At 38.1% G+C, this 53,528-nt stretch overlaps 3 protein-coding genes across 4 annotated transcripts; all 3 read right to left on the minus strand.

The window, feature by feature from the left end:
- Positions 1–485: 485 nt before the first annotated feature.
- KRT222 (keratin 222) lies at positions 486–18,043 on the minus strand. Of its 2 annotated transcripts, none has more exons than XM_063301996.1 (6): positions 17,878–18,043; positions 8,736–8,864; positions 6,757–6,977; positions 3,605–3,684; positions 2,070–2,178; positions 486–776 (listed from the first exon to the last, which is right to left on the minus strand). In XM_063301996.1, the coding sequence occupies exons 1-6, from the start codon at positions 17,971–17,973 to the stop codon at positions 563–565; spliced, it is 849 nt and encodes a 282-aa protein (XP_063158066.1). In that variant the 5' UTR covers positions 17,974–18,043; the 3' UTR covers positions 486–562. The 2 variants fall into 2 exon arrangements, with proteins under 2 accessions (XP_063158066.1, XP_063158067.1); XM_063301997.1 differs by having other exon boundaries at positions 17,795–18,006.
- Positions 18,044–24,919: 6,876 nt separating this feature from the next.
- On the minus strand, positions 24,920–36,161 carry LOC134495329 (keratin, type I cytoskeletal 24-like). The gene is made up of 8 exons (XM_063300696.1): positions 35,587–36,161; positions 34,646–34,728; positions 33,152–33,308; positions 30,851–31,012; positions 30,373–30,498; positions 29,621–29,835; positions 26,861–26,898; positions 24,920–25,326 (listed from the first exon to the last, which is right to left on the minus strand). Exons 1-8 carry the CDS (start codon positions 36,106–36,108, stop codon positions 25,223–25,225), a joined length of 1,407 nt encoding a protein of 468 aa, XP_063156766.1. The 5' UTR covers positions 36,109–36,161; the 3' UTR covers positions 24,920–25,222.
- A 7,057-nt stretch (positions 36,162–43,218) lies between these two features.
- On the minus strand, positions 43,219–52,446 carry LOC134495330 (keratin, type I cytoskeletal 10-like). The gene is made up of 8 exons (XM_063300697.1): positions 51,828–52,446; positions 50,440–50,522; positions 50,122–50,278; positions 47,745–47,906; positions 47,534–47,659; positions 46,442–46,659; positions 44,731–44,774; positions 43,219–43,336 (listed from the first exon to the last, which is right to left on the minus strand). The coding sequence occupies exons 1-8, from the start codon at positions 52,395–52,397 to the stop codon at positions 43,233–43,235; spliced, it is 1,464 nt and encodes a 487-aa protein (XP_063156767.1). The 5' UTR covers positions 52,398–52,446; the 3' UTR covers positions 43,219–43,232.
- Between the last annotated feature and the right edge of the window lie 1,082 nt (positions 52,447–53,528).

Here is a 53,528-nt window from a genome sequence, read left to right on the forward strand (position 1 = left end):
TGAGAGAGAAATATAGCCATGTGATAATTAAATTATGATAATTATATCAATGGCCAAATACAGTAAAATTATTCTTAACCCTCCATGGAATAAGCCCTTTCAAATGTAGATCTTACATTTGTTACTTCTTAGTTCTACAAAAACAAATCTTTGAACATATTAAGTGCTTAAATATTTGTTAAGAGTTCTAAAAGCAAAGAAATAGTATTTGGAGGAAAACAAAAACATTAACCACTTCCTCAGATATATATCAGTAACGTAGTATGAGTTTGCAATAGAAAGCCCTTAACCTTCTCTAGTTATCTTTAGAAGAACCAGTGAGTTATAGAAATACGTACATGTTTAACTTTTCCCGTAGTATCATAATTCAGATCATCCTCCAATGACCTTTGATTCATGGAAGTTGTTCAGAACATGTAGAGGGTGTCAGTTGGGGAAAGCTATATTAGTTGAAACAGTGTACTTCTAGTTAAGAAGTGATCATGTACTTTTTCTAGATTCATACCAATATTTATTTTTAAAACCCATTCCATGAATAATCTTTGAGTAAATTGATGCTGATTTAAGTTTTGATCGATGGGATGCTGCAAGACCGTCTCATAATCAATCTCACTTCAATATCAGGCAGACTTTTCTGTTTAATATGTAAACAATCTTCATCTGTGGCTGCCAAGTGAAGATCAAAGCGCAGAGAAACAGATTTTTTCCTTAAGTGAGGGTTATCCTTGAAGAAAGAGCCTTCCCATTCTTTAATCACTTCATCTACTTTTTCCGTCCTGAAACAATAAATAGATTATTATGTGTAGGTATTCATGCAAAACATGTATTCAGGCTAGGATTTCATTGAATTATAAATGACATGTTTATGCCCAGAGATATGTTTATTTTGGTGAAACAAAGAGAGTGTATGAACATCTGTTCTGTACTTGTTCTGTTCCACCCATCCATCTATCCGTATTTCTAGCGAATATGTTTGAAAGCTTTCTACTTTTTTTTCCTATGGTAAGACATATATTCCTAGCCAATAGGCTAGCAAAATAGAATCTTTCCATTGCTCTCCTTAGTAAGATACAGTATATAGCCTATACATTGTGAGAGTTTTTTCCCCCAGTAAACAGACACTTTCTTAAGGAGACAAGTAATTTGTCGTAGTCTAAATAAAAAGAATGAAAGCATAATTACAGCAATCTAGGGAAATCTTTAAGGGAGCCATTGGATTTGCTACCAACTCTAAACCTTTTCCTGATTTGGAAATTCTTTTGTTTCTTCCATTCTTCCTCTTCTTTCTTTGAGGTTATTAATCACATGGGGAAGGTATAGAAAAACACAGTCACTTCTCTTTTTAACTTTTGAACAAAGAATCAAATTACCTTTTATTATATAACTTTAAAAGGTTATAAGTAGGTTCCATTGAGATTACTGTTTAGGCTAACTTCTTTATAATTATTCTCTTAGCTCTCAAAGCAAGATAATTGTTATATAAAGCATCTGTAGGCTGCTAATCTTTGCTTTCCCTGGCAATAAATATATATTCCAAGCTCTGTCACTCTGACAGTTGGAGGATTTTCTTGTGCTGGGACTTGATGATTCTCTCAGAGCTGCCCTTCTACAATACCTGCCAAATCCCTCTGGAATTTAAAGTGTGAGGAGGTACTCTATGTTCTACTTTGAGTGACAGTTCTAATATGCAGTCATCCCAAACAGCAACTAAATTGTAGAAGTTAGTTGGTTGTAATTACATACCTCAATAAAGCTTTAAGACACAACAGCAGGATACTTCCTACTGTATAGTTATTTGTTTTGCATATTTTTTATTTGGTGAAATATATGGTTAGAAAACAGACTGACTTTAAATATCCCTACTATGACACAAGGGGATGTGGCCTTACTTTGTGACGTCATTAAGGATAACTCTAGTGCATTTTCTGTTCATTGCATTAAATGGATTCTGTTTCATGTTGATTAGCAATACATAATAATGTCATTGGGAATTAAAATATTCTAGGCTGTACCTAATTTTGATCATATTTATGTGAATTATGTATTATACATACACATATTTAACTTACTGTATTGTACCATGAGCTTCTGTGCTATCCTTTGCAGCACCTCCATTTAAGACTGCTTGCTTTGTTAGTATTTCCACTTTTTCAATTTCATGTTTTTTTAGCTTGCTCGCTATGTGGATGAAAAAAATTCAAAACACATTAAAATATTCAATATTATAAGATGCAGCAGAAATATTCTGTACTCCAAAATGCACATCATGTTTATTTTTGGAGCCTTTTAAATCATTTGTGCCAAGAAACCATACTTTTGAACATAAAGGCTGTATCTGTCCCACAAGCACCCTGTATGCCATTCAGTTACTTAACCAATATGTTAATATGACTTGTCTGATCTGACTGGAATTGTGCAACTATAGTATTTTACAAGCATTGTTAATGTTGGGTTATGCCCTACCTCGCTCTTCCTCTTCACACCTCCATTTCCAGTAGTACATCCCTCTGCTCCAATTCTTGGCCCACAAGCTTCTTCTATTTTATAAATATAGTATAGTATAGTATAGTATAGAATAGTATAAGTGTGTGTATGTATGTGTGTGTGTGTGTGTATATACATATGAGATACAGCACAGTGACTTAATATGATAATCCCATTTATGGTGCTATATGCATACATATTTATTAAAAATTGTACAAGAAAGGTTTTTTCACTTTTTCTTCACTAAAAAAAAGTCACTATTGCATGCATGAAGAAATTTAGCATATGAGAGGGAAAGGATCTAGTCTAGCTCTCTTTCTAGTTTCATTTCTCTACTGGCAGGAAGATTTTTCTAACATTAGGGAATATTTAAAAAATCAGAATATCTTGTAGCTTGAAGTGGTTCAGCCCACTCTGACAATACAGAGTGTCCTTTGTGCGTAGAAATCCTAATAGAGGTAATATTTCCGGTTGCATTTAATTACTCAGGAAAATAGTCTGTTTCACCATGATCTGTTGTCCTGTGACTTCCTGAGCTGTATATAGGTTTTGCATGGGGGTGCATGGGCAGCTTACTGCAGTGTGCCTAAATCTGACACCTAAATCTGGTGCCACTTGGCAAGCAGTCAACCCATCAACCACATCATTATGTGAAAGAGCTGATAACTAAGACTTGTAGCGGCTTTTGGGAAAAAGGGTGTGGCCTTTGGATTTAAATTCATTTACAGAGAAAGTATTCACCATTATCTGTATTCATTCTTAGGTTGCTTTCAGAGTTCCAGAAAGTAGAAATACTTCACTTTGCCAGTGCAGTTATAGAACAAGTATTTGTCTGTGAAAATACAGGTGTGTGTTAGAAAGGAATTTAAGGAGTGGCAGTGCCCTTTCCCACAGCTATGGGCCTATGAGAAATGATTAGTTCAATTTGGATACAAAAGTCTGAACATCATTGTCTGAAACATTTTGTATTTTCTTTTTGCAAAAACTTAAAACTTGGGTAGTGGTTTCCTGATTTTTTTTAAAAAGACGATGAATATTTTAAATGTGTGAGAGCCCCATTTTAAGTCAACTTTTGATAAAATAGTGGATTCTTTTACTTTCTAGTATTAAGTAAACTCACAGGAAGGTAAAATAAATGCTATTCGGCTGGTGGTAGGTTTTCTGACATCCTTTCTTTCTTGGTGTTTTGAACAAAGCAGCCTAGAATGAAAGAAAAAGTGACAAAGTAAAATAGGGGCATTATATTTTCTGAGTACAATCTTGATGAACTCTGTTAGTTGTGCTTGAGTGCCTATTAATGCTCAGTGATGTTCTTGTTGAGCATGTTTGCTGTACGGTATAATGACTTTTTGCCCTTTATTGTCCTGTGTAGACTGCATTCAATGCAGGGTTTTATTAGTTTGTTTTCTAGGTATGCTGTAGGTTTTGGGATGCTGCTGGAACACTCTCAACAGGCTACAGGTGGTTAGGTAAAGGTAAAGGTTTCCCTTGACGTAAAGTCCAGTCGTGTCCGACTCTAGGGGGCGGTGCTCATCTCCGTTTCAAAGCCTTGGAGCCGGCGTTGTCCATAGGACACTTCCGGGTCATGTGACCAGCATGACTCACGGAACGCCGTTACCTTCCCGCCGAAGCGGTACCAATTAATCTACTCACATTTGCATGTTTTCGAACTGCTTGGTGTGCAGAAGCTGGGACGAGCAACGGGAGCTCACCCCGCCGCGCGGTTTCGAACCGCCGACCTTCCGATCGACAGCTCAGCGGTTTAACCCGCAGCGCCACCGTGTCCCTAACAGGTGGTTAGGGTTAGGGTTATTGACATGTATTACATTGAGTACTGTTATCAGGGTGAAAGGAATCAGGCAGGGAAAAGAGATTGGCAGAAAGATAGAGAAAGAAAAGGATGATATGATATTGCCCACCTCAGATTTCAGATCTGTCCATCACTGAGATGCCTTCCAGTTGACTTTTCCTATAGGGCTATGGCCCTTCACAGAAAACCAATTCCTCACCCCTGGAAAGGCCCAGTCCAGACATAATTTTTCTTATTGAACCATTCATGTTGAAGTTTACGTATAGTTTAATTATCCATAGTTTCCTGATATTTGAACTGGAAATCTAGTTTCAGAACCTGATCTGTACCAATCCTGTTAATAGGTTTCTGGTTCTTCTGTTGTAACACACTGAGGAAAGAACAAATTTTGTAGGAACAAAACTCAATATAATTGTGTAATATGCTGCAATATGTTACATCTGAACTTGATCAATTGATGGTTTCATAGTTTCAATAAACGATGGTTTATTATGAGTATGGGCCTCCATGAACCTATCTCTTGTACCCACTTTTTCCATGTATAAGAGAAGATACTAACAGAAGAGAATATATGTAACTCAGGGTTGAACTGTGGGGTCCTTGGTACTCTCTGAGCTTGGTTGTTTGCTTGAAGATGTTTCATTACCCACCTAGGTAACATCACCAGTGCTAGTCAGTGTGGAGTTTGCTTCCTGTTTATACACAGTAGCTTATCCTGCCAGTGTTAATGGGGGTGTGGTTTTCTCCTTGGTTGTTCCTTGATGAGGGTATTGTTTTCTGCTTGATTGTTTGTCTGGTGTTAATCCCTGCTTACCTGGGTGTAGGCTGCTGGAGAGGACGTGTTCTGGTCTTTTTGTTTCCTTCTTAGCTTTTTTATTGTCTCTTTTGAATGGTGCGTAAATGGTGTGAATAGACATCTAGCTGTCTATTGATGGCTGCTTTGTCTGAGTGCCAAGCTTCCAGGAATTCCCTAGCCTTTTTGGATTTGGCTTGGTCTAGGCTGCTCACAGTTTCCCAGTTGCAACTGTGGTTGAGTCTGTTCATGTGTTTTGAGATTAAGGAGTTCTCATTGTGTCTTCTGACTGCTAGTCGGTGTTCATGGATGCGCTCCGCTAGTCTTCTGCCTATCTGTCCTACAGTGGCTGTTACAGCCCTTACACTGTATGCTGTAGATGATTCCTGTTTTTTCTTCTTGGGCTACTGGGTCTTTTGGTTTACTTAAGATGTTTTGGATGGCTTGAGTTGGTTTGTGTGCTGCGGTGATGCCGTGTGGTTGTAATATTCTGTTGGTTGTTTATGAGATGTTTTTGATGTATGGTAGTGTTATCCTTTTCATAGCTTGTGTTGGTTTTGTTGTAGTGAGTTGACTGATCAGGCACTTTGATAAAGTTGTGTGGGTATCCATTTTGTTGGAAGGTGTTGTATAAGTGGTCTGTTTCCTTCTTCTGGTGTTCTGGGTTGCTGCAATGCATTTGTACTCATCTGAATAATGTTCTTACACAGCTTTTCTTGTGGGAGGTTGGGTTGCTACTTTGGTACCAGAGCACTTGGTTAGTGTGGGTTTTTTTCAGTAGATTTGTGTTTTTAATTTGCCAATTTCCTCTGCTGATGAGGATATCCAGGAAGAAAACAACAACACAGTACCCTTCCTGGATGTCCTCAATCTTTACAATGTGATTCTACTTTATTGTTTCATAAAGTAACAGAAAACAACAACAACAAAAAAGAGGGAAAACAACCATTTGCTTTTTTTTACCTCAAAAACATGCTTATATACTGATTATAGCATACAATCTAAATCTAAACACAAGCCTCCCTAGTCCCCAATCAACTGTCTTCTAATTGTCTAACTGTTCTCTTTCTCCCCAACCATGGGTATCGTTGGGGGGCAACTGATGGTATGTCATGATACCATCGTGCAAATTATGTAAATTAATAATTCACACAATATGCATGATGATGTTGTGACACTTCTGATGTCATCACAGCTTATACCAGATGCTGATGTCCAACATTTTATTTCTTTATTTATTGATCAAATTTATATAGCTGCCCATCTCAGTACCTGACTCTGGCTGGCTATATAAATTTGATTAATAAATAAACATTTCAAGTAATCTCTTCCATTTTAGGATTGACTGCTCCCAGAAATTATCCTGCTCCAGTCCAGATTTTCCTCAATTCACTATCAGGCCGTGAGTGAGTTCTGCTTATTTCACTGAGGTGATTCACATACAACAGAGAGGCATAAAGTGGTTGGCTTGGTTTTGGCTTGGGGTGATATGTGAACTCCCTCATTCTGTCTTAGTCTTATGTATGAACCCAAACCACAGTCATCTGTTCTACACACCACCAATCAAAAGAATCCTGGTGTAGTATGCATCCTTGCAGTCATGGTGCAACTAATGCCACATGCTTAAAAATCCTAATCACTTTGAGAACTTTGATTTACAAAGAGGTACCTTTTCTCTTCCTTCTCCAGCAGACTGCGGTATGTAGCTATTTCCTGCTCAAGTCTCATCTTGGAATCCAATAATAATTCATGTTGTTGGAGCTGTTTTTCGATGTCCTGCCGCACTTCTTGGAGTTCCTTCTCCAGGCCTTCAGTCTCGGCTTCCAAGTGCTTGAGCTGCGTTTGGTATCGCAGTTCTGTGGCCCGCAGGGAATTCTCCAGTCCCCTCTCCTATTACATTAAGTTCCTGATTAAAATGCCAAGGTGTACTTCCAAACAAACCAAGATCATTTTGAAACAACTGGCAACAGCTTATTTTAAGAAAAATCCAATTCTTAAAATTGATTTTAAAAATAAAGTTTCTATTAAGTATAATAAAATCTGTTTTTAAACAGTCTCTTATCTTGTAAACAATAGAAAACATAATTACAGTTGATCAGGGTTTATGAATATGTTTCTATCAGAGTTAACAATTTAATTCCTGGATGTAACCCCCATGAGATCAGATAGGCAGAAGGAAGCCAGGGGACTTATACAAGTGACCTGAGGGGAATTTTTTAAAATTTATTTTCTCCAACTTCCTGACTACATTCTTGAACAGTGTAGTTCTGGGGAAAGTTTTCCAAACATCAATCAATTATTGTTGTTGTTGTTTTAGATTGTGATAGTCCTATAAAATGCTGGTTAACAAAGGATATAGATGTATGTATTATATTTATTGAAATTATTTTTATCGTACGTATTTGATCTCAAGTGTTCCCAGAGTGGTTTTCATTTGCATAAAGTCCCTAAAAAGGTTAAAAATGGGAGCAAATTTAGATTGTTAAAATTGTTAAAAATGCTTTTACAAAAAACCCAATAAATCAACAGGTGCAATAAATCAGAACATTTGAGAGAGAGTATCCCAGAACTATGAATGTTCATAAACAAACATGAGAGATGAGCATGCATTTCTTTAGCAAGAAAACAATAGTATCCCTATTAACAATTCTGGAGTTTAATGCAGGTAGGTATCACACAGAATAAGGGAGGAGTATATGGAAATATGTAATTACATGTAGCAAATAGTAAGCGGACAAAGGATGACCTGCCTGGAAAATATGGGCTGGGTGAACAAGATGGGTGTGTGCTGTGGGGTCTCATTTCTGTGTCTTTAGTCACTGTGAAACCGGTGGGACAATTTGGAAAGGGGAAATAGAGGGGTCAGTTGTCTCAGGCAGTAGGGAACCCCCAAAGTAAATCTGGTCTATTCAGTGTTAGGCTGTATTGGTGTGCTGGTCTGGAGCCTTTGGCTTTAGTTTAGAGATGTTGAAATTCTCCTTCCAAAGCAGCTGTTCATGCTAAGGAAGAGCTTCTCAGATATACCATTAATTAATTCCTTAACTTCATTTAAAAAAATGGCCTAGTTCTTTCAGAGTGGGTATATTACTTCAGGTTGCTCCCTGTTATAAACCACAGAACAAAATATAATCAGCTCTTCAGATAATTTTCTACATTATAAAACAGCATAAAGGGACACTTTTTTAGCCTTGTTTTCTGCCATGTTCATTTTTCTCCTCAAAAGATTTTTTTTAATGAAGAAATATTTTATGGAGAACTAGTACATTTTGTGAGCTCTCACCTGCAATATAAAGTAATAGCCTAAGCATATAGGTTTACGTCTCAATATCAGTTAGGCTACTATCTGTTTTCTCAAGAACAAGAAAGTATAAGAAACTCTTAAGCTGAAACAGCTACATTTTAAACAGTTCCTTTCCTCCTGAGACCTATTCATGAATTAATTTAAACTCTTCCAGAACAACTTTAATATGGAAGGACATTTTTGTCTCTCTTATTAAAGCCACAAAGCAGCTACTATATAGCCAGTGCATTGTTCTTGTTCTTGTTGTGTTAGAAGTGATAATAAAGGTGGTTTAGACCTGTGAGTTAACAGAAAAATATATATTTTTTTTGAAAATGGTTTTAGAGTACCTGCGTGCTCATACTTACCATGGCATGAAGAGAGTCTATTTCAGTCTGCATATGATGCCACTGACGTCTAGCTTCATTTAGCTCTGCCCTGGCTGCTTTTAAGGTTTCTTCATCTTTGTTCATTCTTTCACTTGTGACTTTTTCTAGCTGCAGGGAACATTCACAATATCAGGTCACCACTGCCAGGAACAGCAAAAATTTGAATTTTACTTATATGAGTGAAGCCCCAAGTTTCTGAAACAAAACATCATTCAGTTCTTCCCTTTGTAATGTTGCCTGGCCTTGCAACTGAAGCAAAGCAAATCTTGAATTTCAATCCCAATACAGTGGCTATGAAAACAATACAGTAATGTAAACTATTTCTAATAATGATTCTAGTATAATAATTTCTAAAACACAGCTGCGTATTCTAAGAGTTGTAGTCCAACACATGTGGATGGCACCAGGTTGAGGAAGACATCTGCAGGATATGGTACTAGGCATGGTGTCCTGGTAATATAGTTGGACTACTTGTGGTTCCCTTGTGCCTGCCTTAAAACATATCCCCAAACTTTAGCTTATTCTGATACCAGCAGCCTGGCTGTTGACTGGAGGTTTAAAATCTAGTGTCATGGGTACTAAAATATTAGCCCCTTCCCAAATGGCACTCAAAATCCAAAAGTTACAATTATTTTTAAAAATACAAAATGGCAGAAGTATTGCCAGCTTGCTAAGTCTGATATTTCAGTAACCTCATACTTAGGGTCTCCCAGATTTGGACAGGGAGAGAGGTGTGTAGTTTATCATAGCCCAAGAAGTTTGGTAGCACTTTTCAGAGATAATGTAAAGTCATAGTTGAGATCATTGAAATCTTGAGAGATTTGTGTTTGAAGGTGATTTTTAAAAATGTTGTGCCATTGTAGTAGATTGACAGCATCCAGAACTTTAAAAGGTTGTGAATGCCCTTGTCCAGGGACACATCTGGAGAGTTCTAGAAATTAAGTTGGGAGGGAGAGAAAAATCCATATGAAATCTGAGTCCATACAAAACACGAGCCCTGATGAATCATTCCCTGCCCCAAGGATTAGAATGGAGATGGGTCTTTTGTGCCCACAAGGACAAGGCTGTGCTAGTTGTGCAGTGTGATTTAAAACTTTGAAAAATTAAGGTTCTTGCTTTTCTGAGGAATCTACATAAGTAATGTAGGCTTCTAACATGTGGAGGTGTGCAGGACCATGAACCTGTACCAGTGGGCTTTTTCTCACTATTTTCATGCTACAGAATGAGGAGGAGGAGACTAATTAAGAGATTTTTTAAAATGCTGAATGAAGTCATACAGATTCTGAAATTCAAGTTTTGAGTAAGATTGGTGAGAAAAGCAGGAAAACAGATAAAAGTAATTTAATTCTGAAATGCAGCCACCCAGCCACTCTGGGTGATGAGACAGTATTCTTGTCAAAGAGTGGATTATTGATGACTGGAAAATGAGGCAAAGCAAGAAATTAAATGCTTAGCTGTTTGAAAGAGTTCCACTATGGCATTCAGAAAATATTAGTGGATGTCAAGAAGTTAATGTATTGGCTAGGTAGGACCTGGCATATGCAGCATTTCAGTCACATCATATGTAAGCACTTTAATCCAAAATATCTGGAGGCTACCACATTAGGGAAGATTTCTGCAGAACATGTTATGATATATAAAAATAAATACTTTACAGAACCAGTGTGGTGTAGTGTTACGGCAGGGGTCCCCAACTGTTCAGGGCCAATGGATACATTTGGAATTTCAAGAACATTATGGATGCTCTCAAAATAGCTGCCATGGTGGGCATGGCCAGGTATAAAACATCCATTTACCAGAAAGTAAATGGATAAGATTGTTCCCTATAAAGCCCTCTAATCTTTTGGATGCTCTCTATTATCTCAAATGACCTTTGTCTTTTCTTCTGGCCAGATGTGTATGATTCAATACAGAGTGCTGGGCTACAACTCCTTATCACTTTTATTTTCTAAGAAAGCCTCTGGGATTATTTTTGGCAATTAAGATTAATCTCGAGGCTGATACTTGTTTTACAGCATAGTCTTCCCACTTTCTTTTTTTAAATAAATAAAAATACTTTTTAAAATAAAGTGGGTAATGCAGCCTGGTAAATGGGTAATATGGCCTGGTTTCAACCTCTTTGGTAGCTGTCTGAAATGAAAGTGATTCTGTCATGAGTAAGGATGGCGAGCAGGGGGCTCCCACCCAGACTGTCAAGCGCATGCGTAGCACTGAGGAACTGTTCAGCCATTCAAAGAGACACAGATCGGGACCGCCTTAACCTTTGGGGTTTATATGGCTGGGTTTTTCCCACGCTTCCTCAGTTTGTTAGGATTCTTGTTAAGTACTAGTAATAAATATTAGAGACTAAGTCATTGTCTCAGTGTGTTTCCTGGTAGTTAGGACAGATTCTTTCCCAAGCATGATATTCACAGAGTTCTCTTTAGCAAGATTTATTAAGATGAAATGGTAAGGCTCCAAGAATTTCAGCAAGTGAACTACTTTCAGTTTAAACCAATTCATCTCTTCTTGCATTATGGCAAAGACTTTTTGATTCTGTTTCTCCTAAACTTCCTATAAACTGGTTATGAGGTGGGTCTCTTCACTTAAAACGGGAAAATTTGAAGCTAGTTCTTGATACAATAGCTGGTTGAATCTTTATTAATCTGGGAACCAATTCCTAACTTCTGTGGGCACAATTATCCTGGCAAGCATGATATTAGATTTAAAGTATGAAACTAAGATTTGGGTAATCCAGATTCAAATCAAATCAAACTGATGGATTGGGCAGAGGAAGAGAATACTGTATTATAGTGGCAGAGCAAGTGGGCTATAAAGGATGTTGCTCAATTTTCAAGCAGGGAATAGTTTAATGCCCTCTGACAGAGAAGTACTTCAAATATTTGCAGGGGAAGCTACATGCCATATTTGTAGACTTAAATCTGCTTTCAGTTCCATCCTAAAACTGTCTCTGGGACAAACCTACAACATCCATGGATAGAAGATTGCTTATCTTGATACAGCACCTTTATAAAAATACATCCCTTAAGGTACATTGTAGCCCAAAAAGGGGATTTATGTAAAGCAGTCCCAGTGATCAGAGGGATATATCACTGGTGTGTGCTGGCACCCAGTTCAACCTATATGTAAACGACATAGCCTCTAATTTATTCTCCTTGGAACATCACCACTGAAACTGGCAGGGAAGGAAATCCCCATATTATATATACTGATGATACTGCTGTCACAAACTAAAAATGTTTTGCCAAAATGATGAAGCAGTTTTCCATCTATTCTGTTCAAGAGAGTTTACAGTAGTGATAAATTACAATAAAACAAAGGTTCTCATGTGCTCTAAAGGACATAAGAAATAGAGTTCGTTTATTGATGGATACTGCATTGAACAAGTCAGTAGATTTAATTACATTGGTATTACTTTCCAAACATATTTTAGGTTGTACAGAGAGCTCTCACTATACAAAGTGTAGAGATTATATCTTCTACTGTCACTTGATTCTTTTATAACAGAGGGGCAAGTTATGTATCTTCAGTATTTATGGTTTATAAAATCAAGATAATAACAGGATTATTATAATGTATTCAATTTTATTTTTATGGGAATGAATGAGGGGGTGTGAAGTTGAAGTGCAAAGTGGTTTATTATGGCTATGGTGGACATCAAGGACACGGGGTTGAGATACACCAGGAACACCACCTGGATGGGAAGGGGGGTGACATGGTTTCATGGGAAAGGGGACTAACTAAGGGAATGTAGTTTTAAAGTTAGGTTTGCGTGGGAAATTTCCATTCACAGGTTGCCTTCTGTACCATTCATTACGCTTCATTAAAACAGTTGAAGGAATCCCAGCCTCCTGACTGTGATTGTGTGAATGCTCGAATGATCAGGTGCTGACACTATCCTTAAAACAATTGAAGAGGTATGACTATACAGAGGCAAAATGGCAAGTTAAGATGGTTATTGATATACAGGAAGTATTATCCGAAGCAATTACATCTTGTTCACTGTTAGAGTTAAGAGGTGATTTTAGAGCAACTCAGTATTTTGAGATTCTCACAATAGCCAGATAAAGAATAGCTTTCACAGCAGCCCTCTTTAACTGCATTCTTTCAATGGTCCTTGAAGGCTGATAATAGAAAAAACACTACTGGAATTGAGATTATTGTATGCCCTTGTGAATCAGGATAGATTGAAAGAGTGGAGCACATCATAGTTGAATGTGATTATTACAGAGATATCAGAGTTTTTTTTCTGGCCTCCTTTCTTACTCCACTTATAGGAATGACTACACAATTCTGTTTTGCAATGCCCTCAGGATCAAACAAAACAAAACAAAAAAATTACTGAGTAAAAGCCAAATCTCTTTCTCTTGTAATCAAAATAAGAACTTTTTGGGGGGTGCCTTCAAGTCAGTCAATTCCTGGTGATTGTCTGGACAAGTCCCTGTATTTTCTTGGTAACATTTTTGGCAGTGGTTTGCCATTTATTTATTTATTTATTTATTCAATTTATATAGCCGCCCATCTCAAACCAGTGACTCTGATCATTGCCTTCTTCCTAGGGATGAGAGAGAGAACACCTGGTCCAAAGTCACCCAGCTGAATTTGTGCCTAAGGCAGGAAAGAACATAATTATTGGTAACTAAATTTTGAGGGTTTTGATGTTTGGAAAATAGTTTCTATGTATTAGATTCTAAAACTCCATTGTGCATTTTAAATCAACCTTAATTAAGGTAGTTCTCAACTTATGACCATTCATTTAGCGATTGTTCAAAGTTACAACAGTGCTGAAAAAAAGTGATTTCCAACTGGTCCTCGCACTTATGGCCATCACAGCATCCCCATGATCACATGATCAAAATTCAAGTGCTTGGCAACCAGCAAGTATTTACAATGGTTGCAGCATCCTGGGGTCCTGTGATCGCCATTTGTGACCTTCCCAGTGGGCTTCTGACAAGCAAAATCAATGGGGAACCATATGATTCACTTAACAACTGTGTGATTCGCTTAACAACCACTGCAAAAATGTCGTAAAATTGGGTGCAGTCATGTGATGCCTCACTTAACGACTGCACTGCTTAATGCGAATTTTCTGGTCCCTATTGTGGTTGTAAGTTGAGGACTATCTGTACTAATTAATAAACTTTTAAATTATTATAAGGTAGATTTGAGGCTCATGGGGAAAGTGCTAGTGCTGAAATATTTAATAATATGTCTCTATAATAAGGTTCTATTTGTTCTGTCACCTTTATACTTGGGCTACAATAAATAGAAAGATTAAAATCAATCATGAAGTTCAGTGGGTAAGTTGGATCACTCACCACTTCTTAGCTTGATATATTATAGAGTATTATTATGAGGAAAATTTGTGAATGGTCTGCTAGTAGGAAAGGCGAGCTATAAATGCAACCAATAATAGGTTTTGGAAAGCAACTTATACCAAATAATCCACGAAAGCTATAGGGGCTCTGGTGACTGACAGATCCCATCTGAGGATGGGTGATCCTTCTGTTTCTCAAAGAAGTGAATCAGTTGTTAAGTTGTTATCAGTGTGTCCAGGCACACTGTAAGGTGCTATGCTAATTCTAAAAGTGGCAAATAGAAGGAACTACATAAATTTTCGGTTGGGGAGGGAGGGCAATCATATTTTCCTTTTTTCTTTTCCTGGCCAGAATCAGTGTGCATCTTACACAGTAAGTAGAAGGATACATGATCAGAAAACCCTTCGAACCAAAAGAGAGAGGATGAAGAAAAGGAAAAAAGTCATAATAATGCCATAATATAGCCCCAGCATGATTCGGAAGGTGGCAGAAGTTGTAGACTAGGAAGCTAAGTAGAGTCAGGCCTACTTAGTGATCGGATGGGGGAGACTTTCAGCGAATTCAAGAGCTGAGGGCTAGACTGAGAATTCAAAAAAACATTCCGAAGAAAGCAGTGGTAATTCCCTTTTGTCCTTTTGTCAAGGAAACTGCATAGATGTGTTAATAAAGTCACCAGGAACGGAGCTCAACTAGAAACATGCCTGGCATGCATAAGGTTGGACTACAGATATCACTTCAAGGTGGATCAGACAGGGTAACTGGCAGCTGCAGATCAGGCTCATGCATTTCAGAGCCATCCCATTATATTTTCTGTCTGTGGTGCCATTAAGATTGAGTTTCTCCATATTTTTTATACAGAAGCTAACCAGACAGATTATTAAATCTTTGTTAAGTACCGGTGGCAGAACTATGCCCTTTGGTGCATCTAAGGGCAGCAGGGCAGTTTAGGGAGTGTGCAGGTTTTGTCTACTCCTCTCCTCTGAGTAGTGGCCACCTAACAAAGCTACCAGTTCCAGATTTCCATAAGTGTGGAAGGGGTTGTATCTCTTGGTACACTGATCTAAATGGAACACAGTCTGAATACCCAGTGAATAAGAAGACCCACAAAACGATAGATAGATAGATGGATAGATGGATGGATGGATAGAAAGATAGAATTTCAGTTACTGAATTGGTTACCACAAGGCCAAACATGCATTTCCAGAAGTTTCAGACACTTATCAGGTCCTCTGAAACAAAGTGTTCAAGAAAAGGATGGCATATGCATAGGGAGCTGAATGAAAAAATTATTCAGGAACTACTGAGTAAATTATTGTTAAAAAATGTGCTTCTCCTGGATTAAGGACCAGTTTTACTAACCATAATGAAACTGTTTCACTAACAATAAACTTACAAAGCATTAATGGTATACAAATATGGAATAAGCAGCGGTAAAGTCATATCATAAGACAGCCACCATCAAACTCAGCAACTTTATAAAAGAAAACCAACACAAAAGTCATAGAGCAATCAGCCTCTCCAATGCAAATAAAATAGAGGTTTTACATTTCTGTTTGTAAAAGCTTTGAGGGATATAGACAAGCAAAAGTCTTCCACAGGATCGTTTCATGACTTTGGGACTACCATTGTAAACCTTGCCACACACATTATAATATAAGAGCACTGAATATGGTCCTAATGGAGAAAGGTTAGATATGTTAGTCCCAAGCGCTAAAGACTTTAAAGGTTAAAACCACTATCTCGATTTGAAAGTGAACCATGGGTGAGTTCTGTTGCATCACAATTGGTTGAATATCTCTTGACAAATAATGGTGGAAGTCTGAAAATACTTGTTGAAAAATCTGACCAAACAACATAGGCAACTTCCATGTCCCTTATTCCAGCGTCTTAATTGAACAAGATGCCATTGGCATCTTTGTGCATTTGTATTTCTTTGGTCACAAGAATATGTAAATTAGTTTTAAAATATTAAAGCATGTTATCAGTGATTGCATACAGGCTGCCTGAAGAAGCTGGTGGGCACTTTGGATTTGTTCTCTAAAAGATGCTGTGGAGTATGTACGTACATCCTGTCTGCAACAGCATTAAGTAGCTGTGCCACAGAGATGTACTGTAGGTTTTCCAGAAAAAAAGATGAAATGAATGTAATTCCAGTTAGCATCTTCATTTCAACAGCCATATTTTCTGTACAAGTATTAGGGTTACATTAACAAATATGAGTGAGACCCATGAAATTCTGCTTTTCAATTGTTTAGAACAGGGTTTCTCCACCAGGTTCCGGGGCACCCTCGGGTTCCTCAAGAGGTCACTAGGGGTTCCCTGGGAGATCACAATTTATTTTAAAAGTTATTTCAAATTCAGGCAACTTCACATTAAACAGGTAAGTTTCATTCTTTATTTTTAGTTTAAGAAGGCTGTTAATGCATATATACAGGCCTACCCATGAAACAAATATAATAATGTTGTAACTTCTGGCCTATATTTGAGCCTGAATGTGCAGGGGTTCCCAGGGCCTGAAACATATTTCAAGGGTTCCTCCAGGATCAAAAAGTTGAGAAAGGCTGGTTTAGAGCAATCTCCTGAAAAGCAAACATAATACAACTCTAAAAATGCTGGACTTGCCTGAAGTGGAGAATTTTGATCCTGGAAAATTTTCCAGGCCACATTCCCAAGGAAAAATGGAGTTGCTTTGAGATATTTCAGACAAGTGCGATGTATGTGCTGCCATGTCCTCCAAAGCATTTTTTGGAATTTGAATCCAAAGTGCTGAACAGTCCTACTATGAACCTAATAATGCTGGCTTGAGGCATAAGAATGAAATATAAAGATGTTAAACCAAACTTGATTCTTGGCAACTACATGGACATAACCATGGAATTTCCTTTCCAATAGTTTGGAAAGGGTTTGCCATTGCCTTCTTCTAGTACTACCTGGAGATTTTCCATCCAAATATTAACCACGCCGGATACTGTTTATTTTCTGAGCTATATGGAAAACCTACATCCAAATTGCTGAACTGCTGAGAATCTTACTAAGTGGCAAATTACTGTAGCCCAAGATATCTGTGACATGAGATTAAGATGAGTTGCACCTTTTCTGAAGCTTTTGGGATTGGATTTGCCAGATATCTGAACAAACTATAGAGCAAGCCAGCCTTTGAAAGATACAAAAGCATTACTCATTCAGAAACAGCAAACTCAAAAGCACAGTAGGATGCTCAGTCTGCATCTTGTTATTCCTGATATTCAGCCCAACCAGTCTGGTGCATTTTATGGCTGTGATTCAGAGGCATTTTTTTCTGGGTGAATTTTTAATGCTGCCCTTGTGATTGGATAACCTTTAAGAAACATGAGACTTAAAGCAGGCAAGCAAAGCATTGCAGAACTGTGATCCTCACTCTTGTCTTTTGGGATGCTATAAAACACAGGGCCCTTCTTAACCTATATTTAAAATAATTTCTTCACCAATCTTAAATGGTTTTCTTCCTAGAGAAAATTACATCCAAGTGATTAATGGAGTGGGGGAACTGCACAACTTTTGTTACTCTATTTCGACAAATATCTTCATGCAAGGTGACACAACTCTACTTTGCCATTCTCTTTATAAACCTCAACGTATTTTCCCCTGGTCTCTTGGTCTAGACATGCTGTAGTATGAGAGAGAGAAAGATCTGATTGCCTTCCCCATGAAAATGCTGCATTGAAAACATAAATACTGTACCTCACAGAGGCTGAGAGAGGAACTGAGTGCACACTGGATTGTCTCCTTATTCGAGTAGGTGCCTTTCTGTATATGGTCATTACCTGGGTCCCTGCCGAGAGGACGGTCTCTATCTGACTTCGGCTGAGGAGCGTTTCATAGTTTGCCCTGATCTCATTGAGGAGCTGGGACAGTTCCATGCTGCTCCCATCCTCCACCTTGGCTATCTGAACCTTATTGATAGGGCGAGAAGACTGCTGCAGAACCTTCCCAGCCTGCAATAGGAATGAGAGGGAGAGAGACGGAGGAGGGCGAGCAGAAAGGGAAACTCGGATTTTTTAAAGCAGCAGCGTCCCATTCTTTGAGCATCGTTATTTATCCTCTTTTCAAACTTGGCCCTAAAGCTGGCTAAAGCAGTCAATCTGTATACAAGCCAAGGACTGGAACAAATACCCTACTTTTTAAAAAAAGAATATTAAGTGAGAGACATTTCAGTGTTTTTTTTTTTTCCAATGTGGGACTTGATTGTTGCATTGAAACCATGCGCTGTGGGATGCTCATATGTTTCTTTTGGCAAATTTGCTATTATATCTTGCTGTGTATATCAGAGACTAGCACCATAGATTTCAGTCCCAAGTACCATTTGCAAAGGATTGTGGGAATACCAATGAGTTGCTTATTCCTGGCATATACATACCCCCCCCCCCGTTTTTTTCTAACGTAAGGGTAAATATTCTGTGATGTACTTCCTAACTTTTTCACCTGTTATTCAGTCTGTGTTGTAAATGATCTAATCCACTCCCCAGAATGATAAAGTAATTCAGATGGAAAATAAACCCAGCTATGGGCTCTTTGCATAATAGTGGGAAATTAGCTCATAGTATTGGTTCTTCCCTCAAGAAAAGCAAAAAAGGCAGTAACTTTGTCTAGCAGAGTCTTTTTAAGCACATCCAGAAAAAAAATAGGAGCCTAGAAAGATTTTTTTAGGCTCAAAGGAGAGATCAAAAAGCGAATTATGTGAGTCAAGCAGCATGCTGGTCAGTCAAAAGAATGGCTGTTCTGTAATCAGTGGTGAATGGATGCCTTTTGTCCTATTAATATTAACTTTTTTATATGTATAAGGACATAAGAACATGCACTACTGTTTTCTTTGCCCTTTTGCCAGTTTCCATGCTACTGATGTGCAGTTCAAAAGAACTCAAGCATCTATGAAAACAAAAATGAGATTTTTAAAACAAAATTGTGATGTATCTTCTAGCTGAAAGGGAGCCACTGTGGCATAAGACCACATGATATGAAGCAGTATTGCATTCAGAACACTGTATTTCCTGCTATTAGCTAACTCCTTCCAGTACTTCCTGAAAAGACAATAGGTATCCAAGATAAATAATTGTGTTGAATTAATCATGATTTTTATTTCTTGATTTGATTTATTAGATTTATATCCCACCTTTTGTTCAGGAGCTCAGTAACATACATAGCACTCTTTCCTCCCATTCTTTTCTACCGCAACCCTATGCCATAGGTTGGGTTGGGTTGAGCAAGAGTGAGTGGTCCAAAGTTACAAGCTTCTGTGGATAAGGGTGGACTTCAACCTGGGTTTTCCTGGTGCCAGTCCACTATTTTAGATCTATAGAAATAAGATATAAATACCCTCCCAAAATTCTGTATATTTATTGGACATGCCAATTCACTATTCCATGCCTTCCTATCTTCTTGAATAACTGCGAAAGGTGAAAGGTCCCCTGTGCAAGCACTGAGTCATGTCTGACCCTTTGGGGGGACGCCGCTTTCATGGCGTTTTCTTGGCAGTCTATAGAGCGGGGTGGTTTGCTATTGCCTTCCCCAGTCGTCACCTTCCCCAGCCAGCTGGGTACTCATTTTACCGACCTCGGAAGGATGGAAGGCTGAGTCGACCTGAGCTGGCTACCCGAGAGAGAATCCAGCTTCCGCTGGGATTGAACTCGGGTCGTGGGGAGAGTTTTTGGATGCAATACTGCCGCCTACCCCTCTGCGCCACACGAGGCTCTTGTTGAATAACTAGCTTAGCGTAATTTAAGACCTGCTGATAAATGATTGTGAAAGGCTTATTTGTTGTAGAGACGTTATATTCTCAATAAATAAAGGAGGATCTGAAGTACTTATGATAGTCCATATCTAGATGTTGAAAACTGTTTTGATTGGAGATATTACTATTCAGTGCTTTTTGGCAAGTGGTATTTATATTCCAGTTTAAGTAGCATCATCATCTGTTCTTACTAGTTGATTTTAAGTGTACACTCCACATTCCACACACATTCTCCAACAAAAAGATCACCTCACTGTTTTCAAATTTGGATTTCCCTTATTGCTAATTAGCATAATCAGAATATTCAAATTGTAGCTGGCATGCTATTGCAAACCACATCTTTCTGGTGGATAATATAAAGAGAGGAGGTATTTTATATTTCCACAAGAATTGGACCCTAAGACCCTCCAATTTATAAGGGGTGTCAGATGCCAATTCCAATATAGCCAATGTAAGGAACAAAACTGTGGCAGAGTGCTGGAAAGCGTTTGGCCCGAGAGATCAGAAAAAACCCCACAGGGCATTTCTATAAAAATAAATGTATTTACAGAAAGCACAAAAACATATTTACAAGCTTGTGCATTCACACGTGCTCAGAGAGGACTGGGAGGAAGGCTGTGTAGAAAGGAAACCAAAACTAACAAGCCCTGGCAAAAAACCTCTCCAGGGCAATTAAAAGCTTTACCTCATATGGTCATCTTTTCACACCCAAAACTAAGGATACTTAAGTTTGACCTTCTGACTCTGCCAGAGTGATTTGTTACCATAGTAACTTAATGGCTTGCCCCTTGCAAAAAACAAGGAAATGCCAACAAAAACTTGCCATTAAATGACCTGAGACAAAAGACAGACCTTATATTTAATGTAAAAAATTAAAATGCCCTTCAGTGATCAACAACTGGAACCTTTGGAATGAAACATTAGACTGAGAGTTCCCACAAATAATCCCCCAAAATAGTATGTTTACATTCTGAAAATATAATTTAGAACATCTTTGCTTATCCAATGCAATCACTCAGAATTTTATCAGTAGAATCTCTTCCATACTCTATCATTTGTGAACTGTGCTTCTGTGGTGTGACAAGTAGATATGAAATGGCTTAAAAATCATATACAAAGAGTATTCACCAGTGGTGCTTCATCTAACTGGAGAGATACAGGATGCTACAAGGGTCAGTCCTGGGTCCTCTACTGAAATATTTTTATTAATGATTTGAATGAAGAGATGGAACAAATGCATATCAAATTTGTGTTGTTGTTTATTCGTTTAGTCGCTTCCGACTCTTTGTGACTTCATGGACCAGCCCACGCCAGAGCTTCCTGTCGGTCGTCAACACCCCCAGCTCCCCTAGGGATGAATCCGTCACCTCTAGAATATCATCCATCCACCTTGCCCTTGGTCGGCCCCTCTTCCTTTTGCCTTCCACTCTCCCTAGCATCAGCATCTTCTCCAGGGTGTCCTGTCTTCTCATTATGTGGCCAAAGTATTTCAGTTTTGCCTTTAATATCATTCCCTCAAGTGAGCAGTCTGGCTTTATTTCCTGGAGGATGGACTGGTTGGATCTTCTTGCAGTCCAAGGCACTCTCAGAATTTTCCTCCAACACCACAGTTCAAAAGCATCGATCTTCCTTCTCTCAGCTTCCTTATGGTCCAGCTCTTGCAGCCATATGTTACTACGGGGAACACCATTGCTTTAACTATGCGGGCCTTTGTTGTCAGTGTGATGTCTCTGCTCTTAACTATTTTATTGAGATTGGTCATTGCTCAAACTTGGTAAGTTAGAGCAGCATTTCTCAACCTTTTTATCCTGGAGGACCTTTTGAAATAATTATCAGGTCTCAGACAACCCCTGCATAAAAATAAATATATCTATAGCTCACAGTACATTAGCATGATCAGTAAGCTGACTTGTGACATCTAAAAATTCCCACAACTGCGAGTGTTAGAATTTCATGGTGCACAAAGTTCTAAAAGTGATGTTTATCTATTTATTTTTAATCACAATCTCTGTCAGAACAGAGTGACCTTGCAGAATTCTAGGGTTCTGCAGAATGCCATTTGAGATAGTCTGGGTTAGAGAAAGGGGCTGAAAGTAACAGAATTAAATTTAACAGACAAGTGCAGAGTTCTTCACTTAGAAGGCAAAAGTCAAATGCACAGATACAGAATAGGAGACACCTGGTTTGGTAATGGCACTTGTGCAAGAGAAATCAAAATAGATTGCATTGAGAATATAAGTTAGCAGTATGGGGTAGCTGCACAAAAAGCAAATGCAGTTTTAGGCTGCATGAACAGAAGTATAATTTCCAGACCAAGTAATCTGTCCGCTTTATTGTTTTGGTCAGATCCTGGTTCTATAGCTGCATCCAGCTCAGAGCACCATGCTTAAGAAAAATTCAAAGAAATTGGAACAGGTTCAGAGAAGGGTAGCAAAGATGATCCAGGGGTTAGAAATTAATGAAATAATAAATTTTAAATTTTATGACAATTGTAAATTCTCTGTTTATTTACTGATATTTTATTTTCCATCTGTGATGTCCTTTCTTACTTCCTTCTTTTTTCTGTAGTCTTTTTTTAATTCCTTAAATATGTTTAAATAAATAAATAAATAAATAAATAAGATTTATTGAAAAAGAAAAAGAAAGAAATTAAGCCCTGTGAAAACAGATTCAAGGAGCTAGGCATGTTTGACTTTGAAAAAAGACAACCAAAGAAATAGGTAGAAGATATATGATAGCTCTCATTACAAGGATGTCATGTAGAAGACTGTCAAGACCTGTTTTCTCTTGTTCCAGAATTCAGGGAATGGAATAATGGATTTAAGTTACTGAAAGTCAGATTTTGATTGAGTTTTACAGGAAAATTTTTAACAGTAAGTGCAGTTTGATAGTGGAACTGATTACTCACTATCCCTATCATTAGCTGTGTTCAAACAGAGGCTAAACTATCATCTGCCTGGGATACTCTAATTTGGATTCCTGTCCTGCACAGCCTTCTGGATTTGATTGCCTAAATGGGCTCTCCAAGTCTTTGATTATATAATTCTAGTTTTGATGGCTTTAACATTTTTATTGAAACCATTTTAGCAAATTTGCTGTGTTAGTAGTACTATACTTTAAATTTGTGAAAAGGAGCACAGTGCTTAATTCCTTCAAGCTGTGACCAATCTGCTTGTGTCACCTCAGCCCCCAAATGGGAATCTGTTATGCGAACTCCCTTGTCCCAGATAATATCAGTCCATTTGACACTTCAAAGTTACAAAATTGGAAAATGATGTAGTTTATGCAGATTCATCAGAGCTTCTGTTGAACAAATGTTGCTAGAAATGGTATTTGATATTGAACTGCTTGTTCAAACTAGATGTTATCAAATGAAATTTAGATACCATAGCCTTTTGGATGTGAGCTCAAAAGCTACTGATGTGGAGGCAACTGTATTTATAACATGATTATTTCTGGTTTACAACTATGCATCATATTTAATAATTAGCTAATTAGGTACCACTGACTCAATGTAATTGTATGGATAAATGCTCTCCATCTTGACCTGTCTTTAGTAATAACTTGGATCTTGTTCAAGGAAATTCCAGTAATCACTTAATCCCATCCACCAGCATTATAGCATAATAATTTGTTGATCCATGAACATAATCATTTTCTAGTTTGTTCATATCATATATCCAAAGCAACTGAGTTTTTCTTGATCAGAGACATAAGGGAATAGTCAGTCTTATTTTGCCAAGGAGTAAACTGTTAGTTCTCCTTGAAGCCTTTGGTATTCTTAATGATCAAATCCATAATTCAAAGACATCTGTTTTTTTTCTTTTTGGTGTTGGTGGGTGCTTGTCTTTAAAACCCATTTAAGTACTCTGTGTTTTTTTTAAGTATGAATAATATCTGTGACTCATGAAACCATTTCCCTATCCTCAGCTCCCAAATTAGTAGGCAATAAACTGAAAAAGCACACACACAGACCTCTTTATTTTGAGGTGCATAAGAGAAGTATGTCAATGGGCATAACCAACTTCTCCATTTTAAAGCCAAAGTCTTTAAATCTGAATTGGACATATACCATTAAACATAGCAGTTTTTGGTATCTAATGAATAAATGCTCTGATGTGTAAAAAATTTTCATCTTCAATATCAGGAATAGGATATTTACACTGTAACTCCTTCATACATATATTCAACTATGTACATATGCTCTTAGGAACCTAAAAACAGATGTGTGATATGCACATAGAAGGTACTGAATCTCATATAGAGAAAGTTAGTTCAAGTACAATAATCAAGGTGGTCAAGTGGAAGAACTGTACAGTTGAAATACAATAATTTTTATATTTGCCTTTTGGATTTTTTTAAAAATGAATTATGCTGCTATGGTGATCGAAATGTGTTCCTTATGTCCCAGGCATTAGGCGCTTTTGATAATTTGAATGAGCTAATTGAAAGAGGAAAGCACATTCAGTGGAACATCAAAGAATTATAGACTACCAAGTTCCAACAGATCAAGGTAGGGTTTAGAAAAAAGACATCTGTGTTCCCCACAATGAAGCAGTCACAATGCTTGTCATTTCTTAAAGTTATTAATATGTAAGGAAATAATAGGTAAGGGATTTAGCCTATATATATTTTAAATGCATCATTCCCAGTGTGCATTCTTTAGAATTCTCCACTGCCTCCATCTCTTTTTTGTTCTTTCTGTGCCCTGATTTGCTCCTGATTGTCAAAGATATTAACCTATATTTTCAAATACTGTTTTGTTCCATGTTCTCTCCAGTAAATCTCCTAGTGATAACTGTATTCAATTCTTCTTGCATGTGTAATCTGGATTGATATTCACAGTGCTTTCTTCCATGACGTTCACAACCGTTACTTTATTTTTTTCAGGAATGAGTTGAGCTAAATCTTCAGGCAGACAGCTAAGTTGTTAATGTGAACCCAATCAAACTTGTGATTTATATCCATTAGCCATAGGGATGCTGATATAATTACAGAACTATACAACTTCAGTATGTTTTAAATCAGCCATTAAATATGAAAACCAGAATGTAAAACATAAGAATCTAAGGCAGGTATAACTTGCAAACAGATTTATTGCATTGCAGCAGAAAACAGAATGTAGTTTTCACTACAGTATTTTAAAGTTAGACGAAAGCATATTGTGTAGGATTTATTTTTCTAGATACCTTGAGTTGGTTCCATACTTAATCATTCTTTGATTTCAGCAACTCTTCTCTAAATAAGTATGACTAAATTTGAATCCCAGTCCCTTATTAGCAAGAAGCTGCTAAGCTGCAAATTGACAATGGATTCTGATGGCTTTCTTCTACCTGTGCTTTCCCTTTAAAGCAAGCTTTGAAGGATTTCCTCCTTGGAGTTTATTTAGTTGCCTTTTCTTCAACAGATTTCACTTGGGAAGAGATGACTTTGCCATCCACCAATTCTTCAACAATGGTTTTAACCACCCTGGTTTTGGTGGGTTCTGACAAAGGAAAATTATGATCATGTTATTGATTATAATATCAGTTTTAAAAGCAGTATCTTAATCAGTAAAACCTCTCACTATAAGTTGATAATTATATGAGGAAAATTGCTTGAAATGAGTTGAATAAGAGCCATAGATGCATAGGGATTACACATGACCACAAATCTGGAAAACTTCAACAACTATATGTTGCAAAACTCTGTTTTTAGTTACATGAGCAAAGATTTTAAGTCTCATTCCATCAGCCACCTAGATCTTAAATGTAAGCCAATATGAGGTGGGAAAAGACAGTGACTAGGGACAAAACACACATATATTCCATAGCTTTCCGGTTATAGTATTATGTAAATCAATGCACCTTATAGAACTGGCAATATATTTACAGCCATATTGGCTCCAAGATATAAAATATCAAATGGATCAGGTTAATATTCTTTTTTTGGACTTATGGTGGCAAGCTTTCTAACTGCTGATAATTGGCAATCATTAAAACAAATTTCCATTATACTTTCATCTTAATGTCCCAATTTATTTTGCACATTTTGTTTTCTTTCTCCTGCCTATTAACATTTTCTATAACTTCAGCAAAACTGCATGAATGAATGCACCCCCCCCCCAAAAAAAAGCCTAATAAACCTTTCCCCTACAGAATGTCCAACTCTGGGGGCTTAACTTACATCCTTAAGCTATAACAATGTAAAGTTAATAAAACATTAGTCACTGGATTGATAAAGATACGTATGGGTGACTATTAGTTTTATGCTGGAGTAGTTATTCAGATCATTGAATCCTTTCCCTCTTGTAATATTCTAATTTTTGCAATGATTCTCAAGCTGAAGCAAAAACAGATTGTGCCAGCATAGCTTTAACCTCATAAAATAGTTCTCCAAGGGCCATTCCCCAAGCTTGCATTGCAACTCACACTTTCTGTTCAGCATGGATATTAGTCATGCTGGCTGGGAATGGTGGGAGTTTTAGTCCAATACATTTGGAGACTAAACCAACATTGCTCAAGTCAGCTGTGAAATAGGCCATTTCACCTCTCAAACTGGTATCATCAATCTCTGCCTTATGCACCTGCTACTTGTAGCTGATACTTCATAGCTCAAAGCCCTTACGGCAGCTTAGCCTGTGATACTGGTCCAGCGGATTTTCAAAGTAGCAGTAAAGCATACAATTTGGATATGAATGGAAGAGCCAAGGACTTAAAATAGCTTTTCTTAGTCTACTGTCCTTCAGAAATGTTAACATTCAACTTCCAGAATTCCGGGCTAGTCTAGCTTTTGATTGTCCCGGCTGGATATTCTGAGAAACATAATCCAGTACATTTGGAGGACATCAGGTCTGCGTCTGAGCTATCAGGTGTAATTTAGGTCACTGGAGGAGTTAAAGATAATTAAACCCATGTATTTCATTTTATGAATTGAAATAGTTCATGAGGAATTATTTTCAATTTTGTGTGATACATTTTTAAATATACCAAGTAAATACGAATACAAATACATTATTTCTGAAAGAATATGATGATTACCTCTGATATGAACTTTTGTCTCATATGCAGTGCGGATACTGTCAATAAGGAACACAGTATTAATAATATTGCAATGCTTATCTGAATCTTAAAAAAAAAAAGATTGAGAGCAGTAAAGATCTGAGTAGAGAGAGAGAAACCTATATTCTGTGTCATGCATCTTATAATTCTAATTGTTTGTTATTCCTATCCATAAAATATTCGAAGACAAAGAAATCGATTAGATAACAATGTTCAGCAGATCAGAGCCTTTGAGAGTTTTTCTTGAAAAGGAAATAGTTAATTAATCATTTATGGATGCTCTATGAGTTTCTAGACAGAGCAAGTGAGTGTTGTACACGCAAATTAGATTTGTTTTTTTACTTTTTTAATGTGGGGATTTTGAAATTAGTTTTGCTTGGTTCCACAAAGACCACTAATGTGTCCCTTGTAATTTGGTATAATTAGAGAATAAACAGCAGAAACAATCAATAAGTAAGAAAATAAAAATACCTCCCCAAGAGATGCTTAAAAGTTTGCTTTAATGTTTTTTAAATAAAAACATTATTTTATTTAGCTTTACATGTGTTTCTGATACATGATAAATAAAATACAATCAATAAAAAGAAGAACTTAAGAGAAAATGGAATTGGAATGGTTTGCAAGCATAATCAAATTCAATTAGGGAAAAAAAATAGAAAACAGTTTAAAATATAATCCAGTGTTTGTTTATTTAGAAGTAAATTCCAGTGAGGGAAAGTTCCTAGAATGTGCCTTCAGGTTTGCAACCTTCAGTAAACTATCTGTCTGCATATTCACTGTCAATGTAGGTGTGTGAAAATACCTTCATTCAGTCTTTAAAATAAAGCTCTTTCTTACACACTAGATTTGATCTGTGTATCAGGTAGACCAAACATCTGTCCTGTATTTCTTAATCCATCAACAAATGTGTAGTAAAAGGGGACTTCTGGGGAAGAAATGGCAGACTGAAGACAGCTCCGCTGACAGCGGAGCCGATGACCGTGGCAGAATGAAGAGCTGGCGAATGGACCTGCTCTTCGGGATTCCTCTCTGGACAAGGAGAGGACTTGGGATCACCACAAGTACTCCAGACAGTTGTTCCTTGTGAGGAGACCATATGACAGTGGTCTCTGGTGGGCTTAGAGCTCTGGGAGACAATGGATTGCCATCTTTGCCCAAACTGCTGTTGGAGCCTTTATGGACACAGGGTTCACATACTTCCTTTCTTAATCACTTTTGAAAATTGCTTGTTAACTGCTTTTCAAATATTAGGAATCTTCAGAATGGCAAGTTTTACTACACCAGGTGAGTTTCCTTCAATCCTTAGTGAAAGAAGTTTTATACAGGTTTAAGGACTTTAAAAAAAATCTTTTTTGGGAATAAACAGCAAAAGGGTGATTAGAACTTTGATTTTGGAAAGTTCCAAATGGACTAAGGGTTCAAATGGATTTGAAATAAGATTTTGAAACTAATTATAAGAATCCTTCCCATGGGAAAATGTTATTATTTTGAATACTTAAAAAAGTACGATAAGATGGGATTTTGAAGGTTGGACACTACAGGGAATCAGAAGGAACTAAAGATTACAATGAAAGCAGAAGAACACTTAAATTTGATTTACTAATACAGAATGGAGCAAAATACTTTGACATCGGATGTATTAAAGGATATTTGTGAACAAGGGATCCAGAAGTTAATTTTAAGAGTGTCTCCATTATAGATAGGCTGTGTTTGGAAGATGATATGGAAGAGGAGCAAGCTCAGATAGGACTGAGACTAATTTGAAAATGGATTTAAAAGTGACAAGCTACGGGAATGTTGTGGAAGGAGAAGCTACTCTGGATATACAAATGAAACTGGCTGATGTCTTAACAAACCAGAAGAGTGACCTGGATAATAATTTTCTTATATTGGATTTACAAAAGAGACTTCTTAAATTTTTGAAGAAGAAAAAGTGAGAAGAAATCAAGTTCTAGGGCATTATATTTGAGGGGATTAAGGATGAAGATTGTAAAACAGTAAAGGGAAGGAATATAAAAAGATCATGATTGTTAACAGTAAAAGGAAGGAATATAAAGTTGGTTTATTTGATTGAGGTTAAAATAGATACATTGTTATCTCTGGTAACCTTTAGTGGACTTTTGTTGACCAGGACTGAACAACGGGGCTTTAAAATTTGTTTATAGATAAGAGATGGGATACGGGAAGAGATTATTTCCTGCATTTTAAGAGAAGGTGATAAGTTCCTAAAATTGTTTATACTTCTTGTTATGAAGGGGGAAGTCATTTCTTTATATAATTTTTCTTTTCTTTTTCTTTCTTTCCTATATTCTTATTTCTTCCTTCTTTTCTGCACTTTCTATTTTTCTTTTTATTCTTTTCTTTTTTTTAGTTTGTATTAGTTCTTACCTTTTTAATTGTAATGTTCAGTAAAATTACTATAAAAAAAAACCCCAAATGTGTAGCAAGAGGCATTGTGGTTGAACACAGATTCCTTTCCTCTGATGGATTCAAGAGGATATATAGCTCCAACTTCGAGCTTGCTTTCTAAAAACATTGGCTTTTGGCCTGATACAATATGGTACCTGTCTAGCTCAGTGTCTTCTTTCTTACAGTGACAACAGATTTTGAAAAACCCACAAGCAGAAGGTGAATGCAGTAGCAGATACGGATGTACAATACCTCCAACCCAAATCTGCCACCAGTCAGCTTCATTGTGTAATCATTGCCTCCTCCAGTTTTAAAAGGATGTTTCCTTACCTTTCCCCATCTAGCAGACGTCTGTATGTTTCGATTTCCATTTCCAGTCGGGTCTTGATGCCCAGCAATTGCTGATACTCTGAATTTTGGCACTCTGTGTCAGACCTGATCTGCTGTAGCTGTTCCTCTAGGCTGCTGACTTGAAGCTGTAACTGGGAAAGCTGAGTGCTGTAATTCCCTTCCGTTTCCACCAAGGTTCCCTCCAAAGAGGCTTTCTGTTGGTTGGAGAAATACACGCATGGAGGTGAAATGTTTGTTATGATTCTCTCAGCATTATTTCTCCACCCTCTGCCCCAAATCTGTGTGTGTGTTGTATGACTCCGGGATTGCTAACCATGTACAGATTTTTTGTTTTTTTCAATTTGGCACAACAAACGTAAATGCAATCCATACTGTGTCTTTAATACAGCCTCATAAACAACCCCACAGAAGCTACTAGCCATTAAAAAAATGGTAATATCCTAGCTAGAAGCTAATCGTTGTTATTTCCATGCTAGTCTCAGATCAGTGAAAGTCATCCCTTTCTAAGCCAGCAGGGAAATGCAGGCTGCTATAATTTACGGGCATCCTAAACTGTGATCCGAGATCTGAATTCTGAATTCGGATCAGTGCAGCCTGGGAGAGGCCTGTAAGTCCTCATTCGCTTAGGAGTTTGTAAACAGAGTTTTCTGAAAACAAAAGGTAAGTCTGTTTCAGACCAGAGAAGGAGAAGTTTATTTCCTGCTGTTTTGAGAAAAGAAGCAAACACACACCTTTGCCAAAAGGGACTGTAATTCAATTTCCAGGGACTGAAAGCTTCGTTTCAGTTCTATTAATTCGCTCCTGGCTGTGTTTGCAGCGCCGGCATCATCGTGGATCTGTTGCTGCAGTGGTTGGCTCTGGAAGGAAGGAAAGATCAATAAAATACAACTTGGCAGCAGCATATAGAGCAAGAGTGGGCAATATTGGGAGGAGCGGGGAGAGGGTGCCTTTAATTTGGGTGCACAACAGCCATGGTGCCTGCAGCAGTAATGTAATAGAGGTGGACCGTAACAAACCTGGGTGGGGTCAGAATTTTCTGGGGTTTAGGGGGACTTTCTTGGGAGTAGGGCATTCTCTTTTTTTAAAGACCTGTGTTAGAAACTGTTTCAACATATATAATAGTTTCTGTGAGCTACCAAACCGACATTTTTGGTGCCGTTGGAAGAGACTTGAAGTTGAAAAAAATAGTTGGGGTGCAGGACATCTTACCATTTTGATGAACTGTTCTTCCGCTTCTCTACGGTTTTGTTCTGCAAGGTCTTCATATTGGGCTCTCATGTCATTCAGAAGCTTAGTCAAGTCTATTCCCGGAGCGGCATTCATTTCCACTGTGACATCCCCTGTAGAACTGCTCCTCAGTAAAGTCATTTCCTGAATATGAAAATTGGAAGAACCAGTGAAATGTAGTTGTGGTGCTTTCTGAAATCTACCTGAGAGACAGGAACGAAGCCATTGTAAAGCAATGCCTTTTGCTGAGAGATGAAGAATAGTAAGAGCCACAGATCCCTCTGTTGATTTGTATCTACTATAGGTGAAATCCACACTTTTCTTATTAGGTGGAGAGCAAAAGCAGACAAATGTAGCTCTTTCTCTGTAAGCACTACCAGAATAAATCAGCTCAACTGGATTTTGCAGTTATGTAGATAATTTTATGGTGAATATTTTCCTGTCTCTCTAAGTGAAGGATTAGCATTTTTAGAAGTTGATAAATTCTTATATTTGTTGGAAGGATGCCCAGGACAACAACATGGAAAATGATGTGTATCTCATTGAGGCTTGCCTTGGGGCTTTGGAATGGATCCATTCTTCCTGCCTGGCTTTGGAGCATCTATCAGGCATTGGGGTATTAAGTTAATGTAGGGTGCTCCAAATATGGACTGTATGCCTATGTTACTTACATTTGTTCTAGACTAGGGGTTTTTCCTGTTATTTTGTTCTAGCACTAGCATGATGATCCATCTGAAATCATACTTCAGCGTAATGAGAAGAAAATCATTCTAATATTTTTCAGTAGCAATGTTGCTTTTTTTGAACTACAGACAATCTGGTTTTTTCTCTAGTAACTTGCCTCAGCTCATAATCATTTCAGCCTTGGGACATTTCATATCCTTCCCATGCTATGCTTGTGAAAAGAATTCATAACAATTTCTGCCCCTTTGGGTTTCTGAATGCCAAACCTGCTTTGTATGAAGTAAACCACCTAATTTACCTTTCAAGCAACTGGCTGCCTAGGTTGAAAATGGCATTATTTTATTCATAGTAACAAATAGCTAGAATCAGGGACAGTGAGCAGACTGCATGGAAGTTTTTAGATTTGCTTTCTGGGTGGGGTGCATGTGAAAGGATTCTTATTAATTCAGGATCCATGTATACTCAAATGTGCTGGGGGAAAAAAACAATGAAAAGGTAGAAAAATTGTCTTTGGGCAGATTGAGCAAAGATGTTAAGTCAATAGTTTGTTTAGCAACACATCCCAGCCTTATCCCTCCAATCAAAAATTGCTATGAAATTAAATGTTGAAGTTAGACACATGGAGACTCATCTGAGTGCTTTTAACCCAATGTTTGCCAGATTTTGATGATGGCTTAGCTTGTCCTCTGGGAATGGCCTAAATATTCCAGCTTTATTTGAAAGTATAAGGTAATGATCTGCTGATTGGTACTTGGAGGAATTTACAGTCCAAGCTACAAAACCCAGCCCCAATCTGTCTTGGGAAATAACTTTGTATCACACTGGCAGCAGATGATAGTATGCTACTAATTAAATTATGACACAACTAAACTCCTTAATTTTGATAGAGTTATCTGCTGATAGTTCAGCTGGATTCTTTAATACAGATTTTTTTTTCCTGCTTAGGTTAGGTTTTTCATAATGTTATAACAAATGTGATTAAAGACTGAAGGAAAATGACAACTACTCTTTTCATTGATGCTACTCAATGCAATGGTACAATCTCTGTAAAAACAAACCAGTCTAATTGATGATGATCAAAAGTTATGTTAGCACTAGTATTCTATTTAAATACAGTTACTTAGTTGAGGGTTTAGGTGAACCATTGAAGCTGAATAGGCAGATAAGTTTGGGGATGATGGACTGAAAACTACCTACTATGGTTACCAAGCAAGTGTCATGGGTAAGTGGGAATTCAAACTGGAGTCTTCCCACGTCCCAACTGAACATTCTATGGACAGCACTAGATACCTATCCTGCCTTCTGCAGGCTCCCAGTGCCCTAATTCAGATATTATGCTAAATTGTAAGTTATCTGCATCGTCTCCAGTCTGGGATTCTCCAGGTGTCTTAGACTACAACTCCTAGAATTCCAACCAGCACTGGCAAAGAGTTTGAGGATTGTAATCTCATATTTGGAAGGTTGCAACTCGTAAGTTGGAAAAGGTCGGTTTAGTATGTTGATAAAGTGACTCAACAAAATTCAGGTTTCCTTTCTGTTGCATTGATGACCATGCAGTCAGTTCTAAGGATTAGGATGGAAACCAAAGAAGTCCTTTACCTCTTCATGATTCTTCTTAAGATATGTCAGTTCCTCTGTGAGACTTTCAAGCTGTGCTTCTAGGTCAGAGCGATTCATGGTAAGATCATCAAGTACTCTGCGAAGACCATTAATGTCTCCTTCAACACTCTGGCGAAGGAAGAGCTCATTTTCAAATCTGGGGGAAATACATGAAGGTATTAAAAAATGTAAGCAAGCAGCTCAATTTAGCAATGAAAAGTCAATCAGAACTGGAAAGCACTTTGTAAAGTAAAAGTATTGACTGGAACTTAAACTCATTTAAGGAAGTTCACAGAAGGAAAATTTCCTTCTTGCTGCTTCCTAGTACAGCTTCTAGTGCCCCTGAAAAGTCACTCTTGTTTACTGGAAGCTGCTGAAAGGAAAAGGATGAAGGGAAGGGAAACTTTTTTCTTTATTAATGTCTATAAATTAGTTTATTTTAGAACCCAAGCTCAGTGTTGAGTAATATCTCCCTGCTTCCCATTTCACAAAGTTCAGGAGATCCCCAGTTTTAGAAGTAGTAAAATGCTTTAAACAGGAAATATTACATATCCTGATAGTGCTGTTCTTTGGGCAAAATATAATTTTATACACATGCACACACAAAAAGTACCACCAGGCTCCTGAGAACAGAACTATTTGCAGAAGTATAAAATAATTTAAATTTTTAGGATATTCCCCTACAAACAACTCAATATGGATAGTGCATGAGAATGTATTGCTGATACATGGAGGTGAAATGAAAAAAAAAAAGATGGAGAATAGAATGCAGTATATTCAAGAGGTTATGTCAGCCTGAATAGAGACACTGCATCACAACATATTGGTTCCACTAGTTCTGTCCCAATACTTAGTAGTTTATAAAAAGGTTGAATGATCAACAGGAAAGGACAGCATGCTTTTCAAGAGACTGGATTGTATGACTTGCTGGGATTTGTTGTTGTTCAAGTTATTATAGCAGATACATAGTAAGAGTCAATAAAGGTGGATCCCTGAGAAGTAAGACTTGTAAACCGTATCATCTGTAGTATATGCAACCATGAATATTTGCATGGTTTTTTTTTTAAAGAAGAACAGTTGTGTTAATACAGTTAATATAATAGCGATAGAGTGCTGAATACTAGATACAGCCTTATATTGCCTTCTTTGATATTATATAAGGTTATATCTCTCTTTGTACATAGCTGATGATTCCCAGTTTTGCAGAACTTAATGGTTGCCAATTGAAGACATACAAAGATGGCACCATACTTCAACTGACTTGAAAAAAAAGTTCTACTAAATCAAGTCTAATTAATTTCAGTGGATCTTTTCTAATTATGACTTAAAATAGATCTAACTCATAGTGCAGAGAACATTAACGTGGGGAAGGGGATTTTAAACTTTATACCAGCCTGTATGCTCTTAATGACCCAGTATTTCTGGAGGATGGGAGAAGGTGCAGAGAACTACATTCTTCAGGAGTTTCAAAATTGAAAAATGTATTCAACTTACTTCATTCGGAAATCATCAGCAGCAAGCCTGGCATTGTCAATCTGTAAGACTACATTGGCATTCTCAATGGTCACATTCACAATCTGAAAAGAACAACATTATTGGCACACTTACAAACCAATAGTAAATGCATGTGCTAGTAGAAAATACTGTTTAGTTGTTTTTACTAATATATAATGAGGGATTGCTAGTAGAGAATGTGCTAGAGAAAAATAATATCTTGAAGTGCTATTTCATTTATTTGCTCTGAATAGAAACAATCCATTCAACAGGCTTACCCACAGCTAAGTGAGTATAGAATTGTATCTTATTTTTTTTTTCAAATTACTGTATTAATACATTGCTTAAACTCTTTTCCTACTTCAAATATGAAGTATAAAGATAGGCAACAAAGCTTGTTTTTAATTAATAAATAATTGCATTTTAATTTTTGTCACATGATCTAAACATTTATGAAAACATGATCAATTCTGTTCAAATTCAAGTGCTTCCCTTAAATTATTGTGTATAAGAGTCAACAATTTTACATGGGATTCATTTGGAGTTCTAACCAATTGGATAGCCCAATCTAGTTAATCAGAGTGCTTTGAACTAAGACAGTTTAATTCAACTAATTAAATGGTTCCATTGAGAGAAGAAATATTTTCTGTTGAACTGGAATTCTCCCCCCACTCCCATTCATGTTAGACATTTTGGGATACCTTTAGTAGACACGTTAAGCACTTGATAGAAAGATAAGCTGGCATGTGAGCCACCCATTGCACTATAGGCAAAGATAGAATCCTTAACTTATTTTGTAGTCAGAGACAGTGTTAGTTACACAAGAGGCTACACACAGGAGCTCATATTTTGTGTAGCTTCCAATCGTTTCAGTGAGGTTTTCCAAGAGGTATTTCTATTCAAGGAATAGACAGCATCTTAGAGAATGTTTGCTTTCTTACCTGGTTGCGGAGATCGTCAATTACATGATGATACTTGCTGTAATCACGGGTCACTCCGGGTGCCCCAGGCCCATTTTTCTCATACCAGTGGCGAATTTTACGCTCAAGCTCAGCATTGGCCTCCTCCAGGGAGCGCACCTTTTCCAGGTAGTTTGCCAGCCGGCTATTTAAATTCTGCATCGTTTCCTTTTCCGCACCAGCCAAAAAGACACTATCACCAGCTCCATAGCCCCCACCCATGATAACAGATGAGCTGGAGCGGTAGCTTGCTCCATAACCACCACCTCCCGCAGAGGCACTGCCAAAGCCAGCACCAGCGCTATAGCTGGTACCACCACCACCACCACCACCAAATCCAGATCCACCAAAACCACTGCAGAGACCCCCTCCATAGCTACTGCCTAGCCCTATCATAGAGCCCCCACCATAGCCATACAGACTGCCTCCACCAATGCCTGACATCTTAGCACCTCCTTCATAGGAAGAAATCTTCCTAGATGCAGTAGAAATTCGAAGAGACATTGCAGCTCAGTGATGTGAAATTGCTGAAATATAACAGGCAGAGTCAAAGGGCAGGCAGAAAATGACCTAACGGGGCAGTTTCCTCTGTCTTTTATACTGTGTAGGATCATTAGGGTGTTGCTTCTGTAATTCCTCCTACCTCTGGTGAAATACATTTTTTTTGTCTGCTCAGCAGATGTAAGCTATGACTGGTTTTCTCCCCCCCCCCATTAGCATTTAATTCAGCCTGTGTCCATTTTCAGTTTGGTGCCCCAAGGGTGTTTGTTATGCTCAGGGTGGAGTAGGGAGGAACAAAGTCAAAAATTAATTACGATATTGCAGTTGTAGGTGAGTAATTCTTTCACTAGTTTTCTACTAGACCCTAGGCATAACTCTTCCTATTCCCAGAGCAAATCTTCAAGTGACATTAATTAGTTATATTACCTTCTGAACCTCCTTTGCTCCTTCACACAGTAAAGAGTGGAGGACCTCAGTGTTTGCCTTATAGTCACATTTTCTCATCTGAGAATTTGTTCTTCTGCCATCAGTGGAGTAAAGGCCTGATAAGTAGTACAAACAGTAACAGGTGCTGCTTCACTTTAAAATGTGGCAGTCAACTTTCCTGGGTTGGCACGTTTCCTCCCACTCATTCTGTTGAGGGGGGTTTTGGGAACTTCCCCAAAGTCATGCCCTCATGGGACCACAGGAGAGGACTGTATTCTCTTTTGCTCATGAAATTGCAACAATTGGCCATTTACCCTATCTCCCTGCTGCTCTAAGAATATTTTGGAAAGACATGAAATGTTACAGCATTTTCATTATCTTGTTCTCCTTGGGGTAATATGCTGCACTTAAACAGGAAGCATAAACCTTTGCAAATGAAGGTTTCTGTTTCCATTTGGGGGGAGGGGGGATTGGAAAGCTTGCTGGCTAGGGAATTCTGGGAGTTGAAGTGCACACATCTCAAAGTTGCCAAGGTTGAGAAACACTGCACTAAACTTTCCCTGATAATGCTTGTTAAGTAGGATAGAAAGTTGAAGTTGAAGATTGCACTTCAAATATCCAGAATATGCCATGTCCTGTTTAGGATGAAGGTTGACCGGTTTAGCAGAAACCGAGCCTAAAATAGCAGTCATGCTGAATTAGAGTAACAAGCAGTTAGAACAGACTCCAAGTGAAACAGCAAATTCATCAGAATAACAGGTGGAGAGTGCAGTATGAGCAACAAATCGACCGAGTACACAGATGTTGCTCCAGGAGACAGTAATTGAAGGCTGTTTAAGGCTTGAATTCCCGGAGCCCCATTCAAGGCTCAATTATCAGGTAGCCAAGTTTTTCTGCTCATTTAAATGACTTACTCATGAACATGAAGTTCTGTTTCTTTGATAGTCTGTCCTTTACCTGACTGTCACCTGAGTTTGCACTTTCTGTTAACCAATTTTTCCTGAAAGTGGGTGGTGGATCAACTCAATCAGAAGAAAAGTCTTTGCAGCCTGATTAAATCAGTCTGAAAGGACTTTCCTCAAGAGAATAGAAATCCTGTTTTCTGCTTCAGTAGCTGGCTGCTCACAGTCTTCTACCTCAAGCAACTCTAGATTTTTCTCTGAGGTAGCATGAAACCTATGGTAGTTTCCCACTCAATCTACATAGCTGACTGGGATATGTGGAAACAATATAGGCTATATATTTTTCTTATCTTGTGTCTCAAGCTGCTGAAGTCATATGTGTTCACTGTGGCACCATAAACAGGTGTGGAAATCTGAGTAGCTCACAAATTAGTAGCTTGAGTTCAGAAGTGCCAGTTCAGAATTCCAGAAACTGAGAGGAACCACAGTTGGGAGTCCCAAAATGTCGTTATCTTACATCATTTGGAGGAATTCCATAGACAGAACCTGCCTTCCAAAATCAGTATGTTTCTGTGCAGTGAAATAATACATTCCCCATTTTCTTTACAGATTTTCTTGAGTTAAATCTGCTTTGCCTTTATTTCATATGGGGTGTCACATTTCATATGGGAGTATTCTGTGAAGTAAGGAATATTTGTTAAAACATAGCACATCTAGAAACTTTAATTAGGGTGACATATTTTCTTAATAAGTCTCCTTAGTGTGTGTGCACGTGTGTATATATATATATAATGTTTGTGTGTGTATGTGTGTGTATATATATATATGTATGTATGTATGTATGTATAAAAGTGTGACTCAGAATTGCCTGGCTTTACTTTACTAGATAACTGAATCCAAATATTATTTCTAGCTTTAAAATGAATACTGTAATAGAAATCTTCTTTTTCCTGTTTGTTGCACCCATTTCCAGCAAGGATCTCTTAATTTTAAGTATGTCAATCTGCACTCTTTTCTATGTATTCAACCACAGCTGTGAAAATTGTTCAAATGAGAGTATGATTAAACTATCCTGTATAGAATACAAGTATATTTGTTCATATTTTTTAAATTAAAGAATTTATTGTCATAGACAGAAGAAGAAGAGGTGGAAGAGGACAGTGTTAGAGCGTAAAATATCCAGGATACAAGCTTATTCACAGCAGAAAGTAAGCATGCCTGTATTATGTTCAAACTCAACAGTTTCTGAGTGCCATCACCATAGCACAGAATATAGCCACCTCTGTTCAGAATTGTTTTATTTGGGGCAAGGATGACTTTTTGGAGAGAAAATCTGGATCACATCTTGAATCAGTTGTGTCCATAGTGATGGGGTTGCTTTTTGGGCAAAACAAAAAACCCAGACTGGACAGTTGTAAGCTCACATTATTAAATATATGTTGAATTGATCTATACTGTAGTTGGGTTCCAACTCTTTTAAAGATTGTTTTCCTTTTGCTGAATTCAGGCTTTACATATGTTTGTGTGTGTGTGTGTACTCACCGAGAGAAATTAACAGTAATCAAATATACCTAGTAACCTTCTTTGATAAGAGCAGCTAAGCCATGTTCTGACTCAAGTGTTGATAGTATAATTCTTTAATCACAATAGATTAAGCTGAATGCTTGGCATCTAGCCAGAGCATAATTCTTTTTTTAAAGTGGATGGCTGTACTGTGAGAAAAAGCCTAGAGCAAGGGAGGGAAGAGAATTTTAGCTATTGCATTTATGTAGGTTCACTAGGGAGCGGTATTGGCACATTAAAACATACATGCTACTGAAATTGCAAATCTTTCCTTAGAACATGTAATGTGACAAACTTAACTAACGATTTGGCACCAAAGTATTTTTAATTAGGTGAGCAAATAGTTTATACAAAGCCAACATTTGCTTGTTTCTCCAGAAACATGTTCAGTTGCTAATGGTTTGTCCCACAGGTTTTGCTGCTTCAAACAAAATTTAAGTTACTAGTTGCTCCCAACTCCATCCCAAATAGATTCTGGCTGGCTGGGCCATTAAATCTTCTCAAGTTTCACTGTGGGACAGGGTCTTCTAGGGCATTTGAGAGCAACAAATTAAGTTAATGAATGCAGGGTTACCCACAACTCTTGTCTTCAAAAATCTTACTACTGCTCTCTAGCATTTCAATGTGCCTTGCATATAACCCAAACCCAAATTTCCTGGATTTCATTTGAAGTCAGATGTGAGTTTTTCCAGAATTTTTGTGTCTGAGAGTCCTTTTATTTGAAGTTTTGCAGATCTCTCTTGTTTCCATGCATGGCATGGGTTCAGGAGTTTAAATCCCATGTGATGGCAATAAGAGATCTGTTTATTTAAAACTACCTCTGTTTCACAGTATATGAAGGGGAGCATTTTTAGGAGTGTGGTATGTGTGTAAAATATCCCCCCCATCTGTCTCACGATGTCACTCGCTAGGATTCTAACAACAGAAATGGGAAGATACTGTTGAGAAGATTCAATTCCTTATCCCCATGCACCCACTTTGTAGAAGGCAATGTGGCTGCCACAAAAATCTGGTGGCTAACTAATAAGTGCTGCAGAAACTCAACAGTGCTGTGTAAATTCAGTGATAAATTTGGGGGGTACTTTATCTGTGATTGAGCAGAATTAATAGTACAGAAAATAAAACATGCTCTTACACGAGCTAGCTTCCAGTCTGTCTAAAAGTAGAAAGCGGTCACCCTATACCAATGTTTCTCAGCTTCAGCAACTTTAAGATGTGTGGACTTCAACTCCCAGAATCCCCCACCCAGTCCACACATCTTAACGTTGTTGAGATTGAGAAGCACTGCCCTATGCCATGGGGGGAGACACTGTTCCTCCTGGTACAGTACTGAGTTCTAGTCTTCATCCACTCCAGTAGCATGGCCAGATACATTTCCCCATCTCATAATCTTAGCTGCTCGTCACTTGATGCCTCAGGATCTAGTATTGCCAGGAATTCTGTGTTTTACATAGTAATTGTTGAACCGATTAATATATGGATGTGAAACTCATTTTTGTACTGTTCACCCACATTTTAGGAACATTGAGAAATATCTAGAGACTGGTGAGTAGGCAGCATGTTCATAATTAATTTATTACACAAACCTACTTTCCTTTCTCTGTGAGTTTTCTGACAACTGCTAGCTGCAATAGAATTTGAGAGGAGCTTAAATATAGACAAACACAAACAGAGGAAGCAAGGAAGGCACTTGTATTAATTTTGTTCTTCTGATTTTTAAAATGCATGCTGAATTTTGTTTCCAAGAAACATTTTTGTTTTGTTTAGACAGGCAAAAACAAATTAAGCATATTGCAGGATAAACTGGTCTTTTAATCATTACTTCAAATTTTCCAACTACACATGTTTAAAATATGGTCCTCAAAAATATTAATACTTATTTCAGACTTTCTTTCACCCAGAGAACAAATCATTTCTGAGTAACTTTACCTCCTTGAACAGACAACAAGCTGTTTCTTCAGGATATAATAATCTTGCTGTATGAATGTTTTTTCCAGTGCCAGCAAATCATGTCTCAAGAGTGTTTGCTTGGGCTGTTTTGAAGTAAAGATACAGTAACTTTGGAACAGTTATCATTTCTTCTTCCTGTGTTGTAGTTGTGTGGCTTGTGCTGTAAAGGTTACTATGGGAAGGACAGATTTTTTATTGATTGCCAAGCTTTGACAATGCAGTCTCGTTTGTATCTATTCAAAACTAAATTCTGTAGGTATTCTATGTTAAGAATGTGTCAGTTTGCAGCTGAACTATTTGTGTTTGCTGAGCTAAACGGTTACATGAATGCCATATATTGTGAAAAGCTACAAGGCATTGCTAAAGTGTTACTTCTTATATGCATAATGTTTCACATTAGGGGTAATTTGTAGATGAGGTGGTAGCAATTAGTATGGGCATACTGGCATTTACCACAGCAGTGAGAAACATCATTTACAGGCCCTTAATGTGACTGTGTTGCATATTTGCATGTGTTTTCAGAGATGCCTGTCAATCTGGTGCAACGGTTACAACCCTTCCTGGAAAGGGACCGCCTTCTCTTAGTTTCATGTGGCTTGTTCAACTTGCATCTGGATTATTGCGACATGCTTCATGTGGAGCTGCCATTTAAAACCATCCTGAAGCTACAGCTGGCCCAGAAAGTGGCAGCTCATACAGTGATGCCCATGTGACACTGCTTTGAGAGCTCCGCTGACTAGAATTCCAGGTGACGGTTGTCCCTTTTAAAGCCGTTCCTTGCATAGGATCTGGATTTCTTTGGGACTGTCTTGTCCTAATTAGTTCTGCCCTTCCAATAACACCTTGTAGGCTCACATTGTTAGCTTCAGAGGCAGTTTTTTTTTTCTTCAATTGCTGCCCCCTTCTTTGAATAGTATTTCCCTGAGATCTGGACCTTCTGGGTTTCAGAAAGGCCATCAAAAGCTGGCTTTTTCAACAGGCTTTGGAGATGGAAATGTTCTGAACTACTCCCTCCTGTAATCTGGAGATGAATGAACATAGGGTTTTATTTCATTCTGGTGCTACCTTTGTGTTATATTTGTATTAGTGTTTTTGACTTTCACCTTATTTACACAAATAGAGTAGGTAAGGTCCTACTCTAATAAATGTTTCATGCTAGCAATTGCAATAACTTGAATCTTAACCTCATGTGGAAAAAAATGTATGGCGACTTTTCGAACTAGATTCCCTGCAGATACAAATTCTGGGGATTCTCACCACATATGGAGGACACCAGATTAAGATGTTGCATGGCAAGATATGCCACGGTGATGTAAATGGCATTTAAGAAAGATGTTGCATGGCAAGATATGCCACGGTGACGTAAATGGCATTTAAGAAAGATGTTGCATGGCAAGATATGCCATGGTGACGTAAATGGCATTGTTTGATCTTGTTGTAGAGTCTCAAATTGCTTCTCTCTTCTACAAAGAGACAGGTTAATTGAGCTTGAGATCACACATCACATGGCACTATTACTGAACAGATAATTGATTGCACAAGCAAAAGTTAGGGTATGTCACTTCATAGGATAGAGATGCATCTAAAAGTTGCTGCCAAGTTGTATTTCTTTTTTATGATAGAAGGTAATACATGGGGAGTAATGTCAACTCAATTTAATGTTCAGTTAATATACATTAAATAAATACAGCTTGTTTCACTGCCCACTTTTTCTCCAGCCAGTCCTACTTTTTTGGGGGGGTGGGGGTGGGGATATTGTATGGCTCCTAACCCACCATTCAAATTCTTGGCCTGAAAAAATTATGCATCTGTGCTGTAAGGTAAAAACAGAGTGTTTACTATTCAACACTCCTTGTATTAGAATCTCCCCAAATCTTTTTTGCACATTAAATGTAGCAATAGAAAGTAAAGAATTAGCAGTAGAGAGGCTGCTATTTATAGGAATGCCTAAAATTCAGAGCATCTCTATACTTATTGAAATAAACCCATTTTGATAAAATGCTGTGAATAGAACATGATTGGAGACTGAAGGGGAGAATATTGACAACAACGTTTTTGTAACTTGCAAATAGTAAAAAAGTTTATTAAACTACTCAAGCTAAAAGAAAACACAATTTAAGGTGCACTTTAGGGGCGTGCATAAAGAAAAGCAGATAGAAATGAGAAATTTTCAAAGAAAAAACTTCTTTAAAAAAAAAGAATGATTTCTAAGCCTAGCTCTTGAAGATGCTTTCTCTTGCTTCTGTGTTAGAATGTTTATAAAATGAAAAAGTTGCAATTTTGTATTTATTTAGATGGCTTCTCTTCAACTGATTTGATCTGAGATGAAACAACTCTGCCATCCACCATTTCTTCTACGATTGTCTTAACCATTCTGGTTTTTGTTGACTCTGAAATAAAATATATACAGCAAATCATACGGGTGCTCAAGATTCTGGCATGCTGTTATTCTTATCAAATATCAGAGATTAATTCTTCTAGCAAAATGTGATAATGAGCAGACTTATGGATAAGACCTGGGTTGCCAGTTCCTTTTGATATTGTGGAGGAATGGGAGAATAAGGCTGTCATGAAAGGTATCAGTAGCTATTAGTCACCATGAAGGTTACTGGCTACCTCCAGAGATGTGTCTCAACATTAAAAATTGCTTCTCCGCCACTGTTTTTCTCCCTACGAGAATCTGTAAGTGGAAATAAGCCCACTGGGGAATAAAACAGCTATAGAAAAATGCAAGTAAGGATAGGTGTCACACTATATTTAAAAAATTCCATTTCATGTCTGGTTTGAATTGGATCCTTCTGATTTTGGCTGGGTTCATACATTAGTTTAATATATAATATATATTTTTTATGCTTTTGATTTAGTGTTATGTGTGAATCAGGTTGATATATTCTGTTCCACAAGTCATGGTTAAAAAGAACCATGAATCAGTGTCATGTGTTAACATAGCCAATATTTAATTCAACACTAAGAAAGTAAGTTTTGGTTATTGCATTAATAATGAGGATGAGTAGTTAAAATATGAAAACAAAACACATTAACATGAGCAAACCTGCAGTCTTCCCATAAATCTCAGGAATATGGAACAGGTATCATATTGTCAAGGTGGGCCAGGTCAGGAAAGAGGCACAGCAAAGTTAAATGCTCTTTATTGTAATGAGATAGAATAACAGAATGTTGAAAACCTGTTCAAGTTTCTCTCTGTCCCACCTTATACTAAACAAAATCAAGGCAGGGTTATTTTGAATTTCTTTCTCATGTAATTTTTTTCTACAAATAGCCCCTTATTTGCTTGTTCATTTAGTATGCTCATGGCCAACTCTGTACTGCATTCCTTTACACATACAGTAGCTTCAATATTCAGCCGAGAAGCATCTATCATTAAGTAATGAGGGGCAGAAGCGCAAGGTATTTCTACAATATGTATGAGTTTAATATCATTGTCTTTCCATAGGGAAGGTTAGGGTCCTCTAAATTTGTGAGGCAGAGTGATGTGGTCATGCCAGCACAGGGGTTATCCCTGTATGCCCAGCTTCCTTGCAGTCATGCACAGCAGCAATTCCATCACCCACCCATGGCCTATGGCTTAGAAAAAGAAGACACCTGTATAGGATCCTCCCTACAAAGCAGACCTGGAATTAAGGAAAGGGAGCATCAAGTTGAAAGGGGAAATCGCAAAAATGTTGCAAGGTATGGGACAGGAGAGGCAGTGTGCTGTTAATATGAAAGAAAGAAGCAGGAAGTGAGTACTGGAAGCAAGACTTTGTAGAAATATATGCATTACCTTTCCCAGAAGATCCTGAACTGTAGATGGTTGTTGAATAACCTCTGTAAAGAAAGAATTTGTTTTTTGTAAATACACAGCTCTGCCTCAGTACCATCCATGAGATTTGCAAAGCATTGGGCTTTATAAAATATGGTCTTTCCCCTGTGTTGCCCTCATCATTGTCAACTTCCAAATGTGGATGTCACGGTGCTGGCATCTCTTCTAAGCTCATTCCCATTGATTATATTTTCTCCAATCATCTCTGAATTGCCAAAAAACTCTATCAGCATGACATTGGCTGTCCCTATTGCTGATCCCTGTCCTGCCTTTTTTGCCTCTGTTTTAAGTAATTGGAATCTCTGCTTTCAGTCTAAGGCAGTGTTTCTCAACCTTGGCAGCTTGAAGATGTGTGGACTTCAATTTTCAGAATTCCCCAGCCAGCCATGGGGAATTTTGAAGATTTTCTACACCTTGAGGCTGCTTTGGATGGTGTTGGAGGAATGGGGAAACTATTTTAGCATCAGTATAGCTAAGGTTGACAGTACAGCTAGGTCTGTGTCACTAATGGGTTGGGAACACAATGAAGGGAACATGCTATGGGGACATAGCAGGAAAATTAGGTTGTATGGGTACATCTGTGCTGAGGTTAGATGAAAGTGAGGAAAGGCTGTCTGGAGCTGTCTGATCATGGGAGGACTGGGGGCTAACTTTGTGAGAGAGACTCTTTTGGGATCCTCTGGGGAAGGGAGGGGATCCTTGGTATGTTTCTCCTCTCTGGAGAGAAGTATGTGTTGGGTAGAGGGGACCATGGCAAGGATATATGCTGGAGCATTTGTTCCAACCATGTCTACAGCTCAGGAAAAGCAACTAATCTTCCAAGGTGGTGAAGAGCTGGATTTGTGTGTGTTTTAAAATGTGCAAGTGCTATTTTGTGGTCAGCACCAGGTGATGAGTGAAGTATCACACCTGTAGGGTAGGACTTCTTGTGTATGTTGTGCTTGGGTTTTTAGCATATAGCTAAAGATAACATCACACTGACCAAATTTTAAAGGTAATGGTTATATCAGTATGTTTGGTATGTTTGAGCAGATAGGTGTGCTCCAGGTCCCTTCTATTAAATGTTGCCATCTTATGGGACTTAGGAAGTGTGCCTTCTCTGTCACAGCACCCACCCTCTGGAACAGCATCCCCCCTGAGATATGGACAACGCCATCTCTTCTGGGGTGCCAAAAAGCCCTTAAAACCTCACTTTGGTCCCTGGCCTGGGGTTAATGTGTTAGGAGGGGGGCTGTTGTGCTTTGTTTTAATGGTTGTTTTTAGTCTGGGCTGTTTTGTTTTGTTTATGTTTTAACTGTTTTAGTTTACTATTATGTTTTGTAAGCCATCCAGAATCCACTGGAGTGACTGGCTATATTAAATCTAATAAATCATCATCATCATCATCATCATCATCATCATCATCATCATCAGTCCTCTTGTGTTTCAATTGTTTTGGAAGGGGTTTTCCTATAGAACTTAATGGAAGTGATTCATGTATATCATGTAAATTGTCATGTGGAACATACTACAGGCTCAGAGCTTCTGAGACTAATCTGATGGTGGGGTGATATTTGTATACTGTGAAAGCAAATGTCATATTAAACGTGTCTTTCGGATGCTACAAAACGTCTTACTCTATTCTGATGTAAGAATGTACTTTCTTCAATTGTACACGCTGCAGCTTCCTTACCCCCCTTCTCCATCCAGTAGGCGGCGGTAGGTCTCAATCTCCTTTTCTAGACGTGTCTTGATTCCTAACAGTTGCTGATATTCAGCGTTCTGGTTTTCCATATCTGACCGGATCTGTACAAGTTGTTCTTCCAAACTACTGATCTGAACCTGTATTTGGGCAAGCTGATCACAGTAATTCTGTTCTGTTTCTGCTAAAGTGCCTTCAAGGGATTGTTTCTGTTGAGAGACAGGCAGAGGAGGAAGGAGAAAAATGAAGCACCAATTACTGGGGTGGAAAAAGGATTGGAAGAAACTTCTGGACTGTCAATTGATATTTAAAATAGTATTATAAGTATATATCCTACGTGGCAGGGGAGAGGTTGAAAGAATCACTCATGTTCTTCTACACTGTCAAGCTAATTTTTCCTTCTTTAGTAGTGACTCTAGACTGGACAGAAGATTTTTATATAGCTTTTCTTTTAGCCAATAAGAATTACTACATTACATACTGTATATAATATCGCCAACCTTTGCTTGTTAGCTTGTAGAACACAGTAGATGATGACCTCTGTGGCATAAACTTTAAGACTATCACTTACATTCTTATTTATTTTATTTATTTTATATTTCAAATTTAGCTACCACCCATTTCACTCAAAGAGTGGCTCTGGGTGGTTATTTAATTATTATATATCTTAATTTTTAGGTATATAGGCCAGAAAGACTCTGATGTTTTGTTTGCTTATTTGTTTTTAAGTGTGCTGGCCTCAGGCTATAATAAAATTTGGTTGGTACACATCCTTCCAAATGAATCATACAAAATGTCCTTATCTACAATTGGTCATCTAGAAGGACATTTATAAGGACAAAGCTGTAACCTCAGGTTTACTTGGAAGTAAACCCTATTAACTTCAATAGGACCTACTTCCAGATAAACCCAGGTAAGTGGATACAACCCACAGGTAGGAGGCAGCACCAAACCAACTTTGGCTAATTCCAGAAAACTAAGGAGAGATGGACTACCAGGCTGGAGGTTAGGCTGGGAAGTTGAACTTGTACCACTCTAGTTTTCCATGTGGAAGAAATCAAGCTGGTATTGTAGTACACTTACCATAGCAAGCTGAGCCTGAAGCTCCAGTTCCAAGCCTTGCATGGTGCGCCTCAGTTCAGTAATTTCAGTTTTGCTTGAACTCAGTTGGTCCACATTGGCAGATATCTCTTGCCTCAATGCTCCAACCTAGACAAGTCAGAGGACTAGTTTTTTAGTGGGCTAGATAATTAGAACATTTCCCAGGTTTGACATTCAAGTGGATTGCTCTTGCCTGTTTGTTGAACTGTTCTTCTGCCTCTCTCCGGTTTTTGTCTGCAAGTTCTTCGTATTGGGCTCTCATTTCATTCAGGAGTTTAGTCAAGTCAACTCCAGGAGCAGCATCCATTTCCACAGTGACATCACCACTGGTTGCTCCTCGGAAACTCTTCAATTCCTGTGGTAGGAGAAGCCCAGTGAATTTTTAATAGCAACATACATTATGACCATAATATGACAAGAATTGATGGACAACAGAGGAGATGCTGTATTCTGGCCTTGGGGATATCTCTAAGACACTTTTTTATTCTGAGGTGAACCTCTTCCCCATTTTATGGGCAGAAGAACATTCCCAGATGAATCTTCCTTGTGGGTGATATCTAGCATCAAACAGTTTAGAGGGCACAGGACTAGCAGTGTAGTACAGGTAGCTATATCCTCCTGCAGAGGGAAATAACAACTGCTGCCCCATAGCATCTACTGCCTGAGGCAGTTGCTACCTTAGGCTTGGCAAAATCTATTTAAATGATTGTGATGATTTATTATTTATTCAATGAATAAGCTACCAAATCACCAATGACCCAAGACAAGGTACAAAGTTTAAAGACCAGTCCTAAATAAATAAATAAATGAAGGAAACCAAAAGGGGGGAAAAATAGGGAATATAAAAATATCACATAGTTCATGTGGGCTCACAAATTACCATGGACCAGGTCCTACTGGAAGAACCAGGTTTCTAAAAAAACAGCAGGGCCATGGCCTTCTAGGGTTTGGAGGCAATACTGTCCTGAAGGGCTGAGGCAGCAACAGAGAAGGCACACATCCAAGGTCCTATAAGATGACACTGTTTTGTTGAAGGGATCTGGAGCATGCCAACCTTTAGAAGTTCTTATAGGATGGGAAGAAACCACTGGAGAGAGGGGGGTCCTATACATAAGTGGAATTTGGATATATTTTGCAATTCAGTTTTTCACTGAATCCTTTTTTACATTGTCAGCAATCAGTAGGGAGTTTTAAAGAGGTAGTTTAACCTGGGAAATGTACATGGTTCCTGAATTATAGTTTCCTCTGTCACCCCCAGTATACAATTCAACAATACTTTTTCTGAAGACTCACTCTTAAAGAGATGCATTGGCTTTATTTGTGGCATTATGAATATACAAAGAAAACAGAAAGCACAGATAACGTTCATGAATGGGGACTCTGTGACCCAAAAGATGCTGCTGTATTACAATTCTCAGCAATCAAACCAGCATGGCCAATGTTAAGGTACACTAGTAATTGAAGTTCTGCTCTGGAAGGCCATAGGTTCCCCACCACTGGTCTAAGTGATAAGATGGGGGAGAGAGTACAGAGGTGGTGAATAAAGAAAGGGCAGATTTGTAGAGGAAACCAAAGCAATCTTGGATAAATAGATGAGCCTTGGATTATAATGTGGGATGCTTAAGAAGAATACATGTTTATTATAGCAAAATGTTTTCCTTTGGCCACTAGATGGCAGGGACAGCTGGAGTAGGGAATTTCCACTGAGTTTAGAAAGGAGAATCTCCTACAACTCCTTTTGCAAGTCCATTGGTAGCACAGTGTGTAAGTTTACTGTTTCAAAGCAACACATTATTATCTACACACTCTACTGTAGTTCTAGTTTTTCAACTGCTAGGATTTTTCAAAGCATCTATACTTGGTATGGAAATACCCTAAGAACATATTTAGGAGCAAAGACAATGACAATTAACATCGTTTATGTCTGTTGTACACCGTCTTCTGAAACAATCACTTAAAAACTATAATATTTGCTTATTGTTTGTCGTTAGTCTACTTTACACTGGAAAAAGTGAGGTGTTTTTTTTTTCTCTCCCTCCCAGAATTTAGGAGGCTAAAGCCATTTGCTTCTAAGTTACAATGTTGCCAGTGGCAGGTTTGGCTCCAGGTGTGGGAAAATCCTGGACACAGGGCACTGTTTCTTCGTCAGTAAGACCTGAAAAGTTTCCCTTAAGCAGTGTGCAGCTGTAGCAAAAGTGCTTTAGCAATGTTTGAGCATTCCCAGGCATATGGATTTGACCATTGTTTCAATTCTCTGGAATAGTGCTATAAAAGAGGGCTATTTGTATGGAATTGTACATTATACTCAGTCCCAGAACCTCCCTACTCCCCCAGATGGTCACATCACCAGGGTCAGTCCCTACCATTAGGATAGGATCTGGGGACAGAAATTCAGCTGCCTGAGCAGGAGGATCTGGAAAGTGACATTTGGAAATGAACAAAATAGTGTGCCTTTTCATCAAAAGAGAAGTGTTCCTGTCAAAATCTAACACCAGCTAAGTCTGGCAGTGTCAGGAATATACCCCTGATAAAATATCTCCCAGAAGCTTTAGAAATTTTTTTTCTCCCACCTCTTCATGGTTCTTCTTCAGGTACAGAAGTTCCTCATTCAGGCTCTCAATCTGCAACTCTAGATCAGACTTATTCATGGTTAAGTCATCCAAGACTCTGCGTAAGCCGTTGATATCACTCTCCACACTTTGGTGTAGGAACAACTCATTTTCATACCTTTAAAGTTAACAGAACAATGACATTTACGTTTATATTCATCATTGCAAAATACAGATGGATTTATACTCAAAGGCAATTTTAAGAAACGGAGAGGTGGCAGGATGGAGGAAAGAGAGACATGTGTCTCTTCCTTTCCTGAGTGGAAATGTGCTACTTACTTAAGTTTGAAATCATCAGCAGCTAGTCGAGCATTATCAATTTGTAAAACAATCCCAGCATTTTCAATTGTATGTCGAAATATCTATAATCAAACATTTAAAATAAATACATTCATTCCTGAAATTCTGGACACTTTGCACTAAAGATTGAAAGAATGAATGAAAGAATATAGACACACATACAGATACACACACAGCAATCAGCTTTACACTTGCTATCTAAATTGCTTAAGTTCAGAAATAAAGCCTATAGGCCAATTTTTTGGGGTGGGTGGGGGGCTTCAAGTCAATTTTTGACTCCTGGCGACTGCCTGGACAATTCCCTGCAGTTTTCCCTGGAAGAAAATGTATGTATAAAAGATTCTAGCTTCCATATCAAGTATAAGAACCTCAGGGTTAGGCTTAGAGATCTGCCTTCAATCTTAAGGAAACACTGCCAGTCAAAGCAAGTAATAGTGTTGGGTCAGTAGCATTTCTCTGCATGGAAGCTTCATGTCTAGGAAGAAGAGTGGCACTTTTCTGCAAAAATTATGACTGATCACAGAGGGTGATTTTCTTTGTGCCTTCTCTTCCCATAAATCCAAGTTTTAAAAGCACAGCTGCTCTGTTCACGTAACATTCTATGCCCACACTAATTATATTACAGCTAAATTGAAAAGTCTGAATCAGGATATGCTAAACCAAGAACTGGGCTCCCACCACAGGCTGAATCATAAACAATCTAATCCCATCTTCACCTAGCCCTTAGCGTGATCAACTGATGCATGCAATTTATCTACCGCTTCAGGCTTCATAGGCTCTAGGCCAGCGTTTCTCAACCTTGGCCACTTTAAGATGTGTGGACTTCGACTCGCAGAATTCCCCAGCCAGCCAGGTGGGGAATTCTGGGAGTTGAAGTCCACACATCTTAAAGCAGCCAAGGTTGAGAAACAGTGCTCTAGGCAGTTTACAGGTATTAAATATCAATAAGAATAAAAAATACATTTTATAAGTTCAGTAACAAAAATATAACAATATCAAATAAATAAGATAATATGAATCTAACCATTCATATTATCTTATTTATTTGATATTGGAACTTGATTTTGACTCCAAAATTAACAATAAACCAAGTTTAATTTTAAAATGCCCGAGGGAGGAGTTTGTGAATAAAATACTCCAAGCATTCAGTGGTGTGTTCTCCTCTTGCCTTTGAAAGAAAATTACTATTTGAGGGATGTGGGAAGCTTTACTAGCTAGCTATTCCATGCTGCGAAATAGAACCATTACTGTAATAACTTAATCAGGAAGTGTAAAAAGGCACTGTAGAAAGTTACTGAAGCCTATTGAGCCTGGAAAGAGTGTCATCTGGAGTCAGAATACTTTGTGAAAATATTTGAGCAACTTACTTGGTTCCGAAGATCTTCAATGGTGTTAAAATACTTGCTGTAATCTCGATCAGTGTCAGGGGTGCTGAATTTGGCATACCATTCCTTGATTTGGAGCTCTAGCCCAGCATTTGCCTCTTCAAGCGCACGCACTTTGCTCAAATAGTTAGCAAGGCGGTCATTAAGATTCTGCATGGTTTGCTTCTCATCGCCTGTGAGGAGACCTCCATCTCCTCCCCCCAAGCCAAAGCCACCACTAAAGCCACCCGCATAGCTCCCACCCGCAAAGCTGCCACTGGCAAAGCCACCACCCATGCCACCACCATATCCTCCAGCAAGGCTTCCTCCACCATAACCCCCTCCACTATAACCCCCTCCACTATAACCCCCTCCACTATAACCTCCTCCACTATAACCCCCTCCACTATAACCCCCTCCACTATAACCCCCTCCACTATAACCCCCAGCAAACTTGGAACCACCACTAAACCCTACACCACTTGATAGTCTAACAGATCCTCCACCACCACCTCCAACACTATAGGAGGAAATCTGCCGAGAAGAGCCCGATGTGAGGACAGAGAGCGCCATGGTGTTTGAGCGAGAAGGGTGGCCTGTGCTGTGCCAGCAAGCAAGCTGATTTAGAAAGAGTGCCTTGGGTTGGTGGGCTTTTGAAGTTTATATATGAAGCTAATGGGGTGTATTGTTTCCGCCCCATCACAGCAAAGTGGATCCTTTGCCAAGCCAATAAAATAATGTTCACGACCAGATTATTATTTTCTCTAATTAAAAAGCGATGTTATCAAGTCCAGCTTTGCAGAAATATGTTCCCTTGGGTTATTTGTTGTGCCAGTTTTTTGTATCAGGTGGGATGGAAAAGAGCCAGATCTGTTTTACTTTTCTTTTTATCCTTAAAATTTGATGAGCTATCCTTTTTGTCTTTTGCTCCTCAGCAACACGTCCTTTTAACTTTAGATTGCATTCCCCTCAACAGTCCCAGCCTCCAGGCATAACGCTTCTAACTGAAAGAGGAAGCCAAACAAAGCTTCAAGGAACGTGTATGAACAACACTAATACTATTCCCTTACATTTGGGAGGGATTTCTTTCCTTCTTTTTTAATCTAACAGAAATACAGATCATCTTGTCATCTGTTTGGCTCAAACCTGAAAATTGTTTGATTTATTAATTGCAACCTTCTTAGCTGATATTAAAAATCTTTGATGTTATATTGGAATTCATAATTTGATGTGCAGCCTGTCTTTGCAAGTTCTAGGAGATGGGATGGGAACCGAGTTTAATAGACTCAAGAATTTTTCTTCTACTGTATCTCTAAGACAGAATAGAACAAATTATTTTAGATGTAAATCACCAATATTTTATTTCCACTAATTTAGCAGAATTCTGCAAATACTATTCTCAGCATTTTCCAGAAAATCATGTTTAATACTGCAGTTTCCTCTTTAGCTTCTCTAGTATTACGTTATGCGTCTTGGTTTTAAAATGTTCTGGCCAACGTTTTAGAAATCGTTTGTATCACAAATCTCCTTAAATTTCTCCTTTTTGCTTCAGATTAGGCTCACACTTCTTACTATGCCGTTGAAATCAAGCTAAACTGGGATCTCTCTCTCTCTCTCTCATCTATCTACAGTATCTATCTTTTTATTGATTTTAGCAATATAATAGGTGGCAAAATGTGTATGGTAATGCATTGTCAAGTAGAA

This window comes from Candoia aspera, chromosome 4, assembly GCF_035149785.1.
Source record: "Candoia aspera isolate rCanAsp1 chromosome 4, rCanAsp1.hap2, whole genome shotgun sequence".
NCBI classification, from domain to species: domain Eukaryota; kingdom Metazoa; phylum Chordata; class Lepidosauria; order Squamata; family Boidae; genus Candoia; species Candoia aspera.

Excerpts from the sequence above, each read along its gene's own strand:
- KRT222 (XM_063301996.1), bottom strand. The coding sequence starts at position 17,973 with ATGGAACTGTCCCAGCTCCTCAATGAGATCAGGGCAAACTATGAAACG. Across the intron at positions 8,865-17,877 it reads TCCTCTCGGCAGGGACCCAG|CTAGAAAAAGTCACAAGTGA; the intron begins GTAATGACCATA and ends TGTTCCCTGCAG. Across the intron at positions 777-2,069 it reads GAAGCTCATGGTACAATACA|GACGGAAAAAGTAGATGAAG; the intron begins GTAAGTTAAATA and ends TTATTGTTTCAG.
- LOC134495329 (XM_063300696.1), bottom strand. The coding sequence starts at position 36,108 with ATGTCTCTTCGAATTTCTACTGCATCTAGGAAGATTTCTTCCTATGAA. Across the intron at positions 34,729-35,586 it reads TTGACGATCTCCGCAACCAG|ATTGTGAATGTGACCATTGA; the intron begins GTAAGAAAGCAA and ends TGTTCTTTTCAG. Across the intron at positions 30,499-30,850 it reads AAGAACAGTTCATCAAAATG|AGCCAACCACTGCAGCAACA; the intron begins GTAAGATGTCCT and ends CCTTCCTTCCAG.
- LOC134495330 (XM_063300697.1), bottom strand. The coding sequence starts at position 52,397 with ATGGCGCTCTCTGTCCTCACATCGGGCTCTTCTCGGCAGATTTCCTCC. Across the intron at positions 50,523-51,827 it reads TTGAAGATCTTCGGAACCAA|ATATTTCGACATACAATTGA; the intron begins GTAAGTTGCTCA and ends GTTTGATTATAG. Across the intron at positions 43,337-44,730 it reads TTCAGGATCTTCTGGGAAAG|AGTCAACAAAAACCAGAATG; the intron begins GTAATGCATATA and ends ATTTTATTTCAG.